The sequence below is a fragment of the Rutidosis leptorrhynchoides genome, chromosome 11 (assembly GCF_046630445.1).
Source record: "Rutidosis leptorrhynchoides isolate AG116_Rl617_1_P2 chromosome 11, CSIRO_AGI_Rlap_v1, whole genome shotgun sequence".
Classification (NCBI taxonomy): domain Eukaryota; kingdom Viridiplantae; phylum Streptophyta; class Magnoliopsida; order Asterales; family Asteraceae; genus Rutidosis; species Rutidosis leptorrhynchoides.
The window spans coordinates 13,535,285-13,607,373 of record NC_092343.1 but is presented as its reverse complement, the minus strand read 5'-3'; positions in this window follow the sequence as shown (position 1 = coordinate 13,607,373).

The window sequence follows — 72,089 nt, the reverse complement described above, 5'->3', positions numbered from 1 at the left end:
CAAGTGGAAATCTTACTTGAACTTGTTTTCGTGTCATGATTCTACTTCAAGAACTTTCAAGCCATACAAGGATCCTTTGAAGCTAGATATATTTTCTCATTTCCAGTAGGTTTATCCACAAAACCTGAGGTAGTAATGATGTTCATAACATCATTCGATTTATATATATGAAACTATCTTATTCGAAGGTTTAAACTTCTAATCACTAGAACATAGTTTAGTTAATTCTAAACTTGTTCGCAAACAAAAGTTAATCCTTCTAACTTGACTTTTAAAATCAACTAAACACATGTTCTATATCTATATTATATGCTAACTTAATGATTTAAAACCAGAAAACACGAAAAACAACGTAAAATCGGATATACGCCGTCGTAGTACCACCGCGAGCTGTTTTGGGTTAGTTAATTAAAAACTATGATAAAATTTGATTTAAAATTTGTTCTTCTGGGAAAATCATTTTTCTTATGAACATGAAACTATATCCAAAAATCATGGTTAAACTCAAAGTGGAAGTATGTTTCCAAAATGGTCATCTAGACGTCGTTCTTTCGACTGAAATGACTACCTTTACAAAAACAACTTGTAATCTGTATTTATGACTATAAACTTATAATTTTTCTATTTAGATTCATAAACTTAAGTTCAATATGAAACCATAGCAAATTTAATCACTCAAAACGGATTTAAAACGAAGTAGTTATGGGTAAAACAAGATTGGATAATTTTTCTTATTGTAGCTACGTGAAAATTGGTAACAAATCTATATTAATCATATCCTAGCTAACTCATATTGTATTATACGTGTATTCTAATATATTATGTAATCTTGGGATACCATAGACATGAATATAATGTTTTGACATATCATATCGACCCATATATATATATATATATATATATATTTCGGAACAACCATAGACACTCTATATGCAGTAATGTTGGAGTTAGCTATACAGGGTTGAGGTTGATTCCAAAATATTATATATACTTTGAGTTGTGATCTAGCCTGAGGCTTGTATACACGAGGTCGTGGATTGATTCAAGATAATATAGGTTACTAACGAGGACAGCTGACTTAATAAACCTAAAATAGAAAAATGTATTAAAAATGTTGTAAATATATTTTGAACATACTTTGATATATATGTACATATTTGTTATAGGTTCGTGAATCGACCAGTGGCCAAGTCTTACTTCCCAATGAAGTAAAAATCTGTGAAAGTGAGTTTCATTTACCTTTTTACCCTTTATATTTTTGGGCTGAGAATACATGCGCAATTTTTATAAATGTTTTACGAAATAGACACAAGTAATTGAAACTACATTATATGGGTGAATGATCGAAGCCGAATATGCCCCTTTTGCTTGGTAACCTAAGAATTAGTAAATCGATCTATTAATTAATGCGAATCCTAAAGATAGATCTATTGGGCCCAACGAGCCCCATCCAAAGTACCGGATGCTTTAGTACTTCGAATTCATCATATCCGAAGGGAGTCCCGGAATGATAGGGGATATTCTACATGCATCTTGTTAAGGTCGGTTACCAGGTGTTCACAATATGAATGATTTTTATCTCTATGTATGAGATGTTTATGAAAATTTGAAATCTTGTGGTCTATTATTACCATTTGATAAATATATAGGTTAAACCTATAACTTGTGAAGACCCGTCCTAATCCATCCGGACGAAGTCCATATCGATTATAAACGTTTCACAACAGTTGATTACATCGCGAGGTACTTGACCTCTATATGATACATTTTACAAACATTGCATTCGTTTTTGAAAAGACAATCTTTCATTATATTGAAAGTTAACGGTATGCATACCATTTCATAATATATCTAACTATAGTTGACTTAATAATAATCTTGATGAACTCAACGACTCGAATGCAACGTCTTTTGAAATATGTCATGAATGACTCCAAGTAATATCTCTAAGGTGAGCAAATGCACAGCGGAAGATTTCTTTCATACCTGAGAATAAACATGCTTTCAAATGTCAACCAAAAGGTTGGTGAGTTCATTAGTTTAACATAAATAATCATTTCATAATTTTAATAGACCACAAGGTTTCATACTTCCATTTCTCGTAAACATACGTCCCATGCATAGAGACAAAAATATCATTCATATGGATTGAACACCTGGTAACCGACCTTAACAATATGCAATTAAGAATATCCCCATCATTCCGGGATCCTCCTTCGGACATGATATAATTTCGAAGTACTAAAGCATCCGGTACTTTGGATGGGGCTTGTTGGGCCCGATAGATCTATCTTTAGAGTTCGCGTCAATTAGGGTTTCTGTTCCCTAATTCTTAGATTACCAGACTATATAAAAAGGGGCATATTCGATTTCGATCATTCAACCATATAATGTAGTTTCGATTACTTGTATCTATTTCGTAAAACATTTATAAAAACAGCGCATGTATTCTCAGTCCCAAAATATATATTGCGAAAGCATTTAAAAAAAAAGGGATTAATGAAACTCACGCATATAAATATTGTAAAACAGTTATTAAAACAGTGCATGTATTCTCAGTCCTAAAAATATAAAGAGTAAAAGGGATCAAATGAAACTCACCTAATGTATTTTGTAGTAAAAATACATTGAACGACATTGAACAAGTATAGGGTTGGCCTCGGATTCACGAACCTATATCATTTATGTATATATTAACACATATAATTCTAATCGGACAAATTTACATATTTATTGCTGATATACATTATATGTTTCATTCATTAATTAATTAAATATATTTATTTTAAATATTCTAATTAAATACTAAAAATATCAATATAGATGTTATATGTAAATTATAATACCAAAATAATGTTAATAATAATAATAATAATAATAATAATAATAATAATAATAATAATAAAAAAAAAAAAAATGATGATAATAATTAGGTAACTACCTCATTAAGCTTTTAAAAAAAAAATTTCAGACACGAGCCGGGCTCGAACCCGCGACCTCCCGTTCAACAGACACATGCCCAACCACTTCTCCGTTAGTTTATTTCTGAATTAACCCGCACGATTATATACTTAATATGTATCAATCTGTTATCCCTTAACTATGATTTTAACAACCTCGTTCATCATCCTCACTAAATGATTTCCATCTCTTTCATCGATTATTACTATCATTAACATTATAACCTTTACCTCATCATCATTCATATCCTATAACATCATCACCATGCATATGTAAATTTGAAACCCAACATTTTGTGATAACCGAATAGCTGTAATTAAACATGAGGTTTATGGATTCACAATATGGCCCAAGTTGAATTAAAGTATTCCAAGTTAAATCAAATGGCCGTCCAAAAATTTATCATCATCAATCATCATCATGTTACTAATATTATATCATATACCATCACCTAATTCCCATATCATCATCTTTACTTCATAATAAAAATAAAAGCACCTTACTAAAAGTAATATGGTATGCCATCTTGTCCCACCTGTCTAACCTTTAAAAAAATTAATGATGCATTATATAGTAATCCTATATTCTGATCGATTAACTACTAGTTCAAGTGGGATTCGGCTGTTACCAGAACAACAACATCTATCACCATTCATAATCATTTTCTTAATTACTAATACTATCATCATATGTTACGGACCATTTTAGTAGTCCTTAACTTACGGTCCAACTAGGGAATTAAATGAGTTTTTCTTGTGCTTTAACAGTCACCAACGAAATCTCAATTAAGAAAGAAAAGTGATAGCACAAATTCTTAAGTGGGGTTTGGCAATTTGGAGAGTGTCGACCATTAATTGGAAGTTAATTCCACTTGCAACCTTTTCTAATGATAATTCATATTCTTCAAAGGATAATCATCATTACACGTGGGGTATCAAAGAATATATATGGCTGTATCACGATGAAAACAACGGTGGTGGCGGTTCAAAAGATAACGAAGTAGAATAAGGTTCGCTTGATGAATGAGTACTTGTAGGGTTCGGTTTCCTTTGTTAATAAACAATTCCCATTCATTTCTTCTTTAAGTATCCAAGTGGAGATATTTAATAAGGGTTATCGGTTTTTAAAGAAAAAGAAAAGGATTGCACGATAGAATTTGTAAACAAGTGGGTGTTGGCATGCACTTTACCTAAAGCAATAACAATTACCTTTAATCATAGCAAGTTGGCTTTTCTTTTTAATGATGTTGTCGATTACCACACAAAAGAATATAGATATAAGTCGTTACGGTTTTGAGGGTTTTTGTTTTACAAGGTGGTAGTGTCGTTTACGATTTCAACCCAACAACACTCTTATTGCAGCAGCCGGTGATGATCAAATATATTTAAATGGTTTTAACGATTAGTATTGGCTAGGGTGATCGAAGGTTGTGAGGAGAAAAAGAAGGAGGTGAAGTTGAGATGTGGGTTTCAAAGGTGATGGTTTGTGAGGTACCTTGGATGTTTGAAAGAAGCAACAACAAAGGCTGAAATTGTAACAGAAAAGAAGTTGCAGCAGTTGCACTTCGTTGGTGGTTGATTGAACATGAAATAGAAGGTAGAGTTGATAGTTGTATGTGTGTGGTTATGGTGGTTGAATGTGTTAATAATACTGAGTAATTCATTTGTTTTATTGTAGGTTAAATTGATAACCAAAAATCAATCAGGTACAGAGATAATAAAGCAGATTATAACAGATTTTGTTTGCTTGTGGAGATGAAAGGAATCGTTCGTACAAATAATACAACGACTTTAAACAATATATCTTTGTAATTATATTGATAGAATTTGATTCCTCACTCATTTGTATTTGGTAAGAATTTTAGGGAATAAAACAAAAGGTTGAGAGTGATTCCTAACAGCATTTGTACACTTCCTAATTATTTTCCATAACTAAATTAGTATTAAATGTTAATAAGGATATTAAAAATATAATTCTAATAATAATCATTATATTAATAATAATGTTGATGATAACTAAAAAAAAAATTGACATGGATCAATATTTACTACTAAGTATATTAATAATAGTAACGATAATATTAGTAATGATTATAACAATTTAAATGTATCATATTTCATATTTATATAATAATATTAATAATACTATTAATACTGATATAAATCTATATTTTAATGCAAGTAATAATAATATTATATTTTATCTTGTAAGTAAATTTAATTTGTTGATATTCTATATTATCAAAGTATGTAATATTTAATAACATTTAATATACATACTAACACATTTTGATTAGTTAATATTTATATATTTTATTTATATTGTAATATACATATAATATTAGTTAAGTTTAGAATCCATATATGTATATATATATTCATGTTAATAACAACTTAATTATTCTGTTTATTATTTTAAATGATTAAATTGTATTTTTGTATATATACTTTTATTTATATATATGTACATTTACATTTTTTTTTTTTACTTATACCCAATTGTTCGTGAATCGTCGAGAGTAGTTAAAGGGTAAATGAATATAAGAACACAATTCAAAGTTCTTGAGATTTCAATATTACAGACTTTGCTTATCGTGTCGGAAACATATAAATATTAAAGTTTAAATTTGATCGGAAATTTCCGGGTCATCACAGTACCTACCCGTTAAAGAAATTTCGTCCCGAAATTTGAGTGAGGTCGTCATGGCTAACAATAAATATGATTTCCTGACGAATATGTGCTGATAAATAGAGTTTTATCATTATTGAAAAATTTGGATAAAACGATTTGATTACTCGAAGCGTACGAGTGAAACTATCATGAGAGAGGTCCCAACGGGCATCGTCCACCTTCGCCCAAAAACTTGCCCAAATTTTTAGCCGTTAGTAAAAAATTTCAACGGCTATCCCAACGGTCACTTTTACACTATATAAACACCAACCATATACTTCATTTTATACACACAAACATATATTTCTTTTATATTTCCACCTTTCTCAAAATCACAATCAAACACTCCTAAACTGCAAAATGTTAACACTTCCCCCAATGATTGTTTCATTCAATGTTCATTACGGAGGTGATTTCCGTAATCAAATGAAGGAATATAAGTGGGGCGATAGTATTTCGTTTGAAGATATCGACATTCGTGATGTTGGTTTACAAGATTTGCTATCCTTTCTGAAGAAAAAAGTTCCGTGTGAATTCACGTCTGTGTTCTTTTATAACGACGATTATGATGCGGATTGTAGGGCAAGTTTTCTATGTACTGATGATCAATGGTACTTTATAAAAGATACCATTGAAGATCGCGGTAAACGCATTTCTTTGTATGCGGTTCTTGAAGATGAAGAGACGTTGGGTCATCGTTACCTCGATGAATCAGTTGAAGCAGTAGTTGAAGCATCAAGAGAAATACCGATGTCTCCAGAGTACCTCACGGATGGTGAAATGACTGGTGAACGCTACTTTGCAGATGACAATTGACGACGACGAGTAGTTTGATTGTAATCTTTTAAATTTTTAATTGTCGTGATGTTTTAATTTTTAATTATTGTAATTTTCAGTGTTGTTGTCGAGTTTTATATCTTCCTTTATGTTTCGGAGCTCTTCGTCTTTTTAATCTCCTCTCGATCTCTAGTAAAACGAGTAATGGTCTAGAATTTGTAAGTATGGAGTTTCGAATGAATTTAATGTTATAATCAAGAAAGAACGTAATAGCACGATTTGATTTGTCAAATTACTAGATTCACTGAGAATAGAACTATCAAGAATATACTTTCTTGATATGTTCAGAAGTTAAGCAGAATGAAAGAGTTATGTAACATGGCACATGATGACGTTAGGATCTGTGAATCATCACGTCCCATTAGAAACTCAGCATGACTTACTGTAATATAATCACGTTGATCAAGTGTCATTATATTATACTAACTCATGCATCAGTTCCCAATATTACTTCAATAACATTCATATTTTAAGCTCGAAATTTTACAGAATATAGAAACTAACAGTTTCTATATGATGTAATACTGATAGCACGAAAAGATTAATGATTTCAGATAAGAATAGTTATAAAAATATCTCCAGAAATATGGAGGATAATTATAATGAAAGGTACGATAATATCTCAGAATATCTAAGATCAGAGGATGATAGAAACTATTGTCTGCAAGGGTTTAGAGTAATGAGCAAGTTATTCACTATAGACTTTAGCAGACATTGAATTATTTGAATTCTTTGAAGTCAAACTTATTCTTTGTGATTTATCCACGGCTTTCTTCATAATTTCGCATAATCTGCTTTTCGGTACTATATTTTCTATTGAATGTTTCCAATATATTGATACACAGGAAGCACGAAGAGGTATATAATTTCGGACGAGAATATTTATAAAAATATCCTCAGAAATATCAAAGATATTGATGATGATATTTTGGAATTTCTAAGTTCGACGGTTGATGGAGAAAGATTTTCTGCAAGATTTTAACATGACTTCGGAGCAAGATATTCTCTAAAGATTTCAACGGATCCAGAATTACCTGAATCCTTTGAATATAGGATTTGGTCCTTGTATTTGTCCTTGGTCTCCTTCATGGGTAACTCAATCTGTTTTTCAATACCCAATTTTCTATCGAGCGTTCCTAACACTCCTTTCTTTATCATCAAACCTTTGTCCGTTTAGACCATCTACCATTTTTCTGTTTCCTCTGCATTTAATGCTATGATATCTGAATCATCGGTCATTAATCCGAGGTGGTTTCAGGAGAATTGTGTTTTTAGATGATTAAACACTGATGGTAATATGATGGAATATGAAAGGTTCCCCGGTAACAATAAAAGAGTACACATATATATCAAGGTTATAATAAGGTTGTTTTGAACGAAAAGTCGAAGTTGGCTTGCTGGAGCTGTGACAAAATTTGCTACTTTGGAAAGGAATCGCAAAGTTATTTTTTTTGTTAATATATGCCAAAGGATCTGACGCGGCTACGTGTTAAACTTTTACTCAGTTGTTGTGAGTTTCTCAGGTGCATAACTAGATGCATAAATCTTTTCTTCCGTACATGAAGTGTGGTTGATTCATCATATCGTTTGAGGTGTTTTCAAGAATCATGAGAAGTTTGAACGCAGATTGTAATTGTCAAGATACAATGAGGTTTAATATGAAATCAAGTGGCAAACTTGAAGAATTGTGTAGTTTCATATGTTATAATCAATATTTTAATTCATTTTTAATTGTCCAATCTTATTAGTCCACAGTCGATAGTCCATAGTTGACAGTTCAATAATTCATATATAGTTTAATATATCATATTTGAATTAATTAATACGTGTCGTGACCCGTATACGTCTCAGACTCGATCACAACTCAAAGTATATATATTATTATAGAATCAACCTCAACCCTGTATAGAGAACTCGATCATTACTGCATATAGAGTGTCTATGGTGATTCCAAATAATATATATAGATGCGTCGATATGATATGTCAAAACCTTGTATACGTGTCCCGATATTTAAAGTGCGTAAAATAAATAACAAAAATTAAATGACGATAAATAAAGTGCGTAAAGTAAATATTAGAAATTAAATGACGATAAATAAAATTGCGAGAATATAAATTGCGATAAAATAAATTGCGATAATTAAATTGCGATAGATAAAATGTAATACGGAATTAACAGTTAGCTAGGATTTTGTTAGCGTGGTTTCTTAATAAAATTTAATATTATTAATTAGTCTGTTTCTAATCAATTTTTATTGTGTCCATTATTTCTTCATTATGCCACTTGTTGGATTCTGATAGGTCAAAATCCAAATATGAAATTGAATAAAAATGGTTATTCTGCGGTGAACGGATACGTATATCGGTGGTTGTAAGTAAGATAGTAAATGACTGTTGAATCAGATTCGAAGAATGTATAGCGTAACCTATTAATGTGAAATCTAAATATTCTTCGGATATTACCTACCAGTTAAAATATTTTCACCATTAACAGTTTGTACAAAAGAATTTTTAATTACAATCTTTATGAAAACATACTTAAATATATATTTTCTTCAGATGTAATTATAGATTTAATGAGTCGATATGATATTAAACTCATTTGATTTACCGTTTGAACAAGAATATATAATCTCTAAAACATTAGAGTTTACATAATCATCATATCGAACGAAGATAAACGATGTAGAACGTCATGTAGAACGATGATTATACTCGAGGTACAGAATGAGACTTCGAAGCTGGTGATGCGGATGTTGTTGTTGGTGGTACTAGTGCTGTTGGTGCTAAGGTTGGTGATGTTACTGGTGTTGGTGATACTGCTGGTGATTGCAAATTGTGTACCGTGCTCTCTAAAGTTAACACTCGAGCTCGGAGTTCTTTAACTTCTTCTACTAACCCTGGTTGGTTATCAGTGTGAGGTAGAGGTCGGATATCTCCTCTATTTCCGTTAATGGTAGCCTCAAGATGAAAAATTCTTGCAAAAAGGGTATAAACGGTGTTGCGAACGGGTTCGCCGGTGAGCGGGTCAAGTACTCCAAGGTTAGGTGGTAGATTCGGTTCATGATATGGAGTACCTTCTTCCCTTCTCCATAGGGTGAGTATGTCGCGAACCCACCCCCATTTTCTCCAGTAATCACGGTAGTTGATTGGTTGGTGAGCTCCTGTCACGCTATCTTCGGAGTCAGATGAACTTGGTTGGTTCGTAGAGGCCATCTTACGCGATCTCAGAAAAAAAATTTGGTATGAAAAGTTTAGTGACAGCAATTGATAGTTGGATGGTATTCTCAATGCATAATATGCATAGATATATAGTACCAGGTTCCCTTAAATTACGGAGAAATTTACGGAAGATATCAGGCAAGATCTATAGTAACAGATACACTAAGATATGAATTTTTTTGTCTATACACTATTTATGCAGTCAATGCAGTCAAACGTGTCTAGACTAAGAATGATAAGCAAGTGATTCTCTAAGAATGATAAGCAGGTAATTTTTGACACGAAATGATAAGCAAAACTTTTGACATGCAGACACGGTCGAAGTCCAGACTCACTAATGCATCCTAACGACTTATCAGTTAGACACACTAATGCAGACATGGTTCACTAAGACCACCACTCTGATACCAACTGTGAAGACCCATCCTAAACCATCCAGACGAAGTCCATATCGATTATAAACGTTTCACAACAGTTGATTACATCGCGAGGTACTTGACCTCTATATGATACATTTTACAAACATTGCATTCGTTTTTGAAAAGACAATCTTTCATTACATTGAAAGTTAACGGCATGCATACCATTTCATAATATATCTAACTATAGTTGACTTAATAATAATCTTGATGAACTCAACGACTCGAATGCAACGTCTTTTGAAATATGTCATGAATGACTCCAAGTAATATCTCTAAGGTGAGCAAATGCACAGCGGAAGATTTCTTTCATACCTGAGAATAAACATGCTTTCAAATGTCAACCAAAAGGTTGGTGAGTTCATTAGTTTAACATAAATAATCATTTCATAATTTTAATAGACCACAAGGTTTCATACTTCCATTTCTCGTAAACATACGTCCCATGCATAGAGACAAAAATATCATTCATATGGATTGAACACCTGGTAACCGACCTTAACAATATGCAATTAAGAATATCCCCATCATTCCGGGATCCTCCTTCGGACATGATATAATTTCGAAGTACTAAAGCATCCGGTACTTTGGATGGGGCTTGTTGGGCCCGATAGATCTATCTTTAGAGTTCGCGTCAATTAGGGTTTCTGTTCCCTAATTCTTAGATTACCAGTCTATATAAAAAGGGGCATATTCGATTTCGATCATTCAACCATATAATGTAGTTTCGATTACTTGTGTCTATTTCGTAAAACATTTATAAAAGCAGCGCATGTATTCTCAGTCCCAAAATATATATTGCGAAAGCATTTAAAAAAAAAAGGGATTAATGAAACTCACGCATATAAATATTGTAAAACAGTTATTAAAACAGTGCATGTATTCTCAGTCCTAAAAATATAAAGAGTAAAAGGGATCAAATGAAACTCACCTAATGTATTTTGTAGTAAAAATACATTGAACGACATTGAACAAGTATAGGGTTGGCCTCGGATTCACGAACCTATATCATTTATATATATATTAACACATATAATTCTAATCGGACAAATTTACATATTTATTGCTGATATACATTATATGTTTCATTCATTAATTAATTAAATATATTTATTTTAAATATTCTAATTAAATACTAAAAATATCAATATAGATGTTATATGTAAATTATAATACCAAAATAATGTTAATAATAATAATAATAATAATAATAATAATAATAATAATAAATAAATAAAAAAATAAAAAAAAATGATGATAATAATTAGGTAACTACCTCATTAAGCTTTTAAAAAAAAAATTTCAGACACGAGCCGGGCTCGAACCCGCGACCTCCCGTTCAACAGACACATGCCCAACCACTGCTCCGTTAGTTTATTTCTGAATTAACCCGCACGATTATATACTTAATATGTATCAATCTGTTATCCCTTAACTATGATTTTAACAACCTCGTTCATCATCCTCACTAAATGATTTCCATCTCTTTCATCGATTATTACTATCATTAACATTATAACCTTTACCACATCATCATTCATATCCTATAACATCATCACCATGCATATGTAAATTTGAAACCCAACATTTTGTGATAACCGAATAGCTGTAATTAAACATGAGGTTTATGGATTCACAATATGGCCCAAGTTGAATTAAAGTATTCCAAGTTAAATCAAATGGCCGTCCAAAAATTTATCATCATCAATCATCATCATGTTACTAATATTATATCATATACCATCACCTAATTCCCATATCATCATCTTTACTTCATAATAAAAATAAAAGCACCTTACTAAAAGTAATATGGTATGCCATCTTGTCCCACCTGTCTAACCTTTAAAAAAATTAATGATGCATTATATAGTAATCCTATATTCTGATCGATTAACTACTAGTTCAAGTGGGATTCGGCTGTTACCAGAACAACAACATCTATCACCATTCATAATCATTTTCTTAATTACTAATACTATCATCATATGTTACGGACCATTTTAGTAGTCCTTAACTTACGGTCCAACTAGGGAATTAAATGAGTTTTTCTTGTGCTTTAACAGTCACCAACGAAATCTCAATTAAGAAAGAAAAGTGATAGCACAAATTCTTAAGTGGGGTTTGGCAATTTGGAGAGTGTCGACCATTAATTGGAAGTTAATTCCACTTGCAACCTTTTCTAATGATAATTCATATTCTTCAAAGGATAATCATCATTACACGTGGGGTATCAAAGAATATATATGGCTGTATCACGATGAAAACAAAGGTGGTGGCGGTTCAAAAGATAAAGAAGTAGAATAAGGTTCGCTTGATGAATGAGTACTTGTAGGGTTCGGTTTCCTTTGTTAATAAACAATTCCCATTCATTTCTTCTTTAAGTATCCAAGTGGAGATATTTAATAAGGGTTATCTGTTTTTAAAGAAAAAGAAAAGGATTGCACGATAGAATTTGTAAACAAGTGGGTGTTGGCATGCACTTTACCTAAAGCAATAACAATTACCTTTAATCATAGCAAGTTGGCTTTTCTTTTTAATGATGTTGTCGATTACCACACAAAAGAATATAGATATAAGTCGTTACGGTTTTGAGGGTTTTTGTTTTACAAGGTGGTAGTGTCGTTTACGATTTCAACCCAACAACACTCTTATTGCAGCAGCCGGTGATGATCAAATATATTTAAATGGTTTTAACGATTAGTATTGGCTAGGGTGATCGAAGGTTGTGAGGAGAAAAAGAAGGAGGTGAAGTTGAGATGTGGGTTTCAAAGGTGATGGTTTGTGAGGTACCTTGGATGTTTGAAAGAAGCAACAACAAAGGCTGAAATTGTAACAGAAAAGAAGTTGCAGCAGTTGCACTTCGTTGGTGGTTGATTGAACATGAAATAGAAGGTAGAGTTGATAGTTGTATGTGTGTGGTTATGGTGGTTGAATGTGTTAATAATACTGAGTAATTCATTTGTTTTATTGTAGGTTAAATTGATAACCAAAAATCAATCAGGTACAGAGATAATAAAGCAGATTATAACAGATTTTGTTTGCTTGTGGAGATGAAAGGAATCGTTCGTACAAATAATACAACGACTTTAAACAATATATCTTTGTAATTATATTGATAGAATTTGATTCCTCACTCATTTGTATTTGGTAAGAATTTTAGGGAATAAAACAAAAGGTTGAGAGTGATTCCTAATAGCATTTGTACACTTCCTAATTATTTTCCATAACTAAATTAGTATTAAATGTTAATAAGGATATTAAAAATATAATTCTAATAATAATCATTATATTAATAATAATGTTGATGATAACTAAAAAAAAAATTGACATGGATCAATATTTACTACTAAGTATATTAATAATAGTAACGATAATATTAGTAATGATTATAACAATTTAAATGTATCATATTTCATATTTATATAATAATATTAATAATACTATTAATACTGATATAAATCTATATTTTAATGCAAGTAATAATAATATTATATTTTATCTTGTAAGTAAATTTAATTTGTTGATATTCTATATTATCAAAGTATGTAATATTTAATAACATTTAATATACATACTAACACATTTTGATTAGTTAATATTTATATATTTTATTTATATTGTAATATACATATAATATTAGTTAAGTTTAGAATCCATATATGTATATATATATTCATGTTAATAACAACTTAATTATTCTGTTTATTATTTTAAATGATTAAATTGTATTTTTGTATATATACTTTTATTTATATATATGTACATTTACATTTTTTTTTTTTACTTATACCCAATTGTTCGTGAATCGTCGAGAGTCGTTAAAGGGTAAATGAATATAAGAACACAATTCAAAGTTCTTGAGATTTCAATATTACAGACTTTGCTTATCGTGTCGGAAACATATAAATATTAAAGTTTAAATTTGATCGGAAATTTCCGGGTCATCACATAACTCACCAATATTTTTGTTGACGTTTAAAGCATGTTTATTCTCAGGTGATTATTAAGAGCTTCCACTGTTGCATGCGAAAATATGGACAAGATATGGTGTCAGCATGCTTGTATAATATTGTTTAAAACTACATTCGAGATTTACTTTGTTGTAACATATTAATATTGTAAACCAATATGTATTGGTAGTGTGTAAGTATGATATTTTAGACTATCATTTCTGGATAATCTAGGTGATGAAATTTTTAACCTTGTCTATAAAATAAAGGTTATGGTTTCTTTTAAAAACGAATGCAGTCTTTGAAAAACGTCTCATATAGAGGTTAAAACCTCGCAACGAAATCAATTAATATGGAACATTTATAATCAATATGAACGGGACATTTCATTTGTGGCATCTGTTACATAAGGGATTTCGTCCTTTGTAACCTGAACTTGAACCACTACCCGCACCTTGCGTGGTTTCCTGTTTCTTGAGAGATTGTTGTTGGTGACCTCGATCACGGTTTCCAACCCACTTTCTTTTGTTATTCGATACCTTGGCATCGGTATTTAATGCGTTCTTATCCAGGATGATCTGATCCATTAGCTCATTTGCCATAGTGATAGCTTCATGAATTGTCTTGGGTTTGGATGTTGTAACATTGGCCTTGATGTTCTTTGGCAGACCATCTTTGTACAATTCAATCTTTCACTCTTCCGTTGGTACCAATTTAGGACATAACAAGGCTAATTCCATGAATCGACTGTTATAGTTGGTAAGTTCCGTTCTGACAACTTTCAGATTTCGTAACTCAGCTTCCATTTTTCTAACCTCGTTCCTTGGGCAGTATTCATTGATTAGCATATTTTTCAACTCTTCCCAAAGAGTATCATATGCTCCATCGCCCCCTAAAGCTTTTACATAGTTTTTCCACCATGTAAGTGCACCATCCTGTAATGTCCATGAAGCATACTTTGTCCTATCCCCTTCCGCACAACTACTAATTTTAAATACGGACTCCAGCTTTTCGAACCATCGGGTTAAACCGACTGGTCCCTCTGTTCCACTGAATGATGAAGGTTTGCAACCTTGAAATACTTTATATGAGCATCCAACACGAGGGTATAAGATAATTAATCACAATAAACATATAAGATAATTAATCACATAGAATATTATAGATGTAGAGAGTAATTAATGGTACATCGTGGCATATTAATAATATGAACCAATTATTATAAAAGCCTTTTCTTCTTATTAGCGTTTTATAATTGTAGCTCGGGTAGTACCTACCCGTTAAAGTTTATACTTAATACCTAGTACATAAATTAACTACTACAATCCAAATAATATTCTATTATGAAAATTTAAAGTAAAAACACATAATCATTTCACGCTTATTCATGATATAGTAATACAATACCAGTATTTCACATAGGTTTATTTTACATAATACATATGTAGGATAAAATAAAGCACACTAAATAATATTATAAGATGCGTGAAGTGATATCTTGGTGGAAATGGTTTTAAAAACGGTGGGGCCTCTTGTTATCAGGTATTGGCATAACGCTTATTCGAGCGGCACGTTTATATCTTAGTCGGGGTTCTGAGGTACTTGATACCTCAATAAAGATGGTAAGACAAGGATGACTAGGGGTAGAAATGTCATGAGCACCTTGTACTACAATTGCTTTATTAATTTCCAGATTTGGAAATTCCTATTTGGTGACTACAGGTTCCTTTCCTTTTTTAAATTCTTTCTCAGTAATCTCTTTTACTTCCTCCTCCTCCTCAGGATTGTTTTCAGGTTCTTTCACTTCTGGTTCTTCCGAAAATTGTGAACCTCCCCAAAATGCATCCGACTCCAGGTAATCATCGTCATCAGTTATATAGATGATTGATACATCTTTCTTCGGGTCATCTTCATTATCAGATAAGTCGATGATTGGTACTTTTGCTGGAGATTCAACTTCAGAATGTGATAATGAGATTGGTGCTAGAAGTAGACATCTATCACACATTAACTACCACATTAGTAATATACCACATAATATTTTTATGTTAAGATATTCAATTTTTGACCAAAAATGATAAGTAATGGTTTTCAAAAACAAGTTCGGTCAAAGTCCAGACTCACTAATGTATCCTAACAAATACCGGTCAGACACACTAATGCAATTTCTGGTTCGCTAAGACCTCTGCTCTAATGCCAACTGAAACGACCCGTCCATATTACTATAAACGTAGTACGTTATTCATTGGTCCCATAGCGAGGTATGTGACCTCTATATGATACATTTTAGAAAATATTGCATTCATTTCATAAAAAGCACACCATTATTATACATAATGCATGTTTTTAAACAAGTGGGCGATTATTTAAGAATAAAACCCCATGATACATCGGTTTCCAAATACTACACAAGTGACATAACAGTCGAATATAATACATGACAAAGGTTTTATTGAATGCAGCACTTCATTTAAACAAAAGCATGAGACTCCATGCACAGCTTGCTCAGATAATGCAATAGCGGAAGACTTTCTTAACTACTTGAGAATAAACATGCTTAAATAGTCAACACAAAGGTTGGTGAGATATATAGGTTTAAAGCTAGCATCGATATAAATATAGACCACAAGATTTCATAGTTATAAATATTTCAATAAAGATATTCTATAAGTTGTTGAGCGCTTCTGTGACAACCCGGAAATTTACAACTAAATTTAAACTTTAATTTTTATATGTTTCCGACACCGGAAATTTCCAACCAAATTTAAACTTTAATCTTTATATGTTTCCGACACGATAAGCAATATTTGTTAAGTTAAATTTCAAGAATTTTAAACTATGTTCATAAATTCATTCAACCTCGACCAAGTTCTAACGATTCACGAACCATTAAACGAATATGATTATATATGTATATGTGTATATATATTATAACTTGAAACGTAAACAAAATATTAGATTAAATACTTTATATGATTGTATCTGTTTCAAAATGTTTATCAATGGAATTAGAAGATAAGATCAAATGATTGAATTATCAGATATATTGAATTATGATTACAAGTCTATGTTGAAAGGCCCACGTTGATTTGAGAAATCTTTCCATTTTAACAATATTCGAAAAATGGTAAAGTGATTTATAAATAAGGACAAATTGTCAATCATTGAGAACTAGACAAAGGATAGTGGAAGACTGAATCTCATAAAGACTCGATTGATCTATTTAGTTTCAAACGTACAAAAACGTTTTCAGTTTAAAAAGAACTTTATTATTAAAACGTATATAACTTTTATAAATATCTTGAACCACTTTTGACAACTCATTACTTAACTAGTATGATAAAGATAACGATATTTATATTTTATTTTATTAAATATATATAACGATTTAAATTAATATTATATATATTTATACGCGTATTATACGTATATAGTTTTATACTTTTACTATAATTAAACTTTACCTTTACTTTATTTTTACTTTACTTTAACTTTAATAATTCACTTTGATAATTCATACTTTAATAATTCACTTTAATAATTCATACTTTAATAATTCACTTTAATAATTCATACTTTAATAATTCATACTTTAATAATTCACTTTAATAATTCATACTTTAATAATTCACTATAATAATTCAAAAATATATTATAAATAGAATTCAATAGGTTTCATTATTTCATAGAAACTTGAAAATATTTTTCTCTAAACTCTCTTAATCGATTTACATATATATATGTACTCCGTATTATTTCAAGATATTATTAGTATACATAAAATATTACGACGGAGTGCTGTCCGAGTGATTTCGAAATTGTTTTTCGAGTAGGATAGGATTAAGAAAATTATGGGTTATAGCTATGGAGGTGATTGAGTATGGTTCATGGGTATGCTCGTGAGGTCAATATAGTGTTTATCATTTCCGTTGCGTCTACGTACCTTTCCTGCAATATTGAATCTCAATATTGATACGTGAGTACTCATAATTTAACTTTTACATACTAATAGTATATCCCTGACTAGTGCTCGAGTATTTAGGATTATGCATGCTTTGTACTTTTGATATTGCCCTTAGACAAGTTAGGTTGAATCTTGAATTAGTTACACTTGCGGTTGAGGTAAGGTATAAGATATGCATGTCCTTGGAAAGCTAGCGAAAAATTAAGAACTTTTCCTTTAGATATCGAATGGTTTCGATGAACGGATTAGAAGTTATAATCAATTGAATTTTCGATATTTTTATTAAAAATGATTATTATTATCGTCGTTTTTATCGTCGTTCTAGTTTTATCTTATTATTATCATTATTATTATCTTTATCAATAAAAGGGATTTATCATTAAAAATTGTTATTTTTTTAATTATTACTATCGTTATTATCGTTAAAGTTATAATTAGTATTATTATTATTATTATTATCCAATTATTATTATTATTATTATTATTATTATTATTATTATTATTATTATTATTATTATTATTATTATTATTATTATTAGTATTATTATTATTATTATTATCATTATTAATATATATATCATTATTTAAAAATGGTTATTGTTATTGTTATTATTATTATTACTATATTATCATTAAGATAATTATTAGTATTATGGTTAATAATGTTATAGTAACTATCATTATTAATATTAGTGTAATTAAAACAAATATTTGTAACACCTAATTATTTTGATTACTATTATTATCATTATTATAAACACGATATAAAAGACGATTAAAAGCTATTAAACGAAACGATTAGAAAATAATGAGTAAGAGTATCATGATGAAATTAAAATATTATAAGATATTGATTTAGATAAAATTATCGTTCTTATTATTTTTATCATTACTATTATTATTAAAAGTATCGTTAGTATTAAAACTATCATTTTAACAAAAATTATCATTTTAATAGAAATGTCATTGTTACTATAAAATATCATTGTTATTATTATTTTAAATAGAATTATTATTTTAAAGATAATATTAAAAATTATCGTAAATATTAAAGTTATCATAATTAGAATTATCGTTTTATCATAATGTCATCTTAGTAATTATAAATATTGATATTTTTATAATAATAATTATTATTACAAAATAATACAACTTTTACTTACTATCATTATAGATATTATTTTATCAAATAAATATGTGATACAAACATATTTTACTACGTGTAATAACTTACTTTAATAATACCTATCATATTATCTTTATGATATTAAATGAACCCTATAAATTTTATTACTTAATATATATAAAAGTATATTTTATTATATAAATTTAATATAAAATTTTATTTATTAATAAATAAATTATATTATTTACTCTAATAAATCTTTTAAAAATATTTAAAAATATAAAACGATGATATTTAAACTATATATTAATCATGTATAGATTTTTGGAAATTATTTTGAGTCAAATTTACTTTTGTTGACTTTTGCATATTAGTCTCGAGCATTAGGATTGTGGTACACTATGACTTGACCTAATTTGTTAGACAAATATTGAATAATACATAAATATATATAATTAATTTAGGTTCGTGAATCCGAGGCCTGTAGTGACCCGAACTTTTCCATGTTTATATATATTAATTGAGATTGATATTTACATGATTAAATGTTTCCAACATGTTAAGCAATAAAACTTGTTAAGACTTGATTAATTGAAATATGTTTCATATAGACAATTGACCACCCAAGTTGGCCGGCGATTCACGAATGTTAAAACTTGTAAAAACGACATGACGATATATATATGGATATACATATGGTTAACATGAGATTATGATAAGTAAGTATCTCCATAAGTATATTAACAATGAGTTATATACATATAAACAAGACTACTAACTTAAGGATTTCGAAACGAGACATATATGTAACGATTATCGTTGTAACGACATTTAAATGTATATATATCATATTAAGATATATTAATATATCATAATATCATGATAATATAATAATTTAACATCTCATTAGATATAATAAACAATGGGTTAACAACATTAATTGAGATCGTTAACTTAAAGGTTTCAAAACAACACTTACATGTAACGACTAACGATGACTTAACGACTCAGTTAAAATGTATATACATGTAGTGTATTTAGATGTATTAAAATACTTTTGGAAGACTTCAAGACATATATCAAAACACTCATACTTAACGAAAATGGTTACAGTTACTTTCCCATTCTTTTCTTTCATCAAGAATTCTAGTCGTATTCTTACCCGTATTATACACAGCTTCAAAACGTACTTACTATGGGTATATACCAATAGGAACTAGCATGGGATTCCAATCTTGATTATGTCATGTATGACTAATCAATTTTAACTTCTACCATGAGCTAGTCAACTAACTAGAACTTTTAACCCCACTCACCACTCACCAATTACCACTCATCATTCACTCCATTTCACTTCCAATTCTCTTTCTAATTCTCTCTCAACACACACACACTATTATGAACGTATTTTTCCAGTAGTTAATCATCATCTTCATCAAAAATCACTTCAAGAATCAAGCTATAATCATCATAGGAAGAACACTTCAAGAACACTTCAAAAATCCCTTCAAGTTTACTAATTTACTTCTAAGCTTTCTAATCCATTCCAAGTAATCATCTAAGATCAAGAAACCTTTGTTATATATAGTAGGTTATCTTTCTTATTCAAGGTAATATTCATATTCAAACTTTGATTCAATTTCTATAACTATAAACTATCTTAATTCGAGTAAAAATCTTACTTGAACTTGTTTTTGTGCCATGATCCTACTTCAAGAACTTTCAAGCCATCCAAGATCCTTTGAAGCTAGATCATTTTTTGTCACTTCCAGTAGGTTTACCTACTAAACTTGAGGTAGTAATGATGTTCATAACATCATTCGATTCATATATATAAAACTATCTTATTCGAAGGTTTAAACTCGTAATCACTAGAACATAGTTTAGTTAATTTTAAACTTGTTCGCAAACAAAAGTTAATCCTTCTAACTTGACTTTTATAATCAACTAAACACATGTTATATATCTATATGATATGCTAACTTAATGATTTAAAACCTGGAAACACGAAAAACACCGTAAAACCGGATTTAAGCCGTCGTAGTAACACCGCGGGCTGTTTTGGGTTAGTTAATTAAAAACTATGATAAACTTTGATTTAAAAGTTGTTATTCTGAAAAAATGATTTTTATTATGAACATGAAACTATATCCAAAAATTATGGTTAAACTCAAAGTGGAAGTATGTTTTCTAAAATGGTCATCTAGACGTCGTTCTTTCGACTGAAATGACTACCTTTACAAAAATGACTTATAACTTATTTTTCCGACTATAAACCTATACTTTTTCTATTTATATTCATAAAATAGAGTTCAATATGAAACCATAACAATTTGATTCACTCAAAACGGATTTAAAATGAAGAAGTTATGGGTAAAACAAGATTGGATAATTTTTCTCATTTTAGCTACGTGAAAATTGGTAACAAATCTATTCCAACCATAACTTAATCAACTTGTATTGTATATTATGTAATCTTGAGATATCATAGATATGTATACAATGTTTCGACCTATCATGTCGACACATCTATATATATTTCGGAATAACCATAGACACTCTATATGTGAATGTTGGAGTTAGCTATACAGGGTTGAGGTTGATTCCAAAATATATATAGTTTGAGTTGTGATCAATACTGAGATACGTATACACTGGGTCGTGGATTGATTCAAGATAATATTTATCGATTTATTTATGTACATCTAACTGTGGACAACTAGTTGTAGGTTACTAACGAGGACAACTGACTTAATAAACTTAAAACATCAAAATATATTAAAAGTGTTGTAAATATATTTTGAACATACTTTGATATATATGTATATATTGTTATAGGTTCGTGAATCAACCAGTGGCCAAGTCTTACTTCCCGACGAAGTAAAAATCTGTGAAAGTGAGTTATAGTCCCACTTTTAAAATCTAATATTTTTAGGATGAGAATACATGCAGGTTTTATAAATGATTTACAAAATAGACACAAGTACGTGAAACTACATTCTATGGTTGAATTATCGAAATCGAATATGCCCCTTTTTATTAAGTCTGGTAATCTAAGAATTAGGGAACAGACACCCTAATTGACGCGAATCCTAAAGATAGATCTATTGGGCCTAACAAACCCCATCCAAAGTACCGGATGCTTTAGTACTTCAAAATTTATATCATATCCGAAGGGTGTCCCGGAATGATGGGGATATTCTTATATATGCATCTTTTTAATGTCGGGTACCAGGTGTTCACCATATGAATGACTTTTATCTCTATGTATGGGATGTGTATTGAAATATGAAATCTTGTGGTCTATTATTATGATTTGATATATAGGTTAAACCTATAACTCACCAACATTTTTGTTGACGTTTTAAGCATGTTTATTCTCAGGTGATTATTAAGAGCTTCCGCTGTCGCATACTTAAATAAGGACGAGATTTGGAGTCCATGTTTGTATGATATTGTGTAAAAACTGCATTCAAGAAACTTATTTTGTTGTAACATATTTTTATTGTAAACCATTATGTAATGGTCGTGTGTAAACAGGATATTTTAGATTATCATTATTTGATAATCTACGTAAAGCTTTTTAAACCTTTATTGATGAAATAAAGGTTATGGTTTGTTTTAAAATGAATGCAGTCTTTGAAAAACGTCTCATATAGAGGTCAAAACCTCGCAACGAAATCAATTAATATGAAACGTTTTTAATCAATAAGAACGGGACATTTCAGTTGGTATCAGAGCGTTGGTCTTAGAGAACCAGAATTTTGCATTAGTGTGTCTTATCGAGTTTGTTAGGATGCATTAGTGAGTCTGGACTTTGACCGTGTTTACTTGAAAAATGATTGCTTAACAAATTTTGTTGGAAACTATATATTTTTAACATGTGAATATTATGTGATATATTAATCTCTTAACGCGTTTGATATTATGTGATAGATGTCTAACTCTAGAACAAGTCCCATTGACTCACCTAATAATAATGAAGAGTCAAATGTAAATTGGAATGATTCGTGGACTGATTCACAAGTTCCCGAAGAGGAACCGGAAGAAGAGTCGGAACCAGAAGAAGAATCGAAACCGGAAGAAGAATCGGAACCGGATGAAGAAATAGAACCGGTGGGGGAAATAATAAAACGGTTAAGTAAAAGAAAATTGATAATGCTAAAAACGAACATATATTTCATAGCATTATTCCTCAAGAAAGACAAGCTTTTAGTTGCAATTGTTCTATTTACAAGTGATATTCGTTTAAATAATAAAAGGTGAAGACAAAAGACAGATTCGACGAATTGAAGACGCAAACGACCAAAAAGCTCAAAAGTACAAAAGACAATCAAAAAGGTTCCAATTATTGATAAGAAACGTATCGAAATTACAAAAGTACAAGATTCAAAACGCAAAGTACAAGATATTAAATTGTACGCGAGGACGTTCGAAAATCCGGAACCGGGACAAGAGTCAACTCTTAACGCTCGACGCAACGGACTAAAAATTACAAGTTAACTATGTATATAAATATAATATAATATATAATTAATTATATTAATTATATATATATTATATTTATAAATAAAAAAACCGTCGGCAGAGAAAAACTCCAAGGACTGAGCTGTAAAAGTAACCTCCGCGACTCGCGGAGTTTGAAGGCCAAAATCACCGCGAGTCGCGGAGCCCCAAATTTCGACTCTGGCTATAAAGCAAACCAAATTCTGATCAAAATTCATCAATCTCTCTTCTCTCATATATACGTAAAATATATATAATTTATATTTTAATTTTAATTTTAATTATAATTCTAATAATAAGGGTATGTTAGCGAATGTTGTAAGGGTGTAAGTCGAAATTCTGTCCGTGTAACGCTACGCTATTTTTAATCATTGTAAGTTATGTTCAACCTTTTTACATTAATGTCTCGTAGCTAAGTTATTATTATGCTTATTTAAAACGAAGTAATCATGATGTTGGGCTAATTACTAAAATTGGGTAATTGGGCTTTGTACCATAATTGGGGTTTGGACAAAAGAACGACACTTGTGGAAATTAGACTATGGGCTATTAATGGGCTTTATATTTGTTTAACTAAATGATAGTTTGTTAATGTTAATATAAAGATTTACAATTAGGCGTCCCTATAAATTACCATATACACTCGATCGGGCACGATGGGCGGGGTATTTATATGTACGAATAATCGTTCATTTAACCGGACACGGGAATGGATTAATAGCCACTAGAATAATTAAAACAGGGGTGAAATTACATTCAAGGTAATTGGTGTAATTGTTAACAAAGTAGTAAAACCTTGGTTTACACGCAGTCAATAACCTGGTGTATTCATTAAACAAAGTATTAAAACCTTGTTACAATTCGAATCCCCAATTAGTTGGAATATTTAACTTCGGGTATAAGAATAATTTGATGAGGACACTCGCACTTTATATTTATGACTGATGGACTGTTATGGACAAAAACCAGACGGACATATTAAATAATCAAGGACAAAGGACAATTAACCCATGGGCATAAAACTAAAATCAACACGTCAAACATCATGATTACGGAAGTTTAAATAAGCATAATTCTTTTATTTCATATTTAATTTCCTTTATTTTATATTTAATTGCACTTCTAATTATCGCACTTTTATTTATTGTTGTTTAATCGCACTTTTAATTATCGTACTTTTTAATTATCGCAAGTTTATCGCACTTTTATTATTCGCAATTTCATTATCGTTATTTACTTTACGCTTTAATTTAAGTCTTGTATTTATTTTATATTTTACATTAGGTTTTAACTGCGACTAAAGTCTTAAAATCGACAAACCGGTCATTAAACGGTAAAAACCCCCCTTTTATAATAATAATATTACTTATATATATATTTGTATTTTTATAAAAGTAAACTAATATAGCGTTGAGCTTTGTTTAAAGATTTCCCTGTGGAACGAACCGGACTTACTAAAAACTACACTACTTTACGATTAGGTACACTGCCTATAAGTGTTGTAGCAAGGTTTAAGTATATCCATTCTATAAATAAATAAATATCTTGTGTAAAATTGTATCGTATTTAATAGTGTTTTCTGCTAAAATTAATAACTATTTTATATACACCTCGCATAACATCAAGTATTTTTGGCGCCGCTGCCGGGGACTTATCTTAAAAGCCGGAAGCGCAACGCTAATATAAAAAAAAAAAAGGATTTTTAGTTTACTTTTATTAAAAATTCGTTTTTGTAAAAATACGTTTTAATTATTCAAAAATATAAAAAGAAAAACAAAAATATAAGTATTTTTAAGATTTTGTTAAATATTTAAGTTTTATAAGTTTCTTTATCTTTATTTTAATTTATAAAAATATAACTTTTATTAAATATCTTTTATATATAGAAAAAAACAGAAAACAGAAAAAAAAAAAAATATATAAAAACGCGTAAAATTTCAAACCTGTCAGCTGAATTCTGGAACCCCGCGACTCGCGGGGTTTGATGCTTTAATTGCCGCGACTCGCGGAGACTTTCTGACAGGCGACAAAAAACCCTAAACCAGCATTAATTACGGGTTTTAATTAATTATTATTATTATTATTTAAACCTAATTATTATTATTATTATTAGTTTTATTTTTATTTTTACTTTTTATTTAATTTATGTATTTAGTATTAATTAGTTTTATTAAATTGTAAAATTAGTAGTTTTATTAAAAAAATAATATAAAAATAATATTTTTATAAAAATTGTACTTTTTACAACTTTTTGTATATTTTTATATTTTGTCCCTTTTTAATCGTTGTAGCGTAATATTTGTATTTTTAGCTCATATTTAATTTTAAACTTAGTTTTTGCCATAGTCATTTTTACTCCTAGATTTTTAGACTTTGCCGTAGAATTCCTTAAGTGCTTTTTCTTTAGACTAAGATTTAGGTGCTTTAGAATTTTGCGACGCCTTTTTAAGTTTTAGTTTCTTTTTAAGTTATTTCCATTTGAGATTTAGTTTTTCCTTGTAAGCTTTAATATTTTTAGACTTTTACTATGTACCAATTGTCATTCCAATTAGTAATCTCAATTTGCGATTATAATTTTAAGTTAGTTGTAGTAATAAGGTTAGGTTAGTATTTTTAAGTTTTATAAGTTTCTTTTATTTTTTTCGTCACCTTTTATTTTTCAACCATTTTTTTTTCTTTTTCTACCTTTTGCGACGAACTCTTTTTCTCTCTTATTTCTCGCTATTCTAGTTTTTAGGACTTAGAATTTTTTCTACTTCTTATCTAAATTTCTTAAAATTACGAAAATTTATTTTAAGTGGTTAAATTGATAGACATCAAAATTTTCTGGTTCGTAGTAATAGTTGGATTTGTACGTGGACCGGGTTATTGGAGCCAAACAGTCCTCAATTATATTGAGACCAAACGAATCCTGCCCCTCTGCTGCATCTTTTGGCTATTCGAAACGTGGGCAAAATCAGAAAAGTCTATTGATTGGATAACTTATTATAATTTTTCTTTCCTTTTAAAAACTAATAGGATATTCAGTGAATGCACCGAGCAAGACGTTCATCACCTTTTGTACGTTCACCACCTGTAACTAGATCAAGACATTTAGCAAATATAACCGCCGTTGATTTTTCTTTAGAATCGTCATCCAGTCGACCAAGTACTTCAGTTCAAATTTCCGATAATCCATTTTTTGAACCCGACCTCACAATTGAGAATCCGGAGAATATTCAGGAACGGTTCGTAGATCCTGAACCATTAAACTTTCCTCCGGAACCACCAATCATTCAAACAGAGATTGTTGAGGAACGAACCATTAAATCAAAATCATCTAGTGATACCGATTCAACAAATTCAATTATGGAGAATCTGGAACCTTTAAGTATGGAAGACCGAATGAGAGCTAAACGCACTGGCCAAGGTCACGCAATTACTCATCCAGACATTAATGCGCCAGATTATGAAATCAAAGGACAAATTCTACACATGGTAACTAATCAATGCCAATTTAGTGGTGCGCCGAAGGAAGATCCAAATGAACATCTACGTACCTTTAATAGGATCTGCACACTATTTAAAATCCGAGAAGTGGAGGATGAACAGATATATCTCATGTTATTTCCCTGGACTTTAAAGGGAGAAGCCAAAGATTGGTTGGAATCGTTACCTGAAGGGGCGATCGATACATGGGACGTTTTAGTTGACAAATTTCTTAAACAATTCTTTCCTGCATCTAAAGCCGTAAGACTTCAAGCAGAAATTGTTACGTTTACACAGAAACCAAATGAAACTCTATATGAGGCGTGGACAAGATATGGAAAGTTATTAAGAGGATGTCCGCAACATGGTTTAGACACCTGTCAAATAGTACAAATATTCTACCAAGGATGCGACATCACTACAAGAAAAGACATAGATATAGCAGCTGGTGGTTCTATTATGAAGAAAACCGAAACTGATGCTTACAAAATTATTGATAACACTGCTTCCCACTCACATGAGTGGCACCAAGAAAAAGATATCATTAGATCATCTAAAGCAGCTAGAGCCGATTCTAGCCATGACTTAGATTCCATTTCTGCAAAGATAGATGTTGTGGAACGACGAATGGAAAAGATGACTAAAGATATTCACTCAATACGAATTAGTTGTGAGCAGTGTGGAGGACCACATTTGACAAAAGATTGTCTAAGTATTGAATTAACAATGGAACAAAGAGAGAATATTTCATACATAAACCAAAGGCCTGGAAATAATTATCAGAATAATTATCAACCGCCAAGACCGATTTACAATCAAAACCAAAATTATAACCGAAATGTTCCATACAACAACCAACAAGGTCCTAGCAATCAACAAGTATCTAACAATACTTACAATCAGCAAAGACCTATTTTTCCGATTAAACCACAACAAACCGACGAGAAAAAGCCAAATTTAGAAGATATGATATCAAAGCTAGTTGAGTCTCAAACGCAGTTTTTCACATCTCAGAAACAAACCAATGAACAAAATGCTCAAGCATTTAGAAATCAACAAGCTTCTATTCAAAATCTGGAACAAGAAGTAAGTAACCTAGCAAGATTAATAGGTGAAAGAAAACCGAGAAGTCTACCTAGTGATACAAATGCTAACCCCCGGAATGAAACAGCTAAAGCTATTACCACAAGAAGTGGTACAACACTTAAACCACCTGAAATACCTGTAACTTCTGATGAAACTATTCCTACTCCACAAAAACCACAACCTGATCAAGATAAGGAAAAAGAACCGGTAGTTGAAAAGGTTAATGAAAATAACACAGTTAAGGATAAACCTTATGTTAAACCATACCAACCACCACTTCCTTACCCGAGTAAAATGAAGAAAGAAAAACTTGAAGCCGAGCAATCCAAATTTTTGGATATGTTTAAACAGATAAATGTAAATCTTCCTTTCATTGATGTGATTTCAGGAATGCCAAGATATGCTAAATTCTTGAAAGATCTAATCTCAAATAGAAAGAAAATGGAAGAACTCTCGGCTGTTACTATGAATGCTAATTGTTCAGCAGTGCTGTTGAATAAGATACCAGAAAAACTATCTGATCCAGGAAGTTTCACAATTCCATGTTTTCTGGGTAGTCTTAGTTCAATAGAAGCATTGGCAGACTTAGGTGCTAGTATAAATCTAATGCCGTATTCACTATACGCTAAACTAGACCTTGGAGAATTGAAACCAACCAGAATAAGCATACAACTAGCCGATAGATCAATAAAATATCCTAGAGGGATAATGGAGAACATGCTAGTTAAAGTTGGTACTTTAGTATTTCCAGTAGATTTTGTTGTTTTAGACATGGAAGAAGATTCTCAAGTTGCTCTCATATTAGGAAGACCATTCTTAAACACGGCTAAAGCAATGATAGACGTGTTCGGTAAGAAACTAACCCTAAGTATAGAGGATGAGAGTGTTACCTTTTCAGTTGATAGAGCAATGCAACAACCACAATCTGCAGATGATACATGTTATTATATTCAAACTATAGATGCACATGCAGAATTATTAGAAGAATTTCCAGAATTACAAGGAACAGGAGAATGTTCTTTAGGAGAAGGTAATGAACCAATTGATGAAGCTGAAATGTTAGCTATACTTATAGCTAATGGATATGAACCAACAACAGAAGAAATTCAAATGCTAAAAGAAGAAGACAGATATCGATATAAATCATCGATAGAAGAACCTCCGAAATTAGAGTTAAAGCCACTTCCAAACCATTTGGAATACGCTTATTTACATGGTGAATCTGAATTATCTGTAATAATATCGTCTTCTCTTACTGAAAATGAAAAATCACAACTCATTTCTGTGTTGAAAGCTCATAAACCAGCCATTGCATGGAAGATTCATGATATTAAAGGAATAAGTCCTTCGTATTGCACACATAAAATCCTTATGGAAGAAGGTCATAAAACGTATGTGCAACGCCAACGAAGACTAAATCCTAATATGCAAGATGTAGTTAAGAAAGAGATTATTAAACTGCTAGATGCAGGTTTGATATATCCAATTTCTGATAGTCCATGGGTAAGCCCAGTTCAATGCGTACCTAAGAAGGGTGGCATGACTGTCATTACAAATGAGAAAAATGAGCTTATTCCTACTAGGACTGTAACAGGATGGCGTGTATGTATTGATTATAGAAAATTAAATGACGCCACCAGAAAAGATCACTTTCCCTTACCTTTCATAGATCAAATGTTGAAAAGATTAGCCGGAAATAGTTACTATTGTTTTCTAGATGGATTTTCCGGATATTTTCAAATTCCAATAGCACCCAAAGATCAAGAGAAAACCACATTCACGTGCCCTTATGGTACTTTCGCTTACAAACGCATGCCATTTGGACTTTGCAACGCCCCTGCAACCTTTCAAAGGTGTATGATGGCGATTTTTCATGACATGATAGAAGAATGCATGGAAGTTTTCATGGATGACTTTTCAGTCTTCGGTGATACATTTAAATCATGTCTAGTTAATCTGGAACGAATGCTAATTAGATGCGAAAAATCAAATCTAGTACTTAATTGGGAGAAATGCCATTTCATGGTTAAAGAAGGCATCGTTCTTGGACATAAAATTTCAAAAGAAGGAATTGAAGTGGATAGGGCTAAAGTAGATGTAATTGCTAAACTTCCACATCCCACCAATGTTAGAGGAGTTAGGAGTTTTCTAGGGCATGCCGGTTTTTACCGACGTTTCATAAAAGATTTTTCTAAAATTGCCACTCCTATGAATAAACTCCTAGAAAAGGATGCACCATTCATCTTTTCAGATGAGTGTATCAAATCTTTTAATATTCTTAAAGAGAAACTCACTAATGCACCAATCATGATAACACCAAATTGGAATCTACCATTTGAACTAATGTGCGATGCAAGTGATTTTGCAATGGGAGCCGTTTTAGGACAAAGGATTGAAAAACGATTTCAACCTATATATTATGCTAGTAAGACATTACAAGGAGCACAAACAAACTATACAACTACTGAAAAAGAACTCCTTGCTATTGTCTTTGCTTTTGACAAATTCCGAGCATATCTCGTTCTAGCAAAAACGGTGGTCTATACCGACCATTCTGCTCTTAGATACCTATTTTCAAAACAAGATGCTAAACCAAGATTAATCCGTTGGATCTTACTCTTACAAGAGTTTGATATTGAAATCCGAGATAAAAGAGGAGCAGAAAATCTCGCCGCTGATCATCTTTCTCGTCTTGAAAATCCTGAGTTAGAAGTTCTAAATGAATCGGCCATACAAGACAACTTTCCTGATGAATATCTATTGAAGATAGATTATAAAGAAATCCCATGGTTTGCAGACTATGCAAACTACTTAGTTTGTGGATTCCTTGAAAAAGGATTATCGTACCAAAGACGAAAGAAATTCTTCAGTGATATAAAACACTATTTCTGGGAAGATCCACATCTGTTTAAAAGTTGTCCCGATGGAATAATACGCCGATGTGTATTTGGAGATGAAGCTAGTAAAATTTTAAACCATTGTCACACAGGACCAACAGGAGGGCATTATGGGCCTCAACTAACAGCAAGAAAAGTTTATGAAGCTGGATTCTATTGGCCTACAATTTACAAAGACGCACACCTTCTTTGCAAATCCTGTGATGCTTGTCAAAGGGCCAGAAAAATAAGTCAACGTGATGAAATGCCACAAAATGTCATCCAAGTATGTGAAGTATTTGACATTTGGGGTATTGACTTTATGGGTCCATTTCCAAAATCTCATAATAATCTATATATACTCGTAGCCATTGATTATGTATCTAAATGGGCGGAAGCACAAGCTCTCCCAACTAACGATGCACGAGTTGTAGTCAACTTTTTAAAACGTCTTTTTGCAAGGTTTGGAACACCGAAAGCTTTAATAAGTGATCGGGGTACTCATTTCTGTAATAATCAACTTGAGAAAGTTCTTAAAAGATACGGAGTAACTCATAAAATCTCCACCGCATATCATCCACAAACAAGTGGACAAGTTGAAAATACCAACCGAGCTTTAAAACGTATTCTAGAGAAAACTGTAGGATCAAATCCGAAGGAATGGTCCATTAAATTGGAGGATGCACTCTGGGCTTTTAGAACAGCCTACAAAACTCCAATTGAAACCACACCTTTTAGACTTGTTTATGGAAAAGCATGTCATCTTCCAGTAGAAATTGAACACAAAGCATTTTGGGCTTTGAAGACATGTAATCTTGATTTACATGAAGCCGGACGTCTACGATTAAGTCAACTAAATGAATTAGAAGAATTAAGACATGAAGCATACGAAAATTCGTTAATCTATAAAGAAAGAACGAAGAAATGGCATGATAAAAGAATCAGAAGTTCAAAAGAATTTAAAGAAGGAGACAGAGTTCTTCTTTTCAATTCACGATTCAAGCTATTTCCTGGAAAATTGAAATCAAGATGGTCTGGACCATTCATAGTCAAAAGAGTTTTCCCATACGGAACGATAGAATTGATAAATTCAAATGGGATTGAATTTAAAGTTAATGGTCACAGAGTTAAACATTACATACATGGTCCGATGGAAGTCGACAACGAAGTTAATCACAATTTCGACACCACAGCTAACTAAGTGTGGGGAGAATCAAGTCTTTAAAGGATAATATGAATTTCTGTTAGAGTTAGATTGTCTGTTTTCGTGTAGTTCTCGAAAATGGAACCCGAATGGTCTTTCCCTAGCAGACCCTAAAGAACTAGTCTTCTCCCCCCATTCTGAATTTTTATTTTTTTAGGTTTTTACAAAATGAAGACTGCCTGTGAACTAAACCATGGTCTAATGCTACACGCTTTGATCACTAAAAGAAATAATGATATACTCCCGAGTGAAATAGTATCAGTAATCAGAGAAAGAATGGACGGAGTTAGAAAAGAATCCAGATGCGAAGATAATAAGTTACAATTTGGTAAAGGAAAATCAAAATCCGCAGCGAAAAGAAGAGCACGACACCTAGAAAGATGTCACAAATGCGGAAAATGGTCACATGGAGGTAAATGTTCAAATAATCAAACCTATTCAAATACCGAATTTGTTACTTTATGCAGAGACGGACCGTTCATATGTTTAGAAGAAAAGACACTGAATGCTCGAGGTTACGCCTATGTAGCCATGGAAAATCAATTAAACCGACTATCTTATGAATGGGATAGATCATATAACTAATAAATCTATTTCACAGGTATGTCTGTACAGTTTTTATTTTTATTTTTATTTTTAACCTTTTGATAATAAACGCTAATTTGTTCGCTAAAAAGTATTAAATTGATATTGAATAAAATTAGGTTTGGCGACCGAAATTATTGATATCATTCAAAAATTTATTACATCACTGCGAAATTTAACGTTTATTCTTAAGGTATAAATATCTTTAAACAATCAACCCAAAATATTTCAAAAATTCGTCATGAGTTAAATTAGGTCTTGGAACCGAAATTACTTTACCGAAAAGAGGGGCGCATATTTTTGATAATATTTGATTGATTAAAGTGGGATAAAAAGACAAAAAGATTTTTAATTTTATTTTTACCATGTTTTAATCTTAATATTTAAATCTTAAATTAATATTGTAAACTCTGTAAAAACAATATATTTAAAATTGTAAATATTTGAAAAATTAATATAAGTTTGGTATGAATTTATAATATGAATTTTTAAATTAAGTTTGGTGTGAATTTTTAATTTTTAAAATATGAAATTTTAATTTTATGCATTTCAAATTTTAAGTTTGGTGTGAATTTTTAATTTTGAATTTTATATTTAAGTTGTGTGAATTTAAAAACAAAAATTTACTTTATCTCATTAAGTTAAGAATATGATTTTTAAAATTCGTCGTAAGTTGAAGACTAGGTCTTTGAACCGAAATTACTTTACCCGAGGGAGGGACGAGAACTTTTATTATCATTATTTTTAATCTTATTGAATTAAAGTATGCAAAAAACATTGAAAAAACCCAAAAATCTTAGCTTTTAAAACAATCGCTACAAAAAGACAAATTTTAAAATTTTGTCGAGAGACGGACTAGGACATCGATCCGAAACGACCTCGTCCTAAATAATAAGGGAAACAAAATTTTAAAATTAATTTCTTAATTGTTTTTAATAAGTTAATGATTATAAAAAAATAAAAAAAAAATATATATATATACCAAACTCCGCGAGTCGCGGAGTTTGGAGGGGAAATTGTAGTGACCCGAACTTTTCCATGTTTATATATATTAATTGAGATTGATATTTACATGATTAAATGTTTCCAACATGTTAAGCAATCGAACTTGTTAAGACTTGATTAATTAAAATATGTTTCATATAGACAATTGACCACCCAAGTTGACCGGTGATTCACGAACGTTAAAACTTGTAAAAACTATATGATGACATATATATGGATATATATATAGTTAACATGATACTATGATAAGTAAACATATCATTAAGTATATTAACAATGAACTACATATGTAAAAACAAGACTACTAACTTAATGATTTTTAAACGAGACATATATGTAACGATTATCGTTGTAAAGACATTTAATGTATATATATCATATTAAGAGATATTCATACATGATAATATCATGATAATATAATAATTTAAAATCTCATTTGATATTATAAACATTGGGTTAACAACATTTAACAAGATCGTTAACCTAAAGGTTTCAAAACAACACTTACATGTAACGACTAACGATGACTTAACGACTCAGTTAAAATGTATATACATGTAGTGTTTTAATATGTATTTATACACTTTTGAAAGACTTCAATACACTTATCAAAATACTTCTACTTAACAAAAATGCTTACAATTACATCCTCGTTCAGTTTCATCAACAATTCTACTCGTATGCACCCGTATTCGTACTCGTACAATACACAGCTTTTAGATGTATGTACTATTGGTATATACACTCCAATGATCAGCTCTTAGCAGCCCATGTGAGTCACCTAACACATGTGGGAACCATCATTTGGCAACTAGCATGAAATATCTCATAAAATTACAAAAATATGAGTAATCATTCATGACTTATTTACATGAAAACAAAATAACATATCCTTTATATCTAATCCATACACCAACGACCAAAAACACCTAAAAACACTTTCATTCTTCAATTTTCTTCATCTAATTGATCTCTCTCAAGTTCTATCTTCAAGTTCTAAGTGTTCTTCATAAATTCCAAAAGTTCTAGTTTCATAAAATCAAGAATACTTTCAAGTTTGCTAGCTCACTTCCAATCTTGTAAGGTGATCATCCAACCTCAAGAAATCTTTGTTTCTTACAGTAGGTTATCATTCTAATACAAGGTAACGCTAATATGAAGAAAAAGCTTTTATAAATGAGTTCATATTATGCTACGAAATACTATTAACTACTCTTAATATTCTGTATGATTAACTTGTTCCATTTAACTATTTTGAAGGAAATGGCACCGACTACTCGACACACCGTGAATATGAATGAAGAGGAATTCCGTACTTTTCTAGCTTCAAACATAGCCGCAGTACAGGCTGCGCTACATACCAACAATAACCTTGGATCTAGCAGTACAGGAAATCGTGTAGGATGCACCTACAAAGAATTCACTGCCTGCAAACCTTTGGAATTTGATGGAACCGAAGGACCGATCGGATTGAAACGGTGGACCGAGAAGGTTGAATCGGTGTTTGCCATAAGTAAGTGTACTGAAGAGGACAAAGTGAAGTTCGCTACGCATACCTTCACAGGTTCTACGTTAACATGGTGGAATACCTATCTAGAGCAAGTGGGACAAGACGATGCGTACGCACTACCGTGGTCAGCATTCAAGCACTTGATAAACGAGAAGTACCGTCCCAGAACCGAGGTCAATAAGCTCAAGACAGAACTTAGAGGGTTACGAACCCAAGGATTTGATATTACCACGTACGAAAGACGATTCACAGAATTGTGCCTATTGTGTCCGGGAGCATTCGAAGATGAGGAAGAGAAGATCGACGCGTTTGTGAAAGGATTACCGGAAAGAATCCAAGAAGATATAAGTTCACACGAGCCCGCCTCCATACAACAGGCATGTAGAATGGCTCACAAACTAGTGAACCAGATTGAAGAAAGAATTAAAGAACAGACTGCTGAAGAGGCCAATGTGAAGCAAGTCAAAAGAAAGTGGGAGGAAAATGGTGATAAGAATCACCAATACAACAACAACAACAATCGCAACATCAATCGCAACTACAACAAACGGCTCAACAATAACAACAACAACAACAACAACAACAACAGCAACTACAACAATCATCCCAACAACAATAATAACCGCAACAACAACAACAATCAGAAGCAGCTATGCCAAAGGTGTGAAAAGAATCACTCGGGGTTCTGCACCAAATTTTGCAACAAGTGTAAAAGAAATGGTCATAGCGCGGCGAAGTGTGAGGTCTACGGACCAGGGGCTAATAGAATGAAAGGAACAAATGGTGTCGGAACGAGTAATGGCAGAGCAAGTAGTGTCGGAGCAAGTTATGCCAATGTAGTTTGTTATAAATGTGGAAAACCGGGCCACATTATTAGAAATTGCCCGAACCAGGAGAACACGAATGGACAAGGCCGTGGAAGAGTTTTCAATATTAATGCGATAGAGGCACAGGAAGACCCGGAGCTTGTTACGGGTACGTTTCTTATTGACAATAAATCTGCTTACGTTTTATTTGATTCGGGTGCGGATAGAAGCTATATGAGTAGAGATTTTTGTGCTAAATTAAGTTGTCCATTGACGCCTTTGGATAGTAAATTTTTACTCGAATTAGCAAATGGTAAATTAATTTCAGCAGATAATATATGTCGGAATCGAGAAATTAAACTGGTTAGCGAAACATTTAAGATTGATTTGATACCAGTAGAGTTAGGGAGTTTTGATGTGATAATCGGTATGGACTGGTTGAAAGAAGTGAAAGCGGAGATCGTTTGTTACAAAAATGCAATTCGCATTATACGAGAAAAAGGAAAACCCTTAATGGTGTACGGAGAAAAGGGCAACACGAAGCTACATCTTATTAGTAATTTGAAGGCACAAAAACTAATAAGAAAAGGTTGCTATGCTGTTCTAGCACACGTCGAGAAAGTACAAACTGAAGAAAAGAGCATCAATGATGTTCCCATTGCAAAAGAATTTCCCGATGTATTTCCGAAAGAATTACCGGGATTACCCCCACATCGATCCGTTGAATTTCAAATAGATCTTGTACCAGGAGCTGCACCAATAGCTCGTGCTCCTTACAGACTAGCACCCAGCGAGATGAAAGAACTGCAAAGCTAATTACAAGAACTTTTAGAGCGTGGTTTCATTCGACCAAGCACATCACCGTGGGGAGCTCCTGTTTTGTTTGTCAAGAAGAAAGATGGTACATTCAGGTTGTGTATCGACTACCGAGAGTTGAACAAACTTACCATCAAGAACCGCTACCCACTACCGAGAATCGACGACTTATTTGATCAACTACAAGGCTCGTCTGTTTATTCAAAGATTGACTTACGTTCCGGGTATCATCAAATGCGGGTGAAAGAAGATGATATTCCAAAGACTGCTTTCAGAACACGTTACGGTCATTACGAGTTTATGGTCATGCCGTTTGGTTTAACTAATGCACCAGCTGTGTTCATGGACCTTATGAACCGAGTGTGTGGACCATACCTTGACAAGTTTGTCATTGTTTTCATTGATGACATACTTATTTACTCAAAGAATGACCAAGAACACGGTGAACATTTGAGAAAGGTGTTAGAAGTATTGAGGAAGGAAGAATTGTACGCTAAGTTTTCAAAGTGTGCATTTTGGTTGGAAGAAGTTCAATTCCTCGGTCACATAGTGAACAAAGAAGGTATTAAGGTGGATCCGGCAAAGATAGAAACTGTTGAAAAGTGGGAAACCCCGAAAACTCCGAAACACATACGCCAGTTTTTAGGACTAGCTGGTTACTACAGAAGGTTCATCCAAGACTTTTCCAGAATAGCAAAACCCTTGACTGCATTAACGCATAAAGGGAAGAAATTTGAATGGAATGATGAACAAGAGAAAGCGTTTCAGTTATTGAAGAAAAAGCTAACTACGGCACCTATATTGTCATTGCCTGAAGGGAATGATGATTTTGTGATTTATTGTGACGCATCAAAGCAAGGTCTCGGTTGTGTATTAATGCAACGAACGAAGGTGATTGCTTATGCGTCTAGACAATTGAAGATTCACGAACAAAATTATACGACGCATGATTTGGAATTAGGCGCGGTTGTTTTTGCATTAAAGACTTGGAGGCACTACTTATATGGGGTCAAAAGTATTATATATACCGACCACAAAAGTCTTCAACACATATTTAATCAGAAACAACTGAATATGAGGCAGCGTAGGTGGATTGAATTATTGAATGATTACGATTTTGAGATTCGTTACCACCCGGGGAAGGCAAATGTGGTAGCCGATGCCTTGAGCAGGAAGGATAGAGAACCCATTCGAGTAAAATCTATGAATATAATGATTCATAATAACATTACTACTCAAATAAAGGAGGCGCAACAAGGAGTTTTAAAAGAGGGAAATTTAAAGGATGAAATACCCAAAGGATCGGAGAAGCATCTTAATATTCGGGAAGACGGAACCCGGTATAGGGCTGAAAGGATTTGGGTACCAAAATTTGGAGATATGAGAGAAATGGTACTTAGAGAAGCTCATAAAACCAGATACTCAATACATCCTGGAATGGGGAAGATGTACAAGGATCTCAAGAAACATTTTTGGTGGCCGGGTATGAAAGCCGATGTTGCTAAATACGTAGGAGAATGTTTGACGTGTTCTAAGGTCAAAGCTGAGCATCAGAAACCATCAGGTCTACTTCAACAACCCGAAATCCCGAAATGGAAATGGGAAAACATTACCATGGATTTCATCACTAAATTGCCAAGGACTGCAAGTGGTTTTGATACTATTTGGGTAATAGTTGATCGTCTCACCAAATCAGCACACTTCCTACCAATAAGAGAAGATGACAAGATGGAGAAGTTAGCACGACTGTATTTAAAGGAAGTCGTCTCCAGACATGGAATACCAATCTCTATTATCTCTGATAGGGATGGCAGATTTATTTCAAGATTCTGGCAGACATTACAGCAAGCATTAGGAACTCGTCTAGACATGAGTACTGCCTATCATCCACAAACTGATGGGCAGAGTGAAAGGACGATACAAACGCTTGAAGACATGCTACGAGCATGTGTTATTGATTTCGGAAACAGTTGGGATCGACATCTACCGTTAGCAGAATTTTCCTACAACAACAGCTACCATTCAAGCATTGAGATGGCGCCGTTTGAAGCACTTTATGGTAGAAAGTGCAGGTCTCCGATTTGTTGGAGTGAGGTGGGGGATAGACAGATTACGGGTCCGGAGATTATACAAGAAACTACCGAGAAGATCATCCAAATTCAACAACGGTTGAAAACCGCCCAAAGTCGACAAAAGAGCTACACTGACATTAAAAGAAAAGATATAGAATTTGAAATTGGGGAGATGGTCATGCTTAAAGTTTCACCTTGGAAAGGCGTTGTTCGATTTGGTAAACGAGGGAAATTAAATCCAAGGTATATTGGACCATTCAAGATTATTGATCGTGTCGGACCAGTAGCTTACCGACTTGAGTTACCTCAACAACTCGCGGCTGTACATAACACTTTCCACGTCTCGAATTTGAAGAAATGTTTTGCTAAAGAAGATCTCACTATTCCGTTAGATGAAATCCAAATCAACGAAAAACTCCAATTCATCGAAGAACCCGTCGAAATAATGGATCGTGAGGTTAAAAGACTTAAGCAAAACAAGATACCAATTGTTAAGGTTCGATGGAATGCTCGTAGAGGACCCGAGTTCACCTGGGAGCGTGAAGATCAGATGAAAAAGAAATACCCGCATCTATTTCCAGAAGATTCGTCAACACCTTCAACAGCTTAAAATTTCGGGACGAAATTTATTTAACGGGTAGGTACTGTAGTGACCCGAACTTTTCCATGTTTATATATATTAATTGAGATTGATATTTACATGATTAAATGTTTCCAACATGTTAAGCAATCAAACTTGTTAAGACTTGATTAATTGAAATAGGTTTCATATAGACAATTGACCACCCAAGTTGACCGGTGATTCACGAACGTTAAAACTTGTAAAAACTATATGATGACATATATATGGATATATATATAGTTAACATGATACTATGATAAGTAAAAATATCATTAAGTATATTAACAATGAACTACATATGTAAAAACAAGACTACTAACTTAATGATTTTTAAACGAGACATATATGTAACGATTATCGTTGTAAAGACATTTAATGTATATATATCATATTAAGAGATATTCATACATGATAATATCATGATAATATAATAATTTAAAATCTCTTTTGATAGTATAAACATTGGGTTAACAATATTTAACAAGATCGTTAACCTAAAGGTTTCAAAACAACACTTACATGTAACGACTAACGATGACTTAACGACTCAGTTAAAATGTATATACATGTAGTGTTTTAATATGTATTTATACACTTTTGAAAGACTTCAATACACTTATCAAAATACTTCTACTTAACAAAAATGCTTACAATTACATTCTCGTTCAGTTTCATCAACAATTCTACTCGTATGCACCCGTATTCGTACTCGTACAATACACAGCTTTTAGATGTATGTACTATGGGTATATACACTCCAATGATCAGCTCTTAGCAGCCCATGTGAGTCACCTAACACATGTGGGAACCATCATTTGGCAACTAGCATGAAATATCTCATAAAATTACAAAAATATGAGTAATCATTCATGACTTATTTACATGAAAACAAAATAACATATCCTTTATATCTAATCCATACACCAACGACCAAAAACACCTACAAACACTTTCATTCTTCAATTTTCTTCATCTAATTGATCTCTCTCAAGTTCTATCTTCAAGTTCTAAGTGTTCTTCATAAATTCTAAAAGTTCTAGTTTCATAAAATCAAGAATACTTTCAAGTTTGCTAGCTCACTTCCAATCTTGTAAGGTGATCATCCAACCTCAAGAAATCTTTGTTTCTTACAGTAGGTTATCATTCTAATACAAGGTAATAATCATATTCAAACTTTGGTTCAATTTCTATAACTATAACAATCTTATTTCAAGTGATGATCTTACTTGAACTTGTTTTCGTGTCATGATTCTGCTTCAAGAACTTCGAGCCATCCAAGGATCCATTGAATCTAGATCCATTTTTCTCTTTTCCAGTAGGTTTATCCAAGGAACTTAAGGTAGTAATGATGTTCATAACATCATTCGATTCATACATATAAAGCTATCTTATTCGAAGGTTTAAACTTGTAATCACTAGAACATAGTTTAGTTAATTCTAAACTTGTTCGCAAACAAAAGTTAATCCTTCTAACTTGACTTTTAAAATCAACTAAACACATGTTCTATATATATATGATATGCTAACTTAATGATTTAAAACCTGGAAACACGAAAAACACCGTAAAACCGGATTTACGCCGTCGTAGTAACACCGCGGGCTGTTTTGGGTTAGTTAATTAAAAAATATGATAAACTTTGATTTAAAAGTTGTTATTCTGAGAAAATGATTTTTATTATGAACATGAAACTATATCCAAAAATTATGGTTAAACTCAAAGTGGAAGTATGTTTTCTAAAATGGTCATCTAGACGTCGTTCTTTCGACTGAAATGACTACCTTTACAAAAACGACTTGTAACTTATTTTTCTGACTAGAAACCTATACTTTTTTTGTTTAGATTCATAAAATAGAGTTCAATATGAAACCATAGCAATTTGATTCACTCAAAACGGATTTAAAATGAAGAAGTTATGGGTAAAACAAGATTGGATAATTTTTCTCATTTTAGCTACGTGAAAATTGGTAACAAATCTATTCCAACCATAACTTAATCAACTTGTTTTATATATTATGTAATCTTGAGATACCATAGACACGTATACAATGTTTCGACCTATCATGTCGACACATCTATATATATTTCGGAACAACCATAGACACTCTATATGTGAATGTTGGAGTTAGCTATACAGGGTTGAGGTTGATTCCAAAATATATATAGTTTGAGTTGTGATCAATACTGAGATACGTATACACTGGGTCGTGGATTGATTCAAGATAATATTTATCGATTTATTTCTGTACTTCTAACTGTGGACAACTAGTTGTAGGTTACTAACGAGGACAGCTGACTTAATAAACTTAAAACATCAAAATATATTAAAAGTGTTGTAAATATATTTTGAACATACTTTGATATATATGTATATATTGTTATAGGTTCGTGAATCAACCAGTGGCCAAGTCTTACTTCCCGACGAAGTAAAAATCTGTGAAAGTGAGTTATAGTCCCACTTTTAAAATCTAATATTTTTGGGATGAGAATACATGCAGGTTTTATAAATGATTTACAAAATAGACACAAGTACGTGAAACTACATTCTATGGTTGAATTATCGAAATTGAATATGCCCCTTTTTATTAAGTCTGGTAATCTAAGAATTAGGGAACAGACACCCTAATTGACGCGAATCCTAAAGATAGATCTATTGGGCCTAACAAACCCCATCCAAAGTACCGGATGCTTTAGTACTTCGAAATTTATATCATATCCGAAGGGTGTCCCGGAATGATGGGGATATTCTTATATATGCATCTTGTTATTGTCGGTTACCAGGTGTTCACCATATGAATGATTTTTATCTCTATGTATGGGATGTGTATTGAAATATGAAATCTTGTGGTCTATTGTTACGATTTGATATATATAGGTTAAACCTATAACTCACCAACATTTTTGTTGACGTTTTAAGCATGTTTATTCTCAGGTGAATATTAAGAGCTTCCGCTGTCGCATACTTAAATAAGGACAAGATTTGGAGTCCATGCTTGTATGATATTGTGTAAAAACTGCATTCAAGAAACTTATTTTGTTGTAACATATTTGTATTGTAAACCATTATGTAATGGTCGTGTGTAAACAGGATATTTTAGATTATCATTATTTGATAATCTACGTAAAGCTTTTTAAACCTTTATTGATGAAATAAAGGTTATGGTTTGTTTAAAAATGAATGCAGTCTTTGAAAAACGTCTCATATAGAGGTCAAAACCTCGCAACGAAATCAATTAATATGGAACGTTTTTAATCAATAAGAACGGGACATTTCACCTACCCGGAGACATGATTGATGAAATCTTGTCTAGAGTCGGTCAGAATTCTTCGGCACAACTATTTAAGGCGAGATCAGTTTGTAAGACATTCGAAGAACGTTCCAAGAATGCCTTGGTTTATAAAAGGCTTTCGTTCGAAAGATGGGGGATATCACATTGGGAAATCCATAAGTTACGAGGTGTTTACTTTGACGCATATATTGCGGGGAACCCAAATGCTATTTTACGCAATGGGTTAAGAAATTATTTTGACTCAATATATCCGAATATTGGACTTCGTGATTTAGAAAAAGCGGCTAACATGCAACATAAAGAAGCATGTTATGCTTACGGATTAGTAATGTTCGCTTCTCACCAAAGTGAGAACAAGAACATCGGGCTACAACTATTAAACAAAACGTTCCCACAAGTGACGGAGTCGGTAATTGGGGTAAGAAATGAGGTTTTTAGATTGTTACGGGACTGTTGGACATTACGTAACCCTCGCCCCTTTGAGTACGTTACAACACGCTGTCTTATCAACGGCCATAACGGTTATGTTCCACAAGACCAAGGATGAGAATTAATCCTAGTAAAACCAGAATGCATGACTTGTTTCTGGACGTATGAATTACGTGTCTTTATTGCCTTTGCTGAACGACTTGTGTACTAGCTAGAATTATCTTCACAACCATCTTGTATCAAATTTATTGTGTGCTATATTTCATGCTATATGTAAAATAAGCGGTATTGTAAGTTTGTAAAATATTGTGTAAAAGTTTGAACGCGAAATATTATTATAATCAGTTTTTCATATAGAATTGTAGTAGTTGAATTGTATATTAGCTACTAAGTATGAACTTAACGGGTAGGTACTACCCGAATTTAAACTTATAAAACGCTAATATGAAGAAAAAGCTTTTATAAATGAGTTCATATTATGCTACGAAATACTATTAACTACTCTTAATATTCTGTATGATTAACTTGTTCCATTTGACTATTTTGAAGGAAATGGCACCGACTACTCGACACACCGTGAATATGAATGAAGAGGAATTCCGTACTTTTCTAGCTTTAAACATAGCCGCAGTACAGGCTGCGCTACATACCAACAATAACCTTGGATCTAGCAGTACAGGAAATCGTGTAGGATGCACCTACAAAGAATTTACTGCCTGCAAACCTTTGGAATTTGATGGAACCGAAGGACCGATCGGATTGAAACGGTGGACCGAGAAGGTCGAATCGGTGTTTGCCATAAGTAAGTGTACTGAAGAGGACAAAGTGAAGTACGCTACTCATACCTTCACAGGTTCTGCGTTAACATGGTGGAATACCTATCTAGAGCAAGTGGGACAAGACGATGCGTACGCACTACCGTGGTCAGCATTCAAGCACTTGATGAACGAGAAGTACCGTCCCAGAACCGAGGTCAATAAGCTCAAGACAGAACTTAGAGGGTTACGAACCCAAGGATTTGATATTACCACGTACGAAAGACGATTCACAGAATTGTGCCTATTGTGTCCGGGAGCATTCGAAGATGAGGAAGAGAAGATCGACGCGTTTGTGAAAGGATTACCGGAAAGAATCCAAGAAGATATAAGTTCACACGAGCCCGCCTCCATACAACAGGCATGTAGAATGGCTCACAAACTAGTAAACCAGATTGAAGAAAGAATTAAAGAACAGACTGCTGAAGAGGCCAATGTGAAGTAAGTCAAAAGAAAGTGGGAGGAAAACGGTGATAAGAATCACCAATACAACAACAACAGCAATTACAACAATAATCGCAGCAATTATCCCAACAATCGCAACATCAATCGCAACTACAACAAACGGCCCAACAACAACAACAACAACAACAACAGCAACTACAACAATCATCCCAACAACAATAATAACCGCAATAACAACAACAATCAGAAGCAGCTATGCCAAAGGTGTGAAAAGTATCACTCGGGGTTCTGCACCAAATTTTGCAACAAGTGTAAAAGAAATGGTCATAGCGCGGCGAAGTGTGAGGTCTACGGACCAGGGGTTAATAGAACGAAAGGAACAAATGGTGTCGGAACGAGTAATGGCGGAGCAAGTAGTGTCGGAGCAAGTTATGCCAATGTAGTTTGTTATAAATGTGGAAAACCGGGCCACATTATTAGAAATTGCCCGAACCAGGAGAACACGAATGGACAAGGCCGCGGAAGAGTTTTCAATATTAATGCGGCAGAGGCACAAGAAGACCCGGAGCTTGTTACGGGTACGTTTCTTATTGACAATAAATCTGCTTACGTTTTATTTGATTCGGGTGCGGATAGAAGCTATATGAGTAGAGATTTTTGTGCTAAATTAAGTTGTCCATTGACGCCTTTGGATAGTAAATTTTTACTCGAATTAGCAAATGGTAAATTAATTTCAGCAGATAATATATGTCGGAATCGAGAAATTAAACTGGTTAGTGAAACATTTAAGATTGATTTGATACCAGTAGAGTTAGGGAGTTTTGATGTGATAATCGGTATGGACTGGTTGAAAGAAGTGAAAGCAGAGATCGTTTGTTACAAAAATGCAATTCGCATTATACGAGAAAAAGGAAAACCCTTAATGGTGTACGGAGAAAAGGGCAACACGAAGCTACATCTTATTAGTAATTTGAAGGCACAAAAACTAATAAGAAAAGGTTGCTATACTGTTCTAGCACACGTCGAGAAAGTACAAACTGAAGAAAAGAGCATCAATGATGTTCCCATTGCAAAAGAATTTCCCGATGTATTTCCGAAAGAATTACCGGGATTACCCCCACATCGATCCGTTGAATTTCAAATAGATCTTGTACCAGGAGCTGCACCAATAGCTCGTGCTCCTTACAGACTCGCACCCAGCGAGATGAAAGAACTGCAAAGCCAATTACAAGAACTTTTAGAGCGTGGTTTCATTCGACCAAGCACATCACCGTGGGGAGCTCCTGTTTTGTTTGTCAAGAAGAAAGATGGTACATTCAGGTTGTGTATCGACTACCGAGATTTGAACAAACTTACCATCAAGAACCGCTACACACTACCAAGAATCGACGACTTATTTGATCAACTACAAGGCTCGTCTGTTTATTCAAAGATTGACTTACGTTCCGGGTATCATCAAATGCGGGTGAAAGAAGATGATATTCCAAAGACTGCTTTCAGAACACGTTACGGTCATTACGAGTTTATGGTCATGCCATTTGGTTTAACTAATGCACCAGCTGTGTTCATGGACCTTATGAACCGAGTGTGTGGACCATACCTTGACAAGTTTGTCATTGTTTTCATTGATGACATACTTATTTACTCAAAGAATGACCAAGAACACGGTGAACATTTGAGAAAGGTGTTAGAAGTATTGAGGAAGGAAGAATTGTACGCTAAGTTTTCAAAGTGTGCATTTTGGTTGGAAGAAGTTCAATTCCTCGGTCACATAGTGAACAAAGAAGGTATTAAGGTGGATCCGGCAAAGATAGAAACTGTTGAAAAGTGGGAAGCCCCGAAAACTCCGAAACACATACGCCAGTTTTTAGGACTAGCTGGTTACTACAGAAGGTTCATCCAAGACTTTTCCAGAATAGCAAAACCCTTGACTGCATTAACGCATAAAGGGAAGAAATTTGAATGGAATGATGAACAAGAGAAAGCGTTCCAGTTATTGAAGAAAAAGCTAACTACGGCACCTATATTGTCATTGCCTGAAGGGAATGATGATTTTGTGATTTATTGTGACGCATCAAAGCAAGGTCTCGGTTGTGTATTAATGCAACGAACGAAGGTGATTGCTTATGCGTCTAGACAATTGAAGATTCACGAACAAAATTATACGACGCATGATTTGGAATTAGGCGCGGTTGTTTTTGCATTAAAGACTTGGAGGCACTACTTATATGGGGTCAAAAGTATTATATATACCGACCACAAAAGTCTTCAACACATATTTAATCAGAAACAACTGAATATGAGGCAGCGTAGGTGGATTGAATTATTGAATGATTACGACTTTGAGATTCGTTACCACCCGGGGAAGGCGATTGTGGTAGCCGATGCCTTGAGCAGGAAGGACAGAGAACCCATTCGAGTAAAATCTATGAATATAATATAATAACCTTACTACTCAAATAAAGGAGGCGCAACAAGGAGTTTTAAAAGAGGGAAATTTAAAGGATGAAATTGATGGAATTCAACAAGTTCATAAAACATGTTCTTAAAGTTAACATGATTACAAAAACCAATTTGTAGTAGTGTTAAAGCAAGCGGAAGCAAAATGATAAGTTCATGTTTATATGTTTAGCCTTTTAGTTAAATTCCATGTAATATCAAGTCTTGAATATATGCTTACATATAACATTAAAGGAAGTAAGATTATACCTCCTCAAGCTAGTTGAGGGTTGTTTTCAAGGTTGCAAGATGATGATGAAGATGAAGGGAAGTAGAGCTTCTAACTTGAAGCCTCAAGTGTGTAATACCCACAAGCAATGATCCCAACACCTTTGTAATTAGTTAGGATTTGAATGACACTAAATATGAGCTTGTAAGAAAAATTAAAACTCCCTTGAGCACCCAAAAAAAGGCCACGGCCTGCTGCTCTTTTGAGCAGAATTTTTCTGTTTTTGCAAGCTTGAAATGACTAGTTTTTACTTGAGAGAAAGTGAGTCAAAACTTTGGTTCAAGTGTAAGACATGCACATATGAAGTTGTGTATATAGGAAGTAGTAAAACAAGCATGGGAGCTCTTTCTTGGAGTCCAAAATTCTGCACATATCATGGGTATTACAATATTCAAGTTGTTTTATAAAACAATACATTTATATAAACCCATGTATATATATATTTTTGTTACTTCTACATTTTATAACCTTTTATAAAATATAACACAACTTAATCATTTAAACCTTTAAACAATTATATTTATAAATTATCCAAATAATTTATCTCAAGTAATCATATTTTAGAAAACCGATTTTCTAAATTTCAAGTGTCGCGTATTTATTTAACGAACCAATCGTTAAGATCAAATACATATAAGGTGTCGGTAAGCTTGTTATTGGGTATGACCCGACTTGGATCATAACATGTTAGCCACATTAATTTAATATGTCTCTCGAGCATACGAAATACCTTCAATCTCCCACTTGCACGAGAAACATAAGAAATTAATGCAAGTGACGGATACCACCTAACGACCGTCCATCACCCCTAATATGTTATGACTATGTGCCATTCAATAACATCATCCCTTTCGAGTTCCCATCTCGAATATGAATAGGTGAATCTTTTCATTATATCCTTTCGTCCTAGATGTCATGTTAAATCCAAGAGATACAGAGTGATCACTCTCTTATAGATTTAACTTTACCAGGCCTTAGACATCTGACTCTCAACGAATAAGAGGGACAAATTCCATCTTGACTACATACGTTCAAGATATACACTTTACATTATACCTGAGTTCTCCCTTATGTACTACCATATTTCAGAATAGCAAAGGAAAGAATCAAGGCACAATATTTGGTGAATATCCGAACCCAATATGTATCTCAGGTCAGAGGATACAATGATATTCTCCTTTACTCAAAATTACATGTGATCAACCACAAAGGCTCTATACAGTAATTCTTGAGAGCGGGTCTTCCAATATTTGTATCCCACAAATATCTATGAACCTTGGTTGCAACCTTGCCCCACATTCAACCTGAATGTATACCAATCCGAGTTCATAATAGTCTAAACCTCACACTTGTTCCCACAAATGTGATCGACTACGGAATTTAGAATAATAGTTTATTCATGGATAAAATATGCAAAATTGGAACATGACTCATAATTAAATTAATACCATAATTATATTAATGAGTTTGAACTAATTCGTTCCGTTACAATACATAAAATAGATCATTTCCAATCACTAGAATATCGAAGCCCCAATGCACAAACATGTCCTTCATGTTTTGGCCCATGTAAAAGCTTCGTTAGTGGATCCGCAACATTTTGATCTGTGTGAACTTTGTGAATACATATCTTTCCCTTTTCAACCTCATCCCTGATGTAGTTGAATCTCCGCTCAATGTGACGAGTCTTTTGATGAGCACGAGGTTCCTTGATTTGAGCAATCGCACCCTCGTTGTCACAAAAGATCTCAAGAGGGTCCTGAATGGAAGGGACCACTCTTAAGTCGTCTATGAATTTCTTCATCCATGCAGCTTCCTGAGCTGCCAGTGAGGCGGCAATGTACTCTGACTCTGTAGTGGATAACGCAACAACCTCCTGTTTCGAACTCTTCCAAGAGACCGCACCACCATTTAACATGAAGACATAACCGGATTGTGATCGAGAGTCATCTCGATCAGTTTGGAAACTCGCGTCCACGTAACCTTTTACAGCGAGTTCCTCCTCACCAGACCCATATATTAGAAACATATCCTTAGTCCTCCTAAGGTATTTTAATATACTTTTAACAGCAATCCAATGACTGTTTCCTGGGTTATTCTGGTATCTACTTGTCAAGCTTAGAGCGCATGACACATCCGGTCTAGTACATATCATTGCATACATGATAGACCCAATAGCAGATGCGTATGGGACTTTCTTCATTCTCTCTTGTTCATCTTTCGTGGTAGGACACTGAGATGAACTGAGAATGGTTCCTCTTTGAATAGGTACCAAACCTTTCTTAGAGTTTTCCATCTTGAACCTTTTCAAGATTTTGTCAATGTATGTACTTTGACTTAAACCTATCAATCTCTTGGATCTATTCCTATAGATCCCAATTCCCAATATGTATTGTGCTTCTCCAAGATCCTTAATGGAGAAGCAACCTTTTAGCCAAGTTTTGACCTCTTGCATTGTGGTTATATCATTCCCAAACAATAATATATCATCCACATATAGCACAAGGAACATTATAGAGCTCCCACTAGCCTTCTTGTATACACAAGCTTCATCACCATTTTTAATGAAGCCAAATTTCTTTGCCTCTTCATTAAAACGATGATTCCACATTCTCGATGCTTGCTTCAATCCGTAGATTGACTTCTTTAACTTGCATACCTTCTTAGGATTTTTCGGATCAACAAAACCTTCGGGTTGTACCATATAGACATCTTCCTCAAGATATCCATTTAGGAAAGCGGTTTTGACATCCATTTGCCAAATTTCGTAATCATAATGAGCAGCGATGGCAAATAATATCCTAATAGACTTTAGCATTGCCACAGGCGAGAAAGTTTCATCATAGTCAACCCCTTGAGTTTGAGTGAAACCCTTTGCTACAAGTCTAGCTTTGTATGTATCCAAGTTTCCATGTATGTCGGTTTTCTTCTTGAAAAGCCACTTGCAATCAACTAGCTTAAAGCTAGGAGGTTGCTCAACAAGTTCCCAAACTTGGTTTTCATACATGGATTGCATCTCGGCGTTCATGGCTTCCTGCCATTTATCTTTATCAATCCTTGATAAAGCATCTTTGTAGTTTGTCGGTTCATCCAAATCAACCGTATAGCAACCATCCACGAGAAACCCATATCTCTCGGGAGGATTACTAATCCTACTAGATCTTCGAACGTCTTGTGTACCTTGATCATCCACTTGATCATTTTCAACATTTTCATGTTGAGTGCTAGTATCAACCAATTGTGTATCATCTATTTGATCTTGAACCTCTTCAAAATCTATCTTCCTTTCACTATTTCCTTCCATTAGGAATTTAGTTTCAAGGAATTCCGCCTTTCGAGCAACAAATACATTTTGCTCGGTCGGATCATAGAAATAGTATCCCATATCATCCTTGGGATATCCTATGAAGATACACTTCGTGGATCGAGCATGCAACTTATTAGCATTATAGCGCTTTGGATAAGCTTCACATCCCCATACTTTTAAGTATGATAGAGATGGAGGTTTTCCAAACCACATCTCATGAGGTGTTCGTTCCACTTTCTTGGTTGGGGCCATATTTAAAATACGAGCCGCTGAGCATAGACAATAACCCCAGAATGATAGAGGTAACGAGCTTCTAGCCATCATGGATCGAACCATATCCATTAGGGTTCGGTTCCTCCTTTCGGACACACCATTAAGCTGTGGTGTCCCGGGTGGAGTAAGTTGCGAGATAATCCCACAACTTCTAAGATGATCTTGGAAGGCATCGCTTAGGTATTCACCTCCTCTATCGGTTCGAAGTACCTTAATTGTCTTATTGAGTTGATTTTGTACTTCGTTTTGATATTCTTTGAATGCTTCAAACGTTTCGTCCTTGTGTCTTAATAAGTAGACATATCCGAAACGACTAAAGTCATCAATGAAAGTAACGAAGTATCTTTCACCATTCCTAGCTATGGGCTTAAAGGGTCCACATACATCCGAATGTATTAATCCCAATAAGTCCTTAGCCCTTTCATAGGTCCCTTTGAAAGGTGCTTTAGTCATTTTGCCTTGTAAACAAGATTCACACACATCAAACGAGTCCATCTCATTTGATTTCAAGAGTCCATTCTTTTGAAGTGTATGCATTCGGTTCTTGTTTATGTGACCAAGGCGACAATGCCATAAGTAGGAATCACTCAAATCCCTTTTGAGTTTCTTGGTGCTAGTGTGGTATATAGAGCTCGATGATGTGTCATCATGAACCAATTCATAAATTCCATTTGAAGGCGAAGCCTTGAAATAGAATACATTATCTTTAGAGACATGAATATCATCATCAATAAAATTAACAACGTAACCACATTGTTTTAAGCGAGAAATAGAAATAATGTTTCTACACAAATCCGGAGCATACAAAACATTTTCTAAAATAAGTTCCAATCCGCTTGGAAGCTTCAAAATAAAATCTCCATGAGCTTTAACATGCACCTTTGCACCATTGCCCATATAGAGACTTGATGTTCCCGCCTTATGATCACTTCTTTTGAACCCCTGCAAAGAATTGCAAATATGAGTTCCACATCCCGTGTCTAATACCCATGTATTAGAAGAAGTAATACTAAGCTCTATATATACCATATACATATTACCTGAGGTTTGCCCTGCATCCCTCTTGTCCTTCAACTCCTTAAGGTAAACCGGACAGTTTCGTTTCCAATGACCCATCTCACCGCAACCGAAACATGGGTCCTCCTTGGGGTTTGCCTTTTCCGCAACCTTTTGCTTCTTGTTCTTGTTCTTGGTTGGGGTAACCATCTTCCCCTTTCCCTTGCCTTGATGGGCGGGTCCTTTTCTCTTGGCCACCTTTGGCTTAGAGGTGTTACCTTTTGACCCACCTTGATCGATTGCTAACACGGGTAAAGCCCTTTTACCCATGCTAGTTTCCGCCGTTCTAAGCATACCGTGAAGCTCACCTATGCTCTTATCCATCCCATTCATATTGTAATTAATTACAAATTGATCAAACCTTTTTGATAGGGAGTTAAGGATAAGATCGGTGGCTAACTCATTTGATATGTTTAGGTTAAGACGGTTAGCACGATCGATAAGGCTTTTCATCTTAAGTACATAAGATGAAACCGATTGGGTATCGTCCATACGACAAGCATGTAGCGCCCGAACGGTCTCGAAACGCTCGACACGTGCTTGTTGAAGGAACATCTCCTTCAATTGCGTTATCATGTCGTATGCACTATGATGCTCGAAATCCTTTTGGAGTTCGGGAATCATAGTCCCAAGCATTAGGCATGAGACTTGAAGGGAGTCGCGGCAATACTTATCGTAAAAGGCCATTGCCTCCTCATCATCCTCATCCGGTTGATCGGGAATGGGGTCCTCAAGTACATACGCTTTATCCTCTTGTTTGAGGACAATCCGAAGATTGCGGAACCAATCCATAAAGTTTGTATGGTTGAGTTTGTCTTTCTCTAAGAGAGACCTTAATGATAGGTTGTTTAGGTTAAGTGGTGCGTTTGGTATGTTGTTGTTATTATTGGCGGCCATCTACAAAATTAACAAAGTTCGTTTAAGTATCGATTTTATTTTAACATTCAATACCCTTTAAATCAAATTGAACTATTAAATTCTAGAATCCAACGGTAAACCAAATTTCGGTTAGGTGACCTTTATCCCGCAATTTGATTTAGCTAGGTAGTCAATAAATGACAATTGCAATCCATTTGCAACTTCTAGAGTATGGGATCATGCAATCCTTTTGCATGGCATATTTATCCCATCAACGCCTATTTGTTCCTCATGCTTCGGTGACCCTAAGTTCATGATTCCCAAATCAAGTCGTCCTACTTGTATAGACTTGTAAAATTAACTTACATGTGGTTAGGTGACCTTTATCCCACAAGCATGCGAAATTTACCTTAATTATATTAGTTTGCTCATAACGGTTAGGTGACCTTTATCCCATCATGAGTTCCCTAATACTTTTAAGTGTCACACAATAGGATGGCGTTTAACTTGTTTGCCTTGTTAATAAGGGATTTTAAGTTTTCATTAATTCTAGTTTGAGAAAACTTTTGCACCATACACCAACATGCATTTAGTGTATGGTTTATTTGAAAATTCATTTTCATGTTTTGTAATTAAGCCAATTACTTGATATAAACCATTTTATATGTATGATCCTTATCATGTTATTAATAACCGTTTATTAATGTCCTTTTACCATTTCAATTTAACCATTTAAATTGTCGTTTTGCATGTTGTAAATAGCGTCTAATTTAACCAATTAAATTTTAGTTTTGTTTGTTGTTTACATGTGTGATTTAACTTGTAGCATACAAACATACAATCCACAATTATACAATAACAACCAAGCATGCAAAACAATATGTTCACAATCAAGCCATTTTTGGTAAGCATTTTGTTTAGCCGAAAACAAAATGCCACCGGGTAAGGGTAATAACACAAAGTAGGAGATTTTAAAACTCCCACTTAATCTTGCACCCAAATGCTTCTTCATGTGTTCTTCAAGTCTTCATCATCTTCATCATTTTACAAAATATATCCTAATACATTTTGTCTAGAAAATGAAATGCAACCTAATCTATTTTACATACCAAATATAAAATAAATTACATAACCAAAATTAATATTACATACCAAATGAATGATTAATTTTACAAACCAAATTGAATGAATATTACAACCATATCAAAATAATAAATCAACCAAGCAAATATCCATTCAAACACACATGCATACATCATAAGGTCAAGGCATTGATTGTGAACTTAAACATACAACAAAATTGACCAATTTGCAAGTTCCAAACCCATTTGGAACTCTTCCTAAAATCGGCCAACTATACCAACCCTCCCAAACCCGAAATTTTTTTTTGCATTCCATATTCATGCATGTACTTAGAATGCAAATTTAGTGGGTTTAAAGACAACATACGAAGCATAATCCATAGACCTCGGCTCTAGATACCATTGATGGAATTCAACAAGTTCATAAAACATGTTCTTAAAGTTAACATGATTACAAAAACCAATTTGTAGTAGTGTTAAAGCAAGCGGAAGCAAAATGATAAGTTCATGTTTATATGTTTAGCCTTTTAGTTAAATTCCATGTAATATCAAGTCTTGAATATATGCTTACATATAACATTAAAGGAAGTAAGATTATACCTCCTCAAGCTAGTTGAGGGTTGTTTTCAAGGTTGCAAGATGATGATGAAGATGAAGGGAAGTAGAGCTTCTAACTTGAAGCCTCAAGTGTGTAATACCCACAAGCAATGATCCCAACACCTTTGTAATTAGTTAGGATTTGAATGACACTAAATATGAGCTTGTAAGAAAAATTAAAACTCCCTTGAGCACCCAAAAAAAGGCCACGGCCTGCTGCTCTTTTGAGCAGAATTTTTCTGTTTTTGCAAGCTTGAAATGACTAGTTTTTACTTGAGAGAAAGTGAGTCAAAACTTTGGTTCAAGTGTAAGACATGCACATATGAAGTTGTGTATATAGGAAGTAGTAAAACAAGCATGGGAGCTCTTTCTTGGAGTCCAAAATTCTGCACATATCATGGGTATTACAATATTCAAGTTGTTTTATAAAACAATACATTTATATAAACCCATGTATATATATATTTTTGTTACTTCTACATTTTATAACCTTTTATAAAATATAACACAACTTAATCATTTAAACCTTTAAACAATTATATTTATAAATTATCCAAATAATTTATCTCAAGTAATCATATTTTAGAAAACCGATTTTCTAAATTTCAAGTGTCGCGTATTTATTTAACGAACCAATCGTTAAGATCAAATACATATAAGGTGTCGGTAAGCTTGTTATTGGGTATGACCCGACTTGGATCATAACATGTTAGCCACATTAATTTAATATGTCTCTCGAGCATACGAAATACCTTCAGAAATACCCAAAGGATCGGAGAAGCATCTTAATATTCGGGAAGACGGAACCCGGTATAGGGCTGAAAGAATTTGGGTACCAAAATTTGGAGATATGAGAGAAATGGTACTTAGAGAAGCTCATAAAACCAGATACTCAATACATCCTGGAACGGGGAAGATGTACAAGGATCTCAAGAAACATTTTTGGTGGCCGGGTATGAAAGCCGATGTTGCTAAATACGTAGGAGAATGTTTGACGTGTTCTAAGGTCAAAGCTGAGCATCAGAAACCATCAGGTCTACTTCAACAACCCGAAATCCCGGAATGGAAATGGGAAAACATTACCATGGATTTCATCACTAAATTGCCAAGGACTGCAAGTGGTTTTGATACTATTTGGGTAATAGTTGATCGTCTCACCAAATCAGCACACTTCCTGCCAAAAAGAGAAGATGACAAGATGGAGAAGTTAGCACGACTGTATTTGAAGGAAGTCATCTCCAGACATGGAATACCAATCTCTATTATCTCTGATAGGGATGGCAGATTTATTTCAAGATTCTGGCAGACATTACAGCAAGCATTAGGAACTTGTCTAGACATGAGTACTGCCTATCATCCACAAACTGATGGGCAGAGCGAAAGGACGATACAAACACTTGAAGACATGCTACGAGCATGTGTTATTGATTTCGAAAATAGTTGGGATCGACATCTACCGTTAGTAGAATTTTCCTACAACAACAGCTACCATTCAAGCATTGAGATGGCGCCGTTTGAAGCACTTTATGGTAGAAAGTGCAGGTCTCCGATTTGTTGGAGTGAAGTGGGGGATAGACAGATTACGGGTCCGGAGATTATACAAGAAACTACCGAGAAGATCATCCAAATTCAACAACGGTTGAAAACCGCCCAAAGTCGACAAAAGAGCTACGCTGACATTAAAAGAAAAGATATAGAATTTGAAATTGGAGAGATGGTCATGCTTAAAGTTGCACCTTGGAAAGGCGTTGTTCGATTTGGTAAACGAGGGAAATTAAATCCAAGGTATATTGGACCATTCAAGATTATTGATCGTGTCGGACCAGTAGCTTACCGACTTGAGTTACCTCAACAACTCGCGGCTGTACATAACACTTTCCACGTCTCGAATTTGAAGAAATGTTTTGCTAAAGAAGATCTCACTATTCCGTTAGATGAAATCCAAATCAACGAAAAACTTCAATTCATCGAAGAACCCGTCGAAATAATGGATCGTGAGGTTAAAAGACTTAAGCAAAACAAGATACCAATTGTTAAGGTTCGATGGAATGCTCGTAGAGGACCCGAGTTCACCTGGGAGCGTGAAGATCAGATGAAGAAGAAATACCCGCATCTATTTCCAGAAGATTCGTCAACACCTTCAACAGCTTAAAATTTCGGGACGAAATTTATTTAACGGGTAGGTACTGTAGTGACCCGAACTTTTCCATGTTTATATATATTAATTGAGATTGATATTTACATGATTAAATGTTTCCAACATGTTAAGCAATCAAACTTGTTAAGACTTGATTAATTAAAATAGGTTTCATATAGACAATTGACCACCCAAGTTGACCGGTGATTCACGAACGTTAAAACTTGTAAAAACTATATGATGACATATATATGGTTATATATATAGTTAAAATGATATTATGATAAGTAAACATATCATTAATTATATTAACAATGAACTACATATGTAAAAACAAGACTACTAACTTAATGATTTTGAAACGAGACATATATGTAACGATTATCGTTGTAACGACATTTAATGTTTATATATCATATTAAGAGATATTCGTACATCATAATATCATGATAATATAATAATTTAAAATCTATTTTGATATTATAAACATTGGGTTAACAACATTTAACAAGATCGTTAACCTAAAGGTTTTAAAACAACATTTACATGTAACGACTAACGATGACTTAACGACTCAGTTAAAATGTATATACATGTAGTGATTTAATATGTATTCATACACTTTTGAAAGACTTCAAGACACTTATCAAAATACTTCTACTTAACAAAAATGCTTACAATTACATCCTCGTTCAGTTTCATCAACAATTCTACTCGTATGCACCCGTATTCGTACTCGTACAATACACAGCTTTTAGATGTATGTACTATTGGTATATACACTCCAATGATCAGCTCTTAGCAGCCCATGTGAGTCACCTAACACATGTGGGAACCATCATTTGGCAACTAGCATGAAATATCTCATAAAATTACAAAAATATGAGTAATCATTCATGACTTATTTACATGAAAACAAAATAACATATCCTTTATATCTAATCCATACACCAACAACTAAAAACACCTACAAACACTTTCATTCTTCAATTTTCTTCATCTAATTGATCTCTCTCAAGTTCTATCTTCAAGTTCTAAGTGTTCTTCATAAATTCCAAAAGTTCTAGTTTCATAAAATCAAGAATACTTTCAAGTTTGCTAGCTCACTTCCAATCTTGTAAGGTGATCATCCAACCTCAAGAAATCTTTGTTTCTTACAGTAGGTTATCATTCTAATACAAGGTAATAATCATATTCAAACTTTGGTTCAATTTCTATAACTATAACAATCTTATTTTAAGTGATGATCTTACTTGAACTTGTTTTCGTGTCATGATTCTGCTTCAAGAACTTCGAGCCATCCAAGGATCCATTGAAGCTAGATCCATTTTTATCTTTTCCAGTAGGTTTATCCAAGGAACTTAAGGTAGTAATGATGTTCATAACATCATTCGATTCATACATATAAAGCTATCTTATTCGAAGGTTTAAACTTGTAATCACTAGAACATAGTTTAGTTAATTCTAAACTTGTTCGCAAACAAAATTTAATCCTTCTAATTTGACTTTTAAAATAAACTAAACACATGTTCTATATCTATATGATATGCTAACTTAATGATTTAAAACCTGGAAACACGAAAAACACCGTAAAACTGGATTTACGCCGTCGTAGTAACACCGCGGACTGTTTTGGGTTAGTTAATTAAAAACTATGATAAACTTTGATTTAAAAGTTGTTATTCTGAGAAAATGATTTTTATTATGAACATGAAACTATATCCAAAAATTATGGTTAAACTCAAAGTGGAAGTATGTTTTCTAAAATGGTCATCTAGACGTCGTTCTTTCGACTGAAATGACTACCTTTACAAAAACGACTTGTAACTTATTTTTACGACTATAAACCTATACTTTTTCTGTTTAGATTCATAAAATAGAGTTCAATATGAAACCATAGCAATTTGATTCACTCAAAACGGATTTAAAATGAAGAAGTTATGGGTAAAACAAGATTGGATAATTTTTCTCATTTTAGCTACGTGAAAATTGGTAACAAATCTATTCCAACCATAACTTAATCAACTTGTATTGTATATTATGTAATCTTGAGATACCATAGACACGTATACAATGTTTCGACCTATCATGTCGACACATCTATATATATTTCGGAACAACCATAGACACTCTATATGTGAATGTTGGAGTTAGCTATACAGGGTTGAGGTTGATTCCAAAATATATATAGTTTGAGTTGTGATCAATACTGAGATACGTATACACTGGGTCGTGGATTGATTCAAGATAATATTTATCGATTTATTTCTGTACATCTAACTGTGGACAACTAGTTGTAGGTTACTAACGAGGACAGCTGACTTAATAAACTTAAAACATCAAAATGTATTAAAAGTGTTGTAAATATATTTTGAACATACTTTGATATATATGTATATATTGTTATAGGTTCGTGAATCAACCAGTGGCCAAGTCTTACTTCCCGACGAAGTAAAAATCTGTGAAAGTGAGTTATAGTCCCACTTTTAAAATCTAATATTTTTGGGATGAGAATACATGCAGGTTTTATAAATGATTTACAAAATAGACACAAGTACGTGAAACTACATTCTATGGTTGAATTATCGAAATCGAATATGCCCCTTTTTATTAAGTCTGGTAATCTAAGAATTAGGGAACAGACACCCTAATTGACGTGAATCCTAAAGATAGATCTATTGGGCTTAACTAACCCCATCCAAAGTACTGGATGCTTTAGTACTTCGAAATTTATATCATATCCGAAGGGTGTCCCGGAATGATGGGGATATTCTTATATATGCATCTTGTTAATGTCGGTTACCAGGTGTTCACCATATGAATGATTTTTATCTCTATGTATGGGATGTGTATTGAAATATGAAATCTTGTGGTCTATTATTATGATTTGATATATATAGGTTAAACCTATAACTCACCAACATTTTTGTTGACGTTTTAAGCATGTTTATTCTCAGGTGATTATTAAGAGCTTCCGCTGTTGCATACTTAAATAGGGACGAGATTTGGAGTCCATGCTTGTATGATATTGTGTAAAAACTGCATTCAAGAAACTTATTTTGTTGTAACATATTTGTATTGTAAACCATTATGTAATGGTCGTGTGTAAACAGGATATTTTAGATTATCATCATTTGATAATCTACGTAAAGCTTTTTAAACCTTTATTGATGAAATAAAGGTTATGGTTTGTTTTAAAATGAATGCAGTCTTTGAAAAACGTCTCATATAGAGGTCAAAACCTCGCAACGAAATCAATTAATATGGAACGTTTTTAATCAATAAGAACGGGACATTTCAATTAAGAGCTTCCGTTGTCGCATACTTAAATACGGACATGATTTGGAGTCCATGTTTGTATGATAATTTGTAAAAACTGCATTCAAGAAACTTATTTTGATGTAACATATTTGTATTGTAAACCATTATGTAATGGTCGTGTGTAAACATGATATTTTAGATTATCAATATTTGATAATCTACATAAAGCTTTTTAAACCTTTATTGATGAAATAAAGGTTATGGTTTGTTTTAAAAATGAATGCAGTCTTTGAAAAATGTCTCATATAGAGGTCAAAACCTCGCAACGAAATCAATTCATATGGAACGTTTTTAATCAATAAGAACGGGACATTTCACACGAAAGGTGTAATCTTTGAATGAGAGTGAACTCTTCGAGCAGATTGATCCGAATTTATCCTTATACTTACGGGGATGCGCGGATGAGAAGATATGTGAACCCTTGGTCATAAAGAACGGTTTACTCTAAGTGAAAAGAATCTCAAAAATGATTCCTTGTACCTCAACCTACTGATTCATATAGATGATGTTTACGAGGGTGTTGTGATTAGCCGTGAAATATTGAGAGTAAAAACCCGCCTAATGCCTTTCCTACGATAGGGTGACCACTAAGTGTACCTCAGAAAACTGATTTATCGGCCCGCGTTTTTGCCATGTCTAACCTTAAAAGGAACATTTTACGAGCGCAAAGACTTCCTAACAAGTTTTATAAATCTGCCATCCAAAGTGGCTCAAGAGTTTTTAACAAAAATCTTAATAGTAAGCTTCATCCCTAATGGAGGGCGAGAAGAAGTGTGATCCATACATGGTGTAGTCTAATACGAAAACCTTTAGTAAAATCACCCAAAGAAGTTTTGAAAAACCTTTAAACGTTTGATGTGACAACATAAACGGAACGAAGTTCTTGGTAAATTTAGAAGTATGTACAACATGCACCATTTTGCACAAAACTATTTGACTTAAGTTAAACAACTCAATAAAGGAGCAATTTTCAAATCATTTGGAGGTATAATTTGGTATGTATTAACCAAAATAAGTAAAGGTAAATTTATACATATATTATTTTTATAAATCGCATAAGTGATAGAAAAGTTTTTAGCACTTTCATTTGTCCATAAACCTCGTGAGGACCGCGTAAATAAACAACGTGTAAAAATCAACGTGTAAAAACTTTGATAAACATAGTTTTTCGTATTTCAGCGGTTATGATTTGAAAAAGATTGAGTGGAAAATCCTTGAATCATCGGGTGACATGTCACTAGGTAATAAAAACTAATGAATTAAATGTAGTTTTGAAAATTATCAGGACCTAAGTCTTTGGCCCAAAAATATTCACGTGCGAAGCCGTTGCTAAAAAGTGAGGTATGAAGGATAGAGCATGGGGATGAGGCGTTAATCGCTTCTTGATTTTGCAAAATGCCAAACAGGTATGACTAATTCTAAATTCATATACTGATGGTGTTAATATCGCTAGATAAGAATCTCTTGGAATAAGTCAGGACTTCGAGTTATGTAAGAAAGAGCATCGTTCCAACAGGCGTGGAAAATAAGATCCTTGGGGTAACGTAATAATTTTGAATGGTTTAAGTGTTAGTGGATGCCCGAAGGCTCTGCATGGCGTGGTAGTAAGTGCCTTCATCACATACACACACACACACGAATCTCTTGGTTTCGACGGTTGTAAAGTCTTCATGATGACTTGGATACGAATAAGCAACGAAAAATTTTATATAGTAAGTAACGAAAATTTTTATAGAATTTGTTTAAGGTGACAATGTAAGAAAAGAAATGAAGTTCTTAGTATACTAGGGTTATGTACAACCCGTACCATTCAAAGTAAGATATCTTTTGAATAACAGATTTGATTTGTTAAAGTGAAAGTAAAATTTCATATGTATTCGTCAAAAATAAGTAATCATTTACTTCAGTTTATGTAACATATACGATTTCAAAAATTTGCACGAATGGCAAATAAAATAAATTTACCTTTATAGATCTTTGAGAGGATCGCTCAGTAAAATAGTGTGTGAAAAATTTTGGCAAACAAATTTTCATATTTCGGAGGTAACAAGTTGGAAAAAAGATTGATGAGGATTGAGTAAAAGATTTTATTTTTGAAAATTTTGGATGATATTTGAGCAAAAATGTCACGAGGTAATGAAAACTATTAAATATGGTTGATGACTATTAGTAGGGCATAAGTCCTTCGACAAAAAATGCTTAAGTGTAAAGTTCTTGCTTATAAGTGAGATACGAACGGGAGAGTGTGAGGATGAGAATTTAACTACCCATTGATTTTGGAATTTTCGAACTGTTATGACTAATATGAAGGTATTTCATATGCCCGAGAGACATATTAAATTAATGTGGCTAATAGGTTATGATCCAAGTCGGGTCATACCCAATAACAAACTTACCGACACCTTATTCGTATTTGATCTTAGCGATTGGTTCGTTGATTAAATACGCGACACTTGAATTTTAGAAAATGGTTTCTAAATTATTAACACTTGATATATATATATAAATTATGGAATAATTCATATAAGGATTTAATTATTTATAGGTTAAATAATTAATTAAGTTATGTTACATTTTATAAATTGGTTTTGTAAAATATACATAACAAATATGCAAGCTTATAAAATGAGTTTTATAAAATTAAGTTTTATAAAAACTGATTTCACAAATCAGTCTTTTAACAACTACTTTATATAATAACATGGTAATGTGAGTGACATGGGAGTTGTAATAAGCATGCAATTGTTTATTAGTGACCACCCATGCTTAACCAAGACCAAGACATAGTGTTCTACACACACACATGCATTCAAACACATCAATAAGCTTGCAAACTGCTCAGTTTTTCCAGCCCCATGTGGCTGTCCAAAAACGTGGTTAAGGGCTGAAACAAAGGGTTGTTCAAGCTCATTAACAAGTGAAATTCAAGTGTAATAAATCCTAACCAATAGCTAGGGTGTTGGTGCATAGTTTGGGGTATAATCTCTTGAGGTTTCATGCTTTTGAAACTTGCATTCAACATCATTTCTTGAAGAGTTTGCTGTCCAGATTTTTGGGTTCAAAGGAAGTGGGTTTCAAGCTAGATTAACAAGGGTGTTAAGGTTATAAAGTCTAGCTAACTTAAGGGTGGTGTTGGAGGATCAAAGGCTTGAAGTTCTACACATTTGTTCATCATCTTACTACCATTTTGGATAGCCCTTAAACTTGTTTTAAGGAGGTATAAAACTCTTTCCTTTCTTGTTAATTTGTAAGCATAATTTCATAACTTGATCCTTGTGGGATTTAGCTTTAATTGGTTTAAAGATTAAACAAGTAAATTGGTAATTACACGCTTCCGTTTTCTTATAATCTTAAATGGTTTTAAGATATATGAACTTATTAAATCCCAACAATGGTATCCAGAGCCGAAGTTGTTGAAATATGCTTCGAATTGTAGTCTTTAAACCCACTAAATTTGCATTCTAAGTACATGCATGAATATGGAATGCAAAAATTTTCGGGTTTGGGAGGGTTGGTATAGTTGGCCGATTTTAGGAAGAGTTCCAAATGGGTTTGGAACTTGCAAATTGGTCAATTTTGTTATATGTTTAAGTTCACAATCAATGCCTTGACCTTATGATGTTTGCATGTGTGTTTGAATGGATATTTGCTTGGTTGATTTATTATTTTGATATGGTTGTAATATTCATTCAATTTGGTTTGTAAAATTAATTATTCATTTGGTATGTAATATTAATTTTGGTTATGTAATTTATTTTATATTTGGCATGTAAAATAGATTAGGTTGTATTTTCATTTTCTAGACAAAATGTATTAGGATATATTTTGTAACAAGATGAAGATGCATGAAGATCACAAGGAAGAACACAAGAAGCATGTGGATGCAAGGTTAAGTGGGAGGTTAAAACCTCTTACTTTGTGTTTTACCCATTGACCGGTGGCATTTTGTTTTCGGCTAAACAAAATGTCTACCAAAAGGCTTGATTGTGAACATTTGTTTTGCATGCGTGGTTGTTTTAATTTCTTGTATGATTGTGGATTGTATGTTTGTATGCTACAAGTTAATCACACAAGTTAACAACAAACAAAACTAAAATTTAATTGGTTAAATTAGACGTATTAATGACATGCAAAACGACAATTTAATTGGTTAAATTAAAAGCAACTAAAGACCTTAATAAATGGTTATTAAGAACAAGAAAGGATTACACATATAAAATGGTTTATATCAAAGTAATAAAATTGGATTTATTACCTGACATGAAAAATGGATTTTCAAATGTACCATACACTAAATGCATGTTGGTGTATGGCATAAAAGTTTTCTCAAACTAGAATTAATGAAAACTTAAAATCCCTTTTACAAACAAGGAAAACAAGTTTAACGCCATCCTTTTGTGTGACACTTAAGCATGTTAGGGAACTCATGATGGGATAAAGGTCACCTAACCGTCATGAACAAACTAATGTGGTTAAGGTGAATTTGACATGCTTGTGGGATAAAGGTCACCTAACCACCTGTACGTTAAGTTTACACGTTTACACAAGTAGGACAACTTGATTTGGGAATCATGAACTTAGGGTCACCGAAGCATGAGGAACAAATAGGCGTTGATGGGATAAATATGCCATGCAAAAGGATTGCATGATCCCATACCTTAGAAGTTGCAAAAGGATTGCAATTGTCATGGAATGACTACCTAGCTAAATCAAATAACGGGATAAAGGTCACCTAACCGAAATTTGGTTTACCGTTGGATTCTAAAATTTAACATGGATCAATTAAACTAAAAGGGTATTGATTGTTAAATTATAAATCAATTCTTAAACAAACTTTGTCAAATTTTGTAGATGGCCGCCAATAACAAACAACACATTCCAAATGCACCAATCAACTTTAATAACCTATCATTGAGGTCCATCCTCGGAAAAGAAAATAACTCCCAATCCATTTCATCTTATGTACTAAAGATGAAAAGCCTTATTGATTGATTGCACCGTCTCAACAGTCCCGTGTCAAATGAATTAACCACGGACCTTATCCTCAACTCTTTGTCAAAAAGGTTTGACACATGCGTGTTGAATTACAGCATGAATGATTGGGATAAGAGCATTGGCGAATTACATGTCATGCTAAGGACGGATGAATCAAGCATGGGTAAAAAGGCTTCACCCATGCTCATGATCAAAGAAGGTGGATCCAAGGATGAATCCTCTTCTAAGCCAAAGGTGGATAAGAAGAAAGGACCCACCTACAAGGGCAAAGGAAAAGGTAAGATGGTTTCCCCAACCAACAACACTAAATGGCAAAAGGTTGCCAGACAAGCAAACCCCAAGGAAGATCCGTGCTATGGTTGCAGTGTGATAGGTCACTGGAAACGCAACTGCCCGGTCTACCTAAAGGAGTTGAATGCAAAGAGGGATGCAGGGCAAACCTCAGGTAATGTATACAAGATCTACGTTGAGCTTAGTATTACTTCTTCTAATACATGGGTATTAGACACAGGATGTGGAACTCATATTTGCAATTCATTGCAAGGGTTCATAAGAAGTAAACTAAATGCGGGAACAACAAGTCTCTACATGGGAAATGGTGCAAAGGTGTACGTAAAAGCTCAAGGAGACTTTGTTTTAAAGCTACCAAGTGGTTTGGAGCTTATATTGAAAAATGTTTTGTATGCACCTGATTTAACACGAAACATTATTTCTGTTTCCCGTTTGAAACAATATGGTTTTAATCTTAATTTCATTAATGATGATATCCATGTTTCTTTGGATAATGTATTCTATTTTAAGGCTACGCCTTCAAATGGAATTTATGAATTGGTTCATGATGACACATTATCTAGTAGCTCAATATACCATACAAGCACCAAGAAACTCAAAAGGGATTTGAGTGATTCCTACTTATGGCATTGTCGCCTTGGTCACATAAACAAGAATCGAATACATACACTTCAAAAGAATGGACTTTTGAAATCAAATGAACTTGACTCATTTGATGTATGTGAATCTTGTTTACAAGGCAAAATGACTAAAGCACCTTTCAAAGGGACCTATGAAAGGGCTAAGGACTTATTGGAATTAATACATTCAGATGTATGTGGACCCTTTAAGCCCATAGCTAGGAATGGTGAAAGATACTTCGTTACTTTCATTGATGACTTCAGTCATTTCGGAAATGTCTACTTATTAAGACAAAAGGACGAAACTTTTGAAGTATTCAAGGAATATCAAAACGAAGTACAAAATCAACTCAATAAGACAATCAAGGTACTTCGTACCGATAGAGGAGGTGAATACCTAAGCGATGCCTTCCAAGATCATCTTAGGAGTTGTGGGATTATCTCACAACTTACTCCACCAGGAACACCCCAACTTAATGGAGTGTCCGAAAGGAGGAACCGAACCCTAATGGATATGGTTCGATCTATGATGGCAAGAAGCTCGTTACCTTTATCATTTTGGGGTTATTGTCTAAGCTCCGCGGCTCGTATTTTAAATATAGCCCCAACCAAGAAAGTGGAACGAACTCCTCATGAGATGTGGTTTGGAAAACCTCCATCTCTATCATACTTAAAGGTATGGGGATGTGAAGCTTATCCTAAGCGTTACGTCCCTAATAAGTTGAATACTCGATCCACGAAAGTGTATCTTCATAGGATATCCCAAGGATGATATGGGATACTATTTCTATGATCCATCCGAGCAGAATGTATTTGTTGCTCGGAAGGCGGAATTCCTTGAAACTAAATTCCTAATGGAAGGAAATAGTGAAAGGAAAATAGATCTTGAAGAGGTTCAAGATCAAGTAGATGATACACAATTGGTTAACACTAGCACACAACATGAAAATGTTGATAGTGATCAAATAGATGATCAAAGTACACAAGACATTCGTAGATCTGGTAGGATTAGCAATCCTCCTGAGAGATATGGGTTTCTCATAGATGGTTGCTATACGGTTGATTTGGATGAACCAACAAACTACCAAGATGCTTTATCAAGGATTGATAAAGATAAATGGCAGGAAGCCATGAAATCTGAGATGCAATCCATGTATGACAACCAAGTTTGGGAACTTGTTACGCAACCTCCTGGCTCTAGGCTAGTTGATTGTAAATGGCTTTTCAAGGAGAAAACCAACATACATGGAAACTTGGATACATACAAGGCTAGACTTATAGCAAGAGGTTTCACTCAAACTCAAGGAATTGACTATGATGAAACCTTTTAAACCCATGGTGATGCTAAAGTCTATTAGGATATTATTTGCCATTGCTTCTCATTATGATTTTATGATATGGCAAATAGATGTCAAAACTGCTTTACTAAATGGATATCTTAAGGAAGATGCCTATATGGTTCAGCCTAAAGGTTTTGTTGATCTGAAATATCCGAATAAAGTATACAAGTTAAAGAAATCAATCTACGGATTGAAACAAGCATCGATAATGTGGAATCATCGTTTTAATGAGGAAGTCAAGAAATTTTGCTTCATTAATAACGGTGATGACGCTTGTGTATACAAGAAAGCTAGTGGGAGTACTGTCATGTTCCTTGTACTATATGTGGATGATATATTATTATTTGGAAATGATATTCCGCAAATGCGAGGAGTTAAGACTTGGCTAAGTAGCTGCTTCTCCATTAAGGATACTGGAGAAGCACAATACATTTTGGGATTAGGATCTACAGGGATAGATCCAAGAAATTGATAGGTTTGAATCAAAGTACATACATTAAAAAGGCTTGAAAAGGTTCAAGAAGGAAAACTCTAAGAAAGGTTTGGTACCTTTTCAAAGAGGGGCGTTTCTCAGTTCATCTCAGTACCCCACCACGAAAGATGAACAAGAAAGCATAAGAATGTCCCATATGCGTCTGCTATTGGGTCAATCATGTATGCGATGATATGCACTAGAACGGATGTGTCATGCGCTCTTAGCATGACAAGTAGATACCAGAATAACCCGGGAATTAGTCATGGGACTGCGGTTAAAAGTATATTGAAATACCTTAGAAGGACTAAGGATATGTTTCATATATACGGGTCTGGTGAGGAGGAACTCGCTGTAAAAGGTTACGTGGACGCGAGCTTCCAAACTGAAGGTGCGGTCCCTTGGAAGAGTTAAAAATAGAATGTTGTTGCTTTATTCACTACAGAATCAGAATACATCGCCGTCTCATTGGCAGCTGAGGAAGCTGCATGGATGAAGAAATTCATCGACGAATTAGGGGTGGTCCCTTCCATTCAGGACCCTCTTGAGATCTTTTGTGATAACGAGGGTGTGATTGCTCAAATCAAGGAACCTCGTGCTCACCAAAAGACCCGTCACATTGAGCGGAGATTCAACTACATAAGGGATGAAGTTGAAAAAGGAAAGATATGTATTCGCAAGGTTCACACAGATCTTAATATAGCGGATCCACTCACGAAGCTCTTACATGGAGCAAAACATGAAGGGCATGTTAGTGCATTAGGGCTTCGATATTCTAGTGATTGGTCATGATCTGTTTTAAGTATTGTAACGGAACGAATTGGTTCAAACTCATTAATATAATTATTGGTTAGTTTATTTTGAGTTATGTTCCCATTTTGCATATTTTATCCATGAATAAGACATTATTCTAAATTCCGTAGTCGATCACATTTATGGGAATGAGTGTGAGGTTTAGACTATTATGAACTTGGATTGGTATACATTCACGGAATGAATGTAGGGCTAGGTTGCTACCAAGGTTCATAGATATTTGTGGGATACAAATATTGGAAGACCCGCTCTCAAGACTTACTATATGGAGCCTTTGTGGTTGATCACATGTAATCTTGAGTAAAGGCGAATATCATAGTATCCTCTGACCTGAGATACATATTGGGTCCTAATATTCACCGAGTATTATGCCTTGATTCTTTCCTTCGCTATTATGAAATATGGTAGTACATAAGGAAGAGCTCAGGTATAATGCAAAGTGTGTATCTAGGACGTATGTAGTCAAGATGGAATTTGTCCCTCTTATTCGTTGAGAGTCAGATGTCTAAGGCCTGATAAAGTTAAATCTAAAAGAGAGTGGTCACTCTGTATCTCTTGGATTTGACATGACATCTAGGATTAAAGGATATAATGAAAAGATTCACCTATATATCAATTCGAGTTGGGTACTCAAAAAGGATGATGTTATTGAATGGCACAAAGTCATAACATATTGGGGGTGGTGGACGGTGTGTTAGGCTGTATCCATCACTTGCATTAATTTCTTATGTTTCTCGTGCAAGTGGGAGATTGAAGGTATTTCATATGCCCGAGAGACATATTAAATTAATGTGGCTAATAGGTTATGATCCAAGTCGGGTCATACCCAATAACAAACTTACCGACACCTTATTCGTATTTGATCTTAGCGATTGGTTCGTTGATTAAATACGCGACACTTGAATTTTAGAAAATGGTTTCTAAATTATTAACACTTGATATATATATATAAATTATGGAATAATTCATATAAGGATTTAATTATTTATAGGTTAAATAATTAATTAAGTTATGTTACATTTTATAAATTGGTTTTGTAAAATATACATAACAAATATGCAAGCTTATAAAATGAGTTTTATAAAATTAAGTTTTATAAAAACTGATTTCACAAATCAGTCTTTTAACAACTACTTTATATAATAACATGGTAATGTGAGTGACATGGGAGTTGTAATAAGCATGCAATTGTTTATTAGTGACCACCCATGCTTAACCAAGACCAAGACATAGTGTTCTACACACACACATGCATTCAAACACATCAATAAGCTTGCAAACTGCTCAGTTTTTCCAACCCCATGTGGCTGTCCAAAAACGTGGTTAAGGGCTGAAACAAAGGGTTGTTCAAGCTCATTAACAAGTGAAATTCAAGTGTAATAAATCCTAACCAATAGCTAGGGTGTTGGTGCATAGTTTGGGGTATAATCTCTTGAGGTTTCATGCTTTTGAAACTTGCATTCAACATCATTTCTTGAAGAGTTTGCTGTCCAGATTTTTGGGTTCAAAGGAAGTGGGTTTCAAGCTAGATTAACAAGGGTGTTAAGGTTATAAAGTCTAGCTAACTTAAGGGTGGTGTTGGAGGATCAAAGGCTTGAAGTTCTGCACATTTGTTCATCATCTTACTACCATTTTGGACAGCCCTTAAACTTGTTTTAAGGAGGTATAAAACTCTTTCCTTTCTTGTTAATTTGTAAGCATAATTTCATAACTTGATCCTTGTGGGATTTAGCTTTAATTGGTTTAAAGATTAAACAAGTAAATTGGTAATTACACGCTTCCGTTTTCTTATAATCTTAAATGGTTTTAAGATATATGAACTTATTAAATCCCAACATAATATCGAAGTAAGAAGGATGATGGTGTGATTACCATCGAATAAGAAATCTCTCGGAATAAGTTAGGATTCGAATAAGATTCCTGGTTAGTCCTTAACATAGGATCTGAATCGCTGAAGTGACGGGATACAATTTCCTTTATGTATCGTTATGCAAGTTTGTCCGTTGTATCGGTTTCTTTCATGTCTAGAAAGTGAGCAGACCTGGTGAGGCGGTCAACAATAACCTAGATAGTGTCATAATTGCCTATTGTTTTCGGTAGCTTTGTGATGAAATCCTTTGTCATTCCCTCCCATTTCCATTTTGGGATTTCGGGTTGTTATCATGCAAGTAATAAGGTTCGGTTTCGAGCTACCCTCTCCCTGTAAACTATCAATGGCTCACTATTCTCGCGAGGTATATGGATAATCCCCTCACTATAAATAATGATCAAGCATAGAATAATCGGGTCGGGTTCGGTCCTTGCTTGACATCAATAAAGGGGGGATTTAAGGGTCAATTGTGTCTTACACTCCGGTCCGGAGTACCGTGAATAACCCCTTGCGAGATGATGATCTCAACAGGGGTGGTTAGACATTAGACCCACCATCGGCGGGCAGTTCAGTCATCGATGGCTCGCGCTATGTGGTAGGATTTATGTTCATGGAACGTTACCTGTATATCAAGGAAGTCTAGTGAAATGCTATAAGTCCGGTAGCGTGGGTATATTTGCGCTATACGCTGCTGTTCTTAGAATATATGTGTGTGAAAGTGAGATTCCAAGATCACCTGTCCTGTGGATGAAGTCCTGTATTTATAGGGTTGCCTTTCTTGTCTTTTATCGCCACGTAATGGGGTTAAAAAGATCATGGCCTGTAAATAGTACGCCTTCAGGCAGGCCTATCCGACAAAAGTAAAAAGTGTTCTTGTCGGCCCTGATTCTTGTCTGCCAGGTGTACTATATCAGCTACAACATCACCCGTCACGTGGCCACTGTCTATGCGCGCCTACAGGTTTAGCGCGACGGTGATAAGTATAGCGCTTCGGGCCTTGGCGCGCTATAGTTACTGATTATGGCGATGCTGTTTGATACGCTACACGAGCTAATCGGGTATGCGTATCATTAAGTACCCCCAGTTCAATGATATGCGCCATATTGGCGCATGGCGTTGAACTCAACTTGTAACTATCGTTCAATGGTGCCCGCAGGTATGTCGCGCGGTGTTGAACTCAAACCTTCGACTATCGTTCAATGGTACGCGCATGTATGTCGTGCGGTGTTGAACTCAAACCTTCAACTATCATTCAATGGTGTGCGCAGGTATGTCGCGTGGCGTTGAACTCAAACCTTCGACTATCGTTCAATGGTACGCGCAGGTATGTCGCGCGGTGTTGAACTCAAACCTTCAACCATCGTTCAATGGTGCGCGCAGGTATGTCGCGTGGCGTTGAACTCGAACTGCAACTATCGTTCAATGGTGCGCACAGGTATGTTGCGTGGTGTTGAACTCAAACCTTTGACTATCGTTCAATGGTGCACGCAGGTATGTCGCGTGGCGTTGAACTCGAATTGCAACTATTGTTCAACAACTGTTTATCGCGCGCCACCATTTTCTTCTTTTTTATATTTAAAAAATATTTTGTCATGTTGCATTAAATGCAGGAAACCGAAGCGATGGTTTTTCAGACACTACAGTTATCATCCTGCCGATTTCGCTGCCTTTTGTTTCCTCGTACT